The sequence below is a fragment of the Periplaneta americana genome, chromosome 2 (genome assembly GCF_040183065.1).
Source record: "Periplaneta americana isolate PAMFEO1 chromosome 2, P.americana_PAMFEO1_priV1, whole genome shotgun sequence".
NCBI classification, from domain to species: Eukaryota; Metazoa; Arthropoda; class Insecta; order Blattodea; family Blattidae; genus Periplaneta; species Periplaneta americana.
The window spans coordinates 2,014,224-2,086,312 of record NC_091118.1 but is presented as its reverse complement, the minus strand read 5'-3'; positions in this window follow the sequence as shown (position 1 = coordinate 2,086,312).

Genomic DNA, 72,089 nt, shown 5'->3' with positions numbered 1-72,089 from the left:
AATAAAGCGCATCAACATCAACAGTTATGGGACTATAATACCGCGCTGATAATTTCGTAAATGTGATTCACTCAATAGCCTTGCAGACAGAATGTCTTCAAATTATGAGGTTCGAGGTTGCATCCTCCGATATTTGAAACATTGCGACACAGAATTGTGTTCTGACAGTGCAATTATATTGTTTTGATATGAATATAGACTCGAAGAAGAAGAAGAAGAAGAAGAAGAAGAAGAAGAAGAAGAAGAAGACCTTAGTGCGAATTCGAAATGAGGCAGTGGAACAAGTGGACAGCTTCAAATACTTGCGGTGTACCATAAGCACAACGTGAGCTGTTGCCTGGAAGTCAAAAGAGGATAGCAATGGCAAAGGAAGCTTTTATTAGAAAAGTGAAAATTTTGTGCGGACCTCTGGGAAAAAAAACCTAATTCAGAGACTAGCGAAGTACTTTGTGTGTAATGTGGGGAGGAATATGGACATTACGACGATGGGAAGACGAACGACTGGAAACATTTTATATATGGATATGGAGACGAATGGAGCGTTAGGTTTAATTTAAAACAATTAATTTCTGTAGCACTGTGTGAAGTTATCTTTTTTTTTAATATCCCTTCACACCTGTGGCTACGGATGTAGCTGGTTATTTTTCCTTTATTTCCGGTAATGAACATCTCTTGCCGTGAGTTGAGCACATCAATAATCTACCAAAAGTATGAAAGGTAAGTAATCCTCGAAAAATACACTTATCGTAACCTAACATAATTTTGATTGAGATTTTGTTCTGTGTAAGGGCAATGATGAACTATAATATTGAAGTATCTGAGCCCTTACTAGTTAGCTAGTTTTCAATTTAATTTCTTTTGTTAAATGATTAAATGAGGACTAATAATTTTTTCTTCAGTCCACAGATTTCCAGTTGAACATGTCTTAACGGCAGTGGGTGCTCCTCCTCTTGTCATAAATGCAATAATGATGGTGGAATTGGAAAATGGTGCAGATGAGGAAAGAAGGACATTCCAGCTCCATGTGTGTTGGGGCCAAAAGGATTTTCAGTGTTGACGGTGCGTATTCAAGCACTTCTACAAAATGCATAAAGTGAAAAACTCAAGACAAATAGAGAAGCTGAAACTATGAATGTTCACAAAATTTATGCTGGACGTATAGACGAGAAAATAATAGGCCAGAAAATATGAAGAGGCTGTTGTGAAGAAAGAAGCTGAAGAATTCTGAAAGGAGGAAGAAAAAACATAAATGGACTGGAATCAGCTGACTTCACCGGGTTTTGAGGATTCTCTGTATCAATCAAACGTTTAAACATTTACTTATATGCGTTTTAATGATAAGAATACTAGAAATTGCTTATTACCTCTTGTTAACTAAATGTTATGTACGATTATAATAAATATTTAATTATTGCTTTAGAGATTCATAATTACGTTGAGATACAATCCCTGCCTTCTGTTTTGTGTTTTCTGTATCGTTGCTTGGTTTGTGTTTTTAGAAGTGTTTAGTGGTGCTGAATGTTTTGGAAGTGAGAGCATTGTAATTGTCCCAATTCTTGATATGTTTCATACGTGTTAAAACTAGTGAGCATGTGTGTAAGCGTTGGCAATTTGTCGTGTTTGTGTACTTGTGTTTGTGTTTTGAGTTCTGTTCATATTCTGGTTTAGTTTATGTTTTATTGTTTTTAATTGTGGTTTTGTAATTTCAGATCTAATGTTTGTTCAGAATACTTGATATTTAAAAAAAAGTCTTATGTATTTGATAATGCCGGATTCATTTTTCAAAGTCTCGTTGAAATATTTTTAGAGAGGAATGAGATATCTAGTTCTACGTTAGTATTTTGAAATGACCAGTTATGTATATCACAGTACGACTTCTATATTTTTAAAACATCTCTTGCTCTTACATTTCGAAGTGCCTGGTTCGTGTTTTGAATTTGGCATTTTAATATTGTTTTATTTTAATTGGTCCCCGATTCATTTTCTTTACTATTAGGTATTCATTCGTGAAGTTCGATGTTTGTGTTTTTCTAAGTGCCGTGTGAAGACTTGTCGAAATACAAAATTACATTTTTCAAAATTCACATTTTAATGATTTCACGTTTATATTTCTCAAAGTGCCAGAGTTACATTTTCCAGTCTGCAAGGTTAAGTTTATTTCGATTACTGAATTAATATTTTTGGATGTGCCCGATTAACATTTTCGTTGTGAGTTGTTGCTATTTTTTAAACTACTGGATAGATATTTTTGATACTTTTGGGTAGATTTCCAGGTTATATTTGAAAATTTCATGTTATATTGTTCACAATTCGCAAGTCACCTTTTTCAGAGCACCAATATGGCCTTTCTCAAATTGCCGGTTTCAAATTTTCAATCTATCAATTTCATATTTCGAAGTGCCGCGTTCATTTAATTGACGGATACAAGTTAAAAATATTTAGTCACAATATTCTTAACTGTGATGTCATCTAATACAGTATGTTACTGATAAATTTATGTGTTTTTCTTATCAAAACTAGAAAAGAAGGATTATCACCAATTATATAGTCATCTTTTTCCACCCTTCCATTACGAGCGGCAATAAATTTCGCAGTAATGTATTAAATTAGAAGATATCATCCTCAAGAGTATTGCAAATTTCAATGTTTTTCCTCGGTAATCTTCAATTCCTTTCGGTATATTTCAAATAACCTGCTCTGTGTTTCTTTATGTGTGACTGATATCAGTGCTGTAGTGATATTTTTCAAAACGAAAGAGAGGTTTTTTTTTTTGAAGTGTCAGAGCTATGTTTTGAGGTTCAGTTATGAGTTTGGGAGTGACGTAGTTATATTTTTCATTACCGGTGTGATACTGCTAGTAGAGGCGTACTGAATTTCTTTGAAGTGCCGGAGTGAAATGTTTCACGTGACTGACGCAAATATTTCAAAGTACACGAGAAATATGTTTGAACGCAGGACCCATATTTTCCACAGTGGCTGAGCTACGTTTTTCACAGAACGTGAGAAATATCTTCCAGTGAAGGAGTGACAAGTTTTAGATCCAGATCGATATTTTATTGTGCCGGAGTGCCAATTCACAGTGCAAGATTATGATTTTACTGTACCGGAGTGCCTTCTGCTGTTCCATGTAGCCTTTTTCATTTCCAAAGTGATGGCTTTCAATAAGCAGGCATATTCTTCAATGCAGAAGTGATATCTTTAGATGCTTAATTGATACACTTGTATCCATGCAGAAAGACGTCTGGCCATTTGTGATTAATTTTACCCAACTCCCCCATTCTTCTCGCAACTCTAGCAAAAAAATATGCACTTAAGAAAAATGTTATCATCTGTATTTAGTAGTGCAGGTCTCCATTTTAAGTGCATAATTTTTGTGTACATATATTATGGAAGTGTGGAAGGTACCGTGTGACACGAAATCTACTCGCCAAATGGGAGAAAAAATATTTCCACCTTGGTTCTTGGAATCGCTGTCTTCATCCTTAACTCTATTCTGATCATGATCAACGTCGTGGCCCTTGTCGTTCTCCATATCTAGTCGTTATCGAGTCTTTGCCTTTCTCCTGGTGTTTACTGCCTTCGTCATTATTCTTATGGTAGCGCTTGCTGACGTCGTCATGGTCCTTATTGTGGTAGTTGTCTTTCCCGTGTTCCTTGTCTTCGTCGCGTTCCTTATTGTCTTTCATTTGATGCTGCATTTGTCTTCCGAAATAGTCTTCTTTCCCATTTGGCAAAATAGTTTGTCGCACGGTATTAAATCTAGACTTCATTGCAAACGCAGTCCGACCGATGGCAGAGTTACTCAATACTTCGTGTATCAAGGGACAAGAAAACATATCATTTGAGGTGACATGTACATATTCTAAAGTCTTTTCCAAAAGAAATTAGCGATCGTGCAAGTTTCCCATCTAGGAACGTCTTCCTGCATGGCACGGACCATATGTTTCTATACCGGAGTGATCTTATAGTGTGATACTAATCTTTAAGTTCCGAACAAATCTTTCAGTGCCGGCATATAAATTTCAGTCGAAGTGCCTGTGTTGTTTTTGAAATTTCCACGTTCGTAGTTTTATTATTCCGAATTGATATTTTTCATAGTGCCGAATGTTTGAAATCCCGTGTGGAGGAGGGGAATAAGAATAATCCCAACACAGCACAATGCCATATGTGTCGTAATAGGCGACTAAAAAGGGTAACCAGGGCCTGGAGTTATAATTGGGACACCCGTGATCCCAAGACGATATACATGCTTGGAGGCCATGTGTTCCATCGTGCAATGCCTCCAGTACAGGACTAAGAACCCACTTGGAGTACTACAAAGTGAATAAAGAAGAGAATTTCCCGTATTTTAAGCAGGGCTGAATATTATACCCATTAGCAAAGAAGGCACTGAAATGCTTGTTCCATGTAACAAGAATGGATAACCAACGAATCCTAAACACATAAAGGCTGCATGACGAGAAAGAAAGTAGGAAGAGAAAGAGTAGAAGCTGGCCAGGAGAAATGTGAAGAACTTTGCAGGAAGTGAAACAATACCAAATGCAGGATGGAATTTCGAATGTGACTGAAAGAATCCAAGACTTGACGGCTAATGGAATGAAAATTATCACATTGAAAATGCTGAATTAGTATTCATGAAACATCGAGTTGATAATTTTGAAATTGCCGAGTTAGTAATAGGCAAAATCCCTTATTGATACTTTGCCAGGCGGGGATTGATACCTTTGCAAAAGCGAAGTTGGGATTTGCGAAGTGGAGATTTCACATTTTCGAAGAGTCTGCGTAATTTTCGAAGTTGTGACATAATTTTCGAAGTGCAGAATTAAAATACTTCAAAATGTTGAAGCGGTATTTTTCACAATACTGAATACATATATTTCCAACAGTACGGAATTGATATTTGCGTAGTGTCTGTGAACATTTTGAGTCTTGATTTGTTATTCTTCACTGTACCGAATTTACATCCCCCAAAGTGATATTCCTTAAACCTCTGAATTGATATTCCCTGATGTTCCCAAATTACTTTCTTGACATTCCCTATTTGACTTTCTTGTGGTCCCATATTGGTGTTCTTTTACTGTATTTTAGTAATTTTCATTTCGATGTTGTAGCAAGGCTATAGATTTGCATGATATGTTTTAAGTTGTTACAAGCGCTACATAAATATTTATAAAATTTTTCGGTATTTATTTTAAAATACCAGGTTCATGTTTCTGTGTCCGTCTGATTATCAATTTACTAACTAGGGTTCTATTATTTTGTTCGAGCTGAATGGATTACTTACGATTTAGTGGAAATATATTACGAATATCCGGAATAATGTTATCCGATTCACCATATAATCGATTCTCTAAATTCAAGATTATTATTCTGAGGTGATGAATTGATATGGCGAAGTGCTGAATTAATATTTTAATGCCCATAGTTGATACCCTGAGGAAGCGTTTTAGTGTGCTCAAAATGGTATTAATATTTGGACGAGAAGAATTAATGTTTCGGTGAATATAATTGCTCTTTTTGGATAAAAATCATCAATAATTTCGAAGTCGAAAATATATTTGTTAATACCAAATTAATGTTTAGAAATCCCGAAGAAATATTTCAAATAATTGCCCATTAATATTTCGAAGTGCCTGTCGTATTGTATTTTTGTAGAGTTAAATTAATTTATTGTGTTGTAGGGTATATGTATCAAGACAGTGAATAATTGTTCGTAAATGTTCGTTTAATATTTCTTCAAAATACAGTGTTAATATATTTTTATGTTTAATGAAAATTTTGTTCCAATTGTCGACTGAATATTTTTCATTGTCGAAGTATATGTACTGAATTTACAGGAGAGATAATTTTTATTGTTACGTGATATTTTTTTAAGTGAGTGCCTGTGAATGAAGCTTCGTGATATGCTGCTGCTGAATTGATCTATGTAATGTGCGAGATTAACTATTTGAACCGGCCGATGTGATCTATATCAGTGGCGCACTGATATAATTCAGTGCATAGGTGAAATTATTCGAAGTGTGCGAAAAATGTATATCAGATTGTTAGCGACAATTTGAGTGCCGAATTAATACTTTAGGGATTTCCCGAGTATTATTTCCATGGAAAATTTTCCATTTTTGAGTATGGAATGCGATTTCTCTGTGACAGAACGACATTCTTGTGTGACATAGTGTCATTCATACGTGCCGGTGTGTCAAGATTCTTTGACTGAGTGCTAAAATCCTATGTGACGGGGGGTGGGCTTTTAAAAGATAGAGCGTCGACTTTCAAGATTTGGAGCGTCGGCTTTCCAGAGATGGAGCGTCGACATTCAAGAGATGGAGCGTCGATTTTCAAGAGATGGAGCGTCGGCTTTGAAGAAGATGGAGCGTCGGCTTTCAAGAGATGGAGCGTCGACCTTCACGAAATGGAGCGTCGGCTTTGAAGAAGATGGAGCGTCGGTTTTGAAGAAAATGGAGCGTCGGCTTTGAAGAAGATGGAGCGTCGGCTTTGAAGAAGATGGAGCGTCGACTTTCAAGAAATGGAGCGTCGAATTTCAAGAAATGAAGCGACGGCTTTGAAGAAGATTGAGCGTCGGTTTTGAAGAATTGGAGCGTCGGCTTTGAAGAAGATGGCGCGTCGGCTTTGAAGAAGTTGGAGCATCTACATTCAAGAGATGGAGCGTTGGCTTTGAAGAAGATGGAGCGTCGACTTTCAAGAAATGGAGCTTCCGCTTTGAAGAAGATGGAGCGTCGGCTTTGAAGAAGATGGAACGTCGGCTTTCAAGAGATGGAGCGTCGGCTTTGAAGAAGATGGAGCGTCGGCTTTGAAGAAGATGGAGCGTCGGCTTTGAATAAGATGGAGCGTCGGCTTTGAAGAAGATGGAGCGTCGGCTTTGAAGAAGATGGAGCGTCGGCTTTGAAGAAGATGGAGCGTCGGCTTTCAAGAGATGGAGCGTCGGCTTTGAAGAAGATGGAGCGTCGGCTTTGAAGAAGATGGAGCGTCGGCTTTGAAGAAGTTGGAGCGTCGGCTTTGAAGAAGTTGGAGCGTCGACTTTCAAGAGATGGAGCGTCGGCTTTGAAGAAGATAGGACGTCGGCTTTAAAGAAGATGGAGCGTTGGCTTTCAAGAGATGGATCGTCGACTTTAAGAGATGGAGCGTCGACTCTCAAGACATGGAGCGTCGGCTTTGAAGAAGATGAAGCGTCGGCTTTGAAGAAGATGGAGCGTCGGCTTTCAAGAGATGGAGCGTCGACTTTCAAGAGATGGGGCGTCGACTTACAAAGAAATGGAGCGTCGACTTCAAGAGATGGAGCGTCGACTTTCAAGAGATGGAGCGTCGACTTTCAAGAGATGGAGCGTCGACTTTCAAGACATGGAGCGTCGACTTTCAAGAGATGGAGCGTCGACTTTCAAGAAATGGAGCGTCGGCTTTGAAGAAGATGGAGCGTCGACTTTGAAGAAGATGGAGCGTCGGCTTTGAATAAATGGAGCGTCGGCTTTGAAGAAGATGGAGCGTTGGCATTCAAGAGATGGAGCGTCGACTTTCGAGAGATGGAGCGTCGAATTTCAAGAAATGGAGCGTCCGCTTTGAAGAAGATGGAGCGTCGGCTTTGAAGAAGATGGAGCGTCGGCTTTGAAGAAATGAAGCGTCGGCTTTGAAGAAGATGGAGCGTCGACTTTCAAGAAATGGAGCGTCGGCTTTGAAGATTATGGAGCGTCGGCTTTGAAGAAGATGGAACGTCGGCTTTCAAGAGATGGAGCGTCGGCTTTGAAGAAGATGGAGCGTCGATTTTCAAGAGATGGAGCGTCGCCTTTCAAGAGATGGAGCGTCGCCTTTGAAGAAGATGGATCGTCGAATTTCAAGAAGATGGAGCGTCGGCTTTGAAGAAGATGGAGCGTCGGCTTTCAAGAGATGGAGCGTCGGCTTTGAAGAAGGTGGAGCGTCGGCTTTGAAGAAGATGGAGCGTCGACTTTCAAGAAATGTAGCGTCGGCTTTCAAGAAGATGGAGCGTCGGCTTTCAAGAGATGGAGCGTCGGCTTTCAAGAAGGTGGAGCGTCGGCTTTCAGGAGGTGGAGCGTCAGCTTTGAAGAGACGAAAGAAACATAGGCAACAGAGCATCTTTTACTTCCTGGTTACTGTTGGCGATGTGGGGATTCTGCAGTTAAGGTCCGTCTTTTTAGTTTTATCAAAGAGGATAGTAATTTCTTTTCCGGTCGGTGGTTTGTGCGTTTTAAGTTTCCTTTTTATATTTTTCTTCTTAATCTTGCTGTAGATTCCTAATCTCCATTTTTTTTGCCTAGTTGATATTATTGTGTTACTCATTTGTCATGGTGTCAGTGCAGTAAGTGAGGTGGAGTAACATGATTGTTGGGAGTGATTATTGTTCGGTGCCTTCTAATTTTGAAGATATGTAGCTTTGTAGTACGCCTATTTGTCTTACGGTCCTGATTCCAAATTGCGTAAATTAAATTTTTCAAAATGCCAATCTTATGTTTTCCAAACTGCAGAAATTATGTGTTTGAATTGCCAAAATCAATATATTTCAGAATGACGAAGTAACATTTTTCAAAGTGCGGAAATAATACTTTCCATGTGGCAAAAGACAAAAGTTCCGAAATATTTCCTAATGTACCGAAATCATACTCCTTTTTTGCCCAAACGATATTTCTATAGTTGGTCAAATCCTCGATTATGTTTACATTTATTGGAAGACTGTGCAAGTGTGCTCTTTTTTGTGGCATCACAATGGCTGTCTTAGTCTATTTTCCATTATACTAATAATTTTTATTGCGCTTTTTTTTTTCAAATTTTAATTTATGTCAGTGTCATCCGCTGAAGACATGATGGCATAATATAAACAAACACGGCGAATACTACAACAAATTAAACACAACTTGCTTTAATGAATGTAATGTTATCATCAGCTGAAACAGTGATTGTACCTTATACTGGTTAAGCACACACGTGTAGGTTGAGAAAGCCTGCTTGTCAATAGCTAAGTACAGGGAACGCACTGCATAGCGGTGAAACATGGTTTCGTTGCGAAACCACAAGTCCACCTTAAGTCAGTGACTTTAACTTGAACGCGTTGTCCTCACAAGCATTGTGTACATCATTCCGCAGTGTTTTAAGGTGAAATGATCCGTGAAGGCTGCGACTTTAATTTTTTTTTCACGTAAAATGAGAATGTCGAAATGTGTCAAGTATGGAATGGAAACAAATGCAAAGAGGAGGATGACCATGTTTATCGGAGCTAAAATAAAGAAGGTAAATGCTCAAATTCTAAATGAGGAAGTGGAACAATTGGACAGCTTGAAATACTTGCGGTGATGTGAAGAGAAACGCATAGAAGCATTTTAAATGTGGTAATGGACATGAATGTAGCGTGCGAAATGAATAGACAGAATAACAAATGAAGCTGTGATGAGGAAAAGGAAAAGGATTTTATTGGCTCTCTAGCTAAGAAGGAACTGCCTACTGAAGGATGCACTTGAAGAAATGGTGAACGGTAGGGAAGTTCGGGAGAGAAGAAGATATCAGATGATAGACAATACTAAGATATGTGGACCATATGCAGAGACTAAGAGGAATGTGGAAGAAGGACGATTGCAGTGAAAGACTTGCCCTTTGGCAAAGGACCGTGAACCAGTAGTTAATGAATATAGTTACTGATTTGGCTCAGGGTGATGCGTGGAATGCCCCTCTCTCCGGCTTAGGCCGAGAGCTTGTGGGTGTGAGTCCCGTCTGAAATATAGTTGTTGTGTGCCTAAAATTTGTTGTTGTCTAGTCAACTGTCCGAAGACAGGTCTGAACCTCACAAGTGATAACCAACAAGGCACTACTTATGAGGCAACTTGACCTGGAGTTATGGGATAGGGTGGGGATTGCTTCCTCCCCTCTATTGTGTACATCACCGACTAGCTACATACCTATACATTTAGGGAACAAAAGAAAGAACAAGGAGACGGAAAGGAAACGGGGGTATTTAAAACAAATGACACTACAGGAAAAACGCCCCGTGACGGGTAAAATTTAAAATTGAAAGATGAAATTAAAAAACCAGAAAATTGTATGAAACATTGTTGATATTTACCTTATAATAATAAAATTAATGATAATGATAAAGTGAATAATAATGTTGATGTGCAGTGAAGTGGGTGGATCGGATGGCTAAAAGGGGCGATGAGGAGGCCACTAATAAAAATAATAAAATGTATGTTGCCAACACTGCACTCTACCACTTTAATGAGAAATAATGCTTTAAAATGTCACCCGATTTTTTATGTTTATTCCGGAATATTCTTAATATTGAGGATTATAACTTAGCAAACTCGTGAATTGTTTTAATAGCTTCGTTATTATTTTCTTTACTTTTTAAAGACATATTTGTAACTTTCCAACTTTTGTCCTTATGTATTGACTCCTAGGCCTGTATTGTATGAGGTTTACATGGTAATGTATGAAAGATGTGTTGTACTGTTTTACTCTATTAGCATGGGTTATGGATTTACTGATTTGAATAATTACTGTTATAAGGACTGTAGTGTCCGATATCATTTTCTGTACACACTTCACTATAAAACTTGTCGATTCGCACATAGTTTTCTCTTCCATTGCACCGTGTACGGTCTGCGATTACTTAAATTATGATGATGATATTTATAATAATAATAATAATAATAATAATAATAATCATCATCATCATCACAGCAATAATAATGTTAATAGTAATATTGATGATTATAGTAATAATAGAAATAATAATAATAATAATAATAATAATAATAATAATAATATTAGTAATAATAATAATAGTACTTAGGAAAATAGTTAATTCAATCGGTTTCATTTGTTAAAATAAACTACGTTGTAATAATTTCCTAGTTGACTATATTTAGGTTAAAGTTAGTCCTCATTAAAACAAGAACTAATTTATTTTAATACCTCAGAGTGAATATATTAACTGTATTGCTACGTGTTATAAAATGTGATGATAATGAACAGTAATGATAATCATAATCATAATAAAAATATTTGCAACACAATTACAAGACAGCATTAGTGGAAACTTGGGTAATATTCTAGTTAAGATATTGTTAAAACTTGAAGCATATTGCTTGATAAATTCGGATCTTGTTATTTCCTGACTGTGATGTAGAAATGTTGTAATCGCCATCTAAGACGCTTCAGCCACCCTGCTTATGAGTACTTCTTTTACACGGAATTCAGTTTATCTTAACAGACTTTTCAGAGCTCAAAGACAATTCTCAGACATATTTTTAGTTTTAAAGTCATGAACCTTGGAAATTTTTTTATAACTTATTAAACCAAGTTACATAATGTATTTGTATCGTTAAATGTTTTTTATTTAAAAACGTTAAAGAAATAAACTTCATAACATCAACTGTTGTATTACTGTAATATATGCTCTCCTCGTCTACATAGCTATATGTCTTCTATATATAAAGATCCTCCACGCAATATATTGGAAGAAAGTTTCTTTAAAATATTGCCTAAAGACTTGTTATTTATATTTCAAGAATAGTGTTAAGCAATATCTCCTGGACAAGTGATAGTATGTATTGAAATCATAAATTTTATCTTTTTAGTACTGAGATTTGAGATTTAATCATTCTCACATTGTCACATGGGCTTGTATCTTACCCCATGGGCGCACAATAGACCTCTGCTCTCGGAGCACAGCTATGTTCCCCTTCTTGCCACACAGGGAGAGAGAGAGAGAGAGAGAGAGAGAGAGAGAGAGAGAGAGAGAGAGAGAGAGAGAGAGAGAGAGAATGCCGAATCTGATATCAGAAAGAGAACAGTATATAGGCTTGCTCGCTGGCTAAGAAGAAACTGCTTAGTGAAGGATCCGCTGGAAGTAATTGTGAATGGGGGCAAATTTCGGGGCACACGAAGGTGTCTTTTTTGAGACAGCACTAAGAGACATGGAGCGTGACTAGGATGGAGGGTGAAAAATTGAAGAACGGAGAATATTGCATTTGGAGTGAAAGACCTGCCACAGGGGGACAGACCATTATGATTGAATTGTAAGTGAAAGGTTTTTGAAGTGATATTGAACAATATTTCCAAGTGAATTAGAAAAGTGTTACAGTCACTGTGAAGAGTCTTATAGTGATAGCGACATGTGTCACGGTGTGAGTGCAGTAATTGAAGTGGAGTAACATGAGTGTTGGGAATGATTATTGTCCTATCCTTCTAATTTATAAGATAGGAACCTTTGCGATATGCCGCTGCTGAAGTAATCTATTAAATTTTAGTGTGCAAGATTAACGATTTGAACCGGCCGAAGTGAACTATTTCAGTTCCTATTTCAGAAATAAAAATTATTTGCATCTGGATTCTGATTAGTGTAACAGGTAGCTAGTCGGCGAAGGAACTGGCCACCCTACCGCATTATCTCCTGGCCTAGTCGCCTTATAAGTGCTTCGTTTTTGCTATCAATTGTGATTTTCACATCCGTCTTGGGAAAGTTGATTAAACAACATGTCATATTTAAACAATGTTATTTTAATTGTACTGTAGTTGATTGCAATGATATTATTATAAAACTGTAAAAAAATATTGTCTTGATGTTTGGGATCTAGATCTCAAAGTTAAGTTAAATATACCAAACTTACGTTCATGAAATTTAAAGCAAAATAATTATATTTTCTATGTATTGTAACAGCGAGGTTTGGTTTAATTGGTGTCCAGTTATCCTTTTTTGAAATATCCCTCATAACCTGTGGCTACGGAAGTAGCTGGTTATTTTTCCTCTATTTCCGGAACCGTACTGAATTACACTTTGTGTGAGTTGAGCACATCAGTAATCTACAAAAAGTATGAAAGGTAAGTAACCCGACTGAAATACATTTTAACTTAACCTAACTTTATTTTCATTGAGATTTTTTTCTGTGTAAGGGCAATGATGAACTGTAATATTCAAGTGTCTGAGCCCTTACTAGTTAGCTAGTTTTCAATTTAGTTTCTTTCGTTAAATGACAAAATGAAGACTAATAATTTTTTCTTCAGTCCACAGATTTCCAGTTCAACATGTCTTAACGGCAGTGGGTGCTCCTCCTCTTGTCATAAATACAATAATGATGGTGAGATTGGAAAATGGTGCAGATGAGGAAAGAAGAACATTCCAGCTCTATGTGTGTTGTGTCAAAAGGATTTTCAGTGTTGACAGTGCGTATTCAAGCACTTCTACAAAATGCATAAAGACAAAAAAAGTCAAGACAAATACAGAAGCTGTAACTATGAATGTTCACAAAATTTATGCTGGACGTATAGAAGAGAAAAAAATATGCAAGAAAATATGAAGAGGGAGTTGTCAAAAAAGGAGCTGAAGAATTCAGAAAGGGGCAAGGATAAAACAAAAATACACTGGAATCAGCTAACTTCACCGGGTTTTGAGGGTTCACTGTATCAATCAAACGTTTAAATATTTACTTATATACGTTCTGATGATAAGAATACTAGAAATTGTAAATTATTTACTGTTAACTAAATGTTATGCAAGTATCAGTTATAATAAATATTTAATTATTGCGTTAGAAATTCATAATTACTTTGAGATACAATCTTTCCCTTCTGTTTTGTGTTTTCTATATTTTTGCTTCGTTTGTGTTTTTATTAGTGTTTAGTGGTGATGAATGTTTAGGAAGTGAGAGCATTGTAATTGTCCCAATTCTTGATATGTTTGATACGTGTTAAAGCTAGTGAGCATGTGTGTAAGCGTTGGCAATTTGTCGTGTTTGTGTACTTGTGTTTGTGTTTGAGTTCTGTTCGTATTCTGGTTTTGTTTATGTTTTATTGTTTTTAATTGTTTTGTACTTACAGATCTAATGTTTGTTGAGAGTAAATGATAGTGGAAAAAAAATCGTATAATAGCATAACAATTCGACTCATTACTACACTTCGTTTAAGAAACTTCATACGCGTCCAAACATTAGTTGCTTTACGTACTTGTATAGATAACAGTTAAAAAAGAAAAGCTTAAAAACTGATTTGAAATTGTGGATGGGACGGAATACCTATGAAGGATGAAGAAGGTGCCAATCATGAAAATATTTTTAACATGTCTATAAGATATTTGAGCTGAAAACAAACAGGTTTATTTCGGAAATCAAAGTTTGCTCCTCATACTGGGTCTCCGCTGGCGTACCTTTCTGTGGCATGGAAGTGGGTGAACTGCCGGTGCTTCACAGGTGTTCACTCTCTGTTTAATATTTGTAGCTGGACACATTGCTATAGACCTACACACATTTCTACTTTCTATTGAAGGTATAATTGTATGGATATTAATACGTCATATGGAATGTTGGGGAATTGATTATTATGTCGAAGAACTGAATCAAATTCTTAGTGAAAAAAAATGATATTTCAAATAATGAAAAGAATCTCGAAATAGCTGTACCAAATAATTTATTATTTAGAAATAATCGCGTAATATTTCACACTTCCTTTTTAATCTTCCGAAATACCGGATAAAGATTTCGCAGAGAAGAATTCTTTGTATAATATTTTTGATGATCCTAGGTTAATAATTTTGAACTTCCTGAGTGATTATTTTGATAGCTGCCACTTTATAAGGTATTTAAAATCGCCGACATGATGTTTCAAGTGCCGAAATATAAATTTTGAAATTGCCGTATTGTTATCTTTTAATAGCCTATTCAGGAATCATATTTTTCATTGCCAAAAAATAGTTTTCATTACTTCAGTGATAATTTAAGCGCTGCTGGAATGAAACATCCTATTGTCGGAGTGTTATTTTTCTGGTGTCGGTGTTGATGTTACACCATGTTACTTATCTTTGAAATTGCGGATTTTACAGTTATCAAAATATAGATCACTTCGGACCCTGCTACTGCTGCCGTCTACACCGATTCACTTCAAGAGCTGACCTAGAAGAAAATTTTGATTTGGTCCGAATTCTGTTCTACGAATACCGTGATGTCTTGAGCGTGGACCGAAGAAAACGATGAACTAAGACGGATTGGCAGCTGAAACTGCATGAACAAGAGATAATTTGTCGTTTTCGACTGTTTTGTGATCATTGAAGTGGTTTTGTTAACGACACTGCGTTATGTCCTGCGAAAAAAAAAAAGTAGTATTGCATCCCGTGCGTGTCCCATTACTATTATTATAATTACCAAAACGTCGTTTTGTTGTATTTGATGATGCCGGATTCATTTTTCAAAGTCTCGTTGAAATATTTTTAGTGAGGGATGAGATATCTTGTTCTACGTTACTATTTTGAAGTGACCAGTTATATATATCAAAATTCGACTTCAATACTTTTAAAAAATCTCGTGCTTTTTGTTTACGAAATGTCGGGTTCATGTTTTGAATTTGACATTTTAATATTGTTTTATTTTAATCGATGCCCGATAGATTTTCTTCAATTTCAGGTATACGTTCGTGAAATTCGATGTTTGTGTTTTCTAAGTGCCGGGTGAACAGTTCTCGAAATACAAAATTATATTTTTCAAAATTCACATTTTAATGATTTCACGTTTATATTCCTCAAAATGCCAGAATCATATAAGCTTATTCCAATCTGCAAAGTGACGTTTATTTCGATTACTAAATTAATATTTTGCGATGTGTCCGGTTAATATTTTCGTTGTCAGTAGTTGCTATTTGTTAAACTGCCGGCTACATATTTTTCATACTTCTTGGTTGATGCATTTCAGAGTTCCAGGTTATATTTCAAAATTCCATGTTATATTGTTCGCAATTCGCAAGTCACATTTTTCAGAGCACCAGTATGACATTTCTCGAAGTACCGGTTTGAAATTTTCAACCTACCAATTTCATATTTCGAAGTACCGCGTTCTTATGTTACTAATTGACGGATACAGGTTAAAAATATTTAAAGTCACAATATTCTTATGTGTGATGTCATCTAATTCAGTATGTTACTGATAAATTTATGTGTTTTTCTTATCAATACTGGAAAAGGAGGATTAGCACCACTTATATAGTCAACTTTTCCCACTATTTCATTATGACCAGCAATAAATTTCGCAGTAATTATTAAATTAGATGATATCACCCTTAACAGAATTACAGCTTTCAATGTTTTTCCTCGGCAATCTTCAATTCCTTCGGTATATTTCAAATAACCTGCTCGGTGTTTCTTTATGTGTGACTGATACCAGTGCTGTAGTGGTATTTTTCAAAACCAAAGAGAGGTTTATTTTTGTCGAAGTGTCAAAGTGATGTTTTCAGGTACAGTTATAAGTTTGGGAGTGACGTAGTTATATTTTTCATTGCCGGTGTGGTACATCTAGTAGAGGCGTAGTGAATTTCTTTGAAGTGCCGGTGTAAATGTTTCACAGTGACTGACGCAAATTTTTCAAAGTACGCGAGAAATATCTTTGAATTTGGGACACATATTTTCCACAGTGACTGAGCTACGTTTATCACAGAACGTGAGAAATATCTTCCAGAGAAGGAATGACAAGTTTCAGATCCAGATCGATATTTTAATGTGCCGGAGTGACATTTCACAGTGCAAGATTATGATTTTTCTATACCGCAGTGCTGTTCCATGTAGCCTCTTCAGTGCCAAAGTGATGGCTTTCAGTAAGCAGGCATATTCTTCAGTGCAGAAGTGATATGTTAATATCTCCGATTCATGTTTTGAAAATTCAGGAGTGATATCTTTAGACGCTTAATTGATATACTTGTTTCTATGCAGGAAGACGTCTGACCGTGTGTGATTAATTTTACCCAACTCTCCCATTCTTCTCGCAACTCTACCAAAAAAATATACACTTATTAAAATGTTATCATTTGCCTTTAGTAATGCAAGGTCTCCATTGTAAATGAATAATTTTTGTGCACATATATTATGGAAGTGTGGAAGGTACCGTGTGACACGAAATCTACTGGCCAAATGGGAGAAACAATATTTCCACCTTGGTTCTTGGGATCGCTGTCTTCATCCTTAACGCTATTCTGATCATGATCATTGTCGTGACCCTTGTCATTGGGCATATCTAGTCGTTATCGAGTCTTTATCTTTGTCCTGGTGTTTACTGTCTTCGTCATTATTCTTATGGTAGCGCTTGCTGTCATCCTCATGGTTCTTATTGTCACAGTTGTCTTTACCGTGGTCCTTGTCTTCGTCGCGTTCCTTATTGTCTTTCATATAATGTTGTATTTGTCTTCCAAAATTGTCTTCTTTCCCTTTCGGCAAAATAGTTTTATGTCGCACGGTATTAAGTCTAGATTTCATTGTAAAGACAGTCCGACCGATGACAGAGTTACTCAATATTTCGTGCATCAAGGGACAAGAAAACATATTATTTGAGGTGACATGTACATATTCTGATGTCTTTTCAAATAGAAGTTAGCGATCGCGGAAGTTTCCCATCTAGAACGTCTTCCTGCGTGGCACGACTTTATGTTTCTATACCGATGTGATGTTTTAGTACCGGAGTGATCTTTTAGTGTGATACTAATATTTAATTTCCGAGCAAATCTTTCAGTGCCGGGATATAAGTTTCAGACAAAGTGCCTGTGTTATTTTTGCAAATTTCCGCGTTCGTAATTTTATTGTACCGAAGTGATATTTTTCATAGTGCCGAATGTTTCGAAATCTCGTGTGTTAGACGGAAATAAGAATAAAACCAACGCAGCACATGTGTATCGTAAAAGGCGACTAAATAGGGTAACCAGGGCCTGGAGTTATAATTGGGACACCCGTGATCCCAAGACGATATAAATACTTGGAGACCATGTGTTCCATCAAACAATGTCTCCAGTACAGGACTAAGAACCCATTTGGAGTACAGGAAAATGAGGAAAGAAGAGAATTTCCCGGATTTTAAGCAGGACTAAATATTGTACCCATTAGCGAAGAAGGCACTGAAATGGTTTTTCCATGTAACAAGAATGGATAACCAACGAATCCTAAACTCATAAAGGCTACATCACCAGAAAGAAATAGGAAGACGAAGACTAGAGTGGAAGAACAGTATTGAGAACCTGGCCAGGAGAAAGGTAAAGAACTTTGCAGGAATGAAAGAGAATACCACATGCAGGATGGAATTTCGAATGTGACTCAAAGAAACCAAGACTTGATGGCTAATGGAATGAAAAGTATGACATTGAAACTACAGAATTGCTATTCATAAAACACCGAGTTGGTTTCTTTTCAAATTGCCGAGTTAAAAATTGGCAAAATCCCTTTTTTATACTTTGCCAGGTGAGGAATTGATACATTTGCAAAAGCGGAATTGGAATATCGGGAAGTGCAGAATTCACATTTTCGAAGATTCTACGTAATTTTCGAAGTTCTGATATATTTTTGGAAGGGCCGAAGTGAAATATTTCAAAATGCTGAAGCGATATTTCCTATAATACCGAATATATATTTCTAATAGTACGGAATTGATATTTTTATAGTGTCAAATGAACATTTTAAGTGTTGAATTGTTATTCTTGACAGTACAGATTTGACACACGTGAAAGTGGTAAATTAATATTCCTGAAACCTCCGAATTGATATTCCCTGATGTTCCCAAAATTACTTTCTTGACATTCCATATTTGACAATTTTGTAGTCTCATATTGGTGTTCTTGTAATGTATTTTGGTAATATTCATTTCGATATTGAAGCAAGGTTGTATGTTTCCATGATATGTTTTAAGTTGTTACAAGCGCTACATAAATATTTAGAAAATTTGCCGGTATTTATTTTACACTACCAGGTTCATGTTTCAGTGTCCGTAAGTTTATCAATTCCCAAAATGGGGTTCTATTATTTTGTTCGAGCTGAACGATTTAGCGATTTAGTGGAAATATATTACGAATATCCGGAATAATGTTATCCGATTCACCATATAATCGATTCTCTAAATTCAAGATTATTATTCTGAGGTGACGAATTGATATGTCGATGTGCTGAATTAATATTTTAATGCCCATAGTTGACACCCTGAGGAAGCGTTTTAATGTGCTCAAAGTGGTATTAATATTTGGACGAGAAGAATTAATGTTTCGGTGAATATAATTGCTCTTTTTCGATAAAAAGCATCAATAATTTCAAAGTCGAAAATATATTTGTTAATACCAAATTAATGTTTAGAAATCCCGAAGAAATATTTCAAATAATTGTCCATTAATATTTCGAAGTGCCTGTCGTATTGTATTTTTGTAGAATTAAATTAATGAATATTGTTGTAGGGTATATGTATCAAGACAGTGAATAATTGTTCGTAAATGTTCGTTTAATATTTCTTCAAAATACAGTGTTAATATATTTTTATGTTTATTGAAAATTTTGTTCCAATTGTCGACTGAATATTTTTCATTGTCGAAGTATATGTACTAAATTTACATGAGAGATAATTTTTATTGTTTTGTGATATTTTTTAAAGTGAGTGCCTTTCAATGAAACTTCGAGATATGCTGCTGCTGAATTGATCTATGTAATGTGCGAGATTAACTCTTTGAACCGGCCGATGTGATCTATATCAGTGGCGCTCTGATATAATTCAGTGCATAGGTGAAATTATTCGAAGTGTGCGAAAAATGTACATCAGGCTATTAGCGACAAATTGAGTGCCGAATTAATACTTTAGGAATTTCCCGAGTATTATTTCAATGGAAAATTTTCCATTTTTCAGTATGGAATGCGATTTCTCTGTGACGGAACGACATTCTTGTGTGACATAGTGTCATTCATATGTGCCGGTGTGTCACGATTCTTTGACTAAGTGCTAATATCCAAGAGCGGAAGTGCCAGTTTCCAAGAGAGGGAGCACTATCCTTCAACAGAGCGAGTACCTTCATTCAAGAGTCGAACTGCTGTCTTCTAGAGCCGGAGCCCTATGTTTTGCAGAGTAATATTTTATCAACAGAGGTAGTGCCAACTTTCAAGAGTGAGAACGCCTTCTTTCAAGAGAAGAACCGACATTACCAATAGACGAGTTTCATGTTTGAAGATACTGTGAGCCATGTTCCAACAGCCGGAGTTTCATCTTTGAAGATACGGGGTGCCATCTTCCAACAGCCGGAGTTTCATCTTTGAAGATATGGTGTGCCATCTTCCAACAGACGGAGTGTTATCTTAGAAGATACGGGGTGACATCTTACAACAGCTAGAGTTTCATCTATGAAGATACAGGGTGCCATCTTCCAACAGCCGGAGTTTCATTTTTGAAGATACGGTGTGCCATCTTCCAACAGACTGAGTGTTATCTTAGAAGATACTGGGTGACATCTTACATCAGCTAGAGTTTCATCTTTGAAGATACGGGGTGCCATCTTCCAACAGACGGAGTTTCATCTTTGAAGATACGGTGTGCCATCTTCCAACAGACGGAGTGTTATCTTAGAAGATACGGGGTGACATCTTACAACAGCTAGAGTTTCATCTTTGAAGATACAGGGTGCCATCTTCCAATAGCCAGAGTTTCATCTTTGAAGATACGGGGTGCCATCTTTCAACAGCCAGAGTTTCATCTTTGAAGATACGGGGTGATATCTTTCAACAGCCAGAGTTTCGTCTTTGAAGATACGGAGAGCCATGTTCCAACAGCCAGAGTTTCATCTTTGAAGATACGGGGTGACATCTTTGAACAGCTGGAGATTCATCTTTGAATATATACGGTGCCATCCTCCAAAAGATGGAGGACGGGGTGCTATCGTTCATTAGTTGAGTCGCCATATTTGAAGAGACAGAGCATCATCTTTCAAGAGAGGGAACGTCATCTTTCAACAGACGAAGTGCGATGTTTGAAGAGGCGGGAGGCTATCGTGCAGCAGACGGATAATGCTGTCTTTCAAGAGAGTGCCAGTTTTGAAGTGACTTTATGTTTAATGATCACGTGAAAATATTGGATGTGCCCTTTTGACTTTCTGTGCTAGAGTCTAGTTTTAGGACTTATTAAGAATCTTCTTTTGATCGAGACCCCGATTTTGATACCCACGCGTCTGACGTGGGTAACGGGTGAATCCGGCACGGTAACTCATTTCTCGATCGCAATATTATTTCCCGCCAATTTGTTTGCATACATAGTTGTGCAATTTCGTTTTTTTTAATTTCGGAAAATTGCAATTGACACGCATGGAATAGTACGTATTCTACTCATACTCACCATCTCTTATCTTCTCACGGGTTGGGTGACAGGGTTTTCGCATTGGAATGTGCTCAGCATCACCGCACTGTGTGTCTGTTGATTTTGATATGCACAAATATTTAGACTCCGATAAATAAGGCCAGCGGGAACTCTTGATTTATTAGCTTGTTGATTGAAATCATTATAATGGAACAACGAGTCAAATTTAGGATAGGAAATTATATATCAGAGGAAAGTAGAATTGGGAGAAAAATACAAGACTGCTATTTTCACCTACATTGTCTAACAGGATTTAGCGAAGGACTCTTTTCAGAACATGGGAGGGGTGATAGTACAAGGAAGAAGAAATAATTGCGTATATTTGTATTTACCTAACATAATAGGTTGGGATGAATTTACGTTCTTTCATCTTTTTATTACTGTAATTATTGTAATTTTATTATTGTACTTATTGTAATGGCATTGTATATTATATATCACTGCCACAGGGTGTATATCCAATTGTAGTGTTAATACATACATACATACATACATTCATTCATACATACATACATACATACATACATACATACATACATACATACATACATACATACATACATACATACATACATACATACATACATACATTACTTTACATTACATACATGAGATTTGCTGATATGGTGTTGTTTGTAGAAGCGCGGGCAATACTCAAATATACGCTACAGGAGCTAAAATGATAGTTGTGACCAGTATGGAATAGAAATAAATGCAAAGAGGAGGATGACCATGTTTACCGGAGCTAAAATAAAGAAGGTAAAGGCTCAAATTCTAAATGAGGAAATGGAACAAGTCGACAGCTTGAAATACTTAGGGTGATGTGAAGAGAAACGTATAGAAACATTTCAAATGTGGATATGGACAGGAATGTAGCGTGCGAATTGAAAAGACAGAATAACGATTGAAGTTGTGCTGGAAAGATTGGGTGAAGAAGGAAGAATGTTGAAACTCATGAGGAAAAGAAAAAGGATTTTATTGGCTCACTGGGCAAGAAGGAACTGTCTACTGAAAGATGCATATGAAGGAATGGTGAACGGTACGAAGTTCGGGACAGAAAAAGATATCAGATGATAGACAATACTAAGATATGTGGATCATATGCGGAGACTAAGAGGAAAATGGAAAAAGTACGATTGGAGAACAGTGGGTTTGCAGTCAAAGACCTGCCCTCTGGCAAAAGATTGTGAATCAGTAGTTAATGAATATAATGATTTAGGTCAGGGTGATGCGTGCAATGCCTCTCTCTCCGGCTTAGGCCTAAAGCTTGAGAGTGTGAGTCCCTTCATAAGTAAGATTGTGTGCCTAGAATTTGTTGTTGTTTAGTCAACTGTCTGAAACTCACAAGTGATAACCAACAAGGCACTACTTATGGGGCAACTTGACCTGGAGGTATGGCACAGGGTGGGAATTCCTTTCCCTCTTCTATTGTGTAGGCGTACATCACTGATTAGCTACATGCCAATAAATTTAGGGAACAAAAGGAAAAAAAAATGAGACAGAAAGTAAACGGGGAGTTAAAACAAATGGCACTAACGAAAAACGCCCCGTGACCGGTAATATTTGAAATTGAAAGATTAAATTAAAAAAGTACAAAATTTGTATGATATACTGTTGACATTTACCTTATAATAATAAAAAATAAAGATGATAATAATTTAACCATAATGTTGATGTGCAGTAAAGTGGGTGGATCGGATGGCTATAAGGGGCGATGAGGAGGCCACTAATAAAAGTAATAAAATGTACGTTGCTAAACACTGCACTGTACCACTTTAATGAGAAATAATGCTTTAAAATATCACCTGATTTTTTATGTTTACTCCAGCGTATTCTAAATTTTGAGGATTATAACGTAGCAAAATCGTTAATTTTTTTTAATAGCTTCGTTATTATTTTCTTTACTTTTTAAAGACATATTTGTAACTCTCCAACTTTAGTGTTTATGTATTGACTCCTAGGCCTGTATTGCATGAGATTTGCGTTGTAATGTATGAAAGATGTGTTGTAGTGTTTTACTCTGTTAGCATTTCTTATGCAAGTACTGATTTATATAATTAGTATTATAAGGACTGTAGTGTCTGATATCATTTTCTGTACACACTTTAATATAAAACTAGTCGCTTCACACACAGTTTTCTCTTGCATTGCACCGTGTACGGTCTGCGATTAATTAAGTTATGATGATGATGATGATGATGATAATAATAATAATAATAATAATAACAGTAATATTAATACTAATATGGATGAGAATAGTAATAGCACTTAGAAAATATTTAATACAATCGCTTTCATTTGTTAAAATAAACTACGTTGTAATAATTTCCTAGTTGACTATTTTTAGCTTAATGTTAATCGTCATCAAAACTAAAACTTGTATATTTTAAGCCTCAAACTGAATATATTAACTGTATTGCTACGTGTTTTAAAATGTGATTAAAATCAACAGTAACGATAATCATAATCATAATAAAAATTCTTGCAACACAATTACAAGACAGCTTTATTGGAACCATGGGTAAAACTTGAGAGCAAATTGCTTGATAGATTCGGACCTTGTTATTTCCTGACTGTGATGTTGAAATGTTGCAATCGCTATCTAAGACGCTTCAGCACACCCTGCTTATGAGTCTACTTCTTTTACACGGAATTAAGTTTATTTTAAGAGGCTTTTCAAAGGTCAGAGAGAATCGTCGGACATATTTTCAGTTTTAAACTCGTGAACCATGCAAACGATTTCTATAACTTATAAAACCAAGCTACATAATGTATTTATGTCGTTAAATGTATTTTATTGAAAAACGTTAAAGAAATAAAGCGCATCAACATCAACAGTTATGTGACTACAATACCGCGCAACTTGTTAACAGCTCTTTCAACAAGGCTTTTATCCTAAGGAGGAAAAGATACGGTAAAAAATGGTTCGACGCCGAGTGTTACAATTCACGGAAAGAAACACTGCGGGCACTGCACAGAGCAAAGAGCACGAATGAGAAAGAAGATATAGAAATTTACGCCAGGAAGAGGAAAGAATACAAACTAATAATACAAGCAAAAAAAGCAGAGTTCATCGAGAAAGAAGCCAGGGAATCAGCTGAACAAGCGAAATCAGATCCCTTCTTAGCGCTGAGAAGAAAACAAGCTCCCAAGGCAAGAGAGATCCCAATCGAGAGCTGGGAGGAACATTTCTCCAATATACTCAACAGGAACGGCGGAGATACAGCCTACCAAGTCAAAGCTACAAACAGCATACCAGAAGCAAGCATCCTGATCACCGCAAACGAAATCCAGGAAGCTATCATGACTGCAAAGAAGGGAAAGGCAGCAGGACCGGACAGCATATACGCAGAGCACCTAAAGGAAACACAAGAACTGCTACTGCCCATATGGAAAAAGCTATTTAATCAATGCTTGAAAACCGGGTCAATCCCCGACAGCTGGAGAACGGCCCAATTGACAATATTGTATAAAGGGAAAGGGCACACTGAAGACCCTAACTCTTACAGGGGCATAGCTCTACAGAACACTATATATAAGATCTTCTCTAAAATCTTAACTAAAAGACTGATCATGGAAGTGGACAAATTCATCCCAGACTGTCAATTCGGCTTTCGAGAAAAAAGGAGCACTTTACAAGCGGTGAAAGTTCTACAAGAAGAAGCAGAGCAGACCCTTAGATACAAGAAAGGCAAATATCACGCTGTCTTCATTGACTATAGGAAAGCGTTCGACTTAGTCAATCGGAACATCCTCATAAACAAGCTAAAACAGATGCTGGGAGACACACACCCCCTAGCCATTATGATTGAGGCTCTTCTGACATATAACCACATTATTATTAACGACGGCGCAGTCCTATCCGAAAAGGTCAGACAGACAAACGGCGTACCGCAGGGCGACCCTATGAGCCCCCTGCTGTTCAACATCTTAACAGCAGACATCATAGACATAGTTAAGGACCTACCCACAGTGAAGTTAATAATGTATGCAGACGACATGGCTCTAGGGTCGCACTGCAAGAGCGATCTGCAAACAGCACTCGAGAGGCTCGAACAGTGGGCCTGCAAAAACAGCTTCGAGATCAACAAAGAAAAAACAGTGCATATGGTTTTCAGAAAGGGAGGAAAACCAGCAAAAGACGAGAAATTTACCTTGCAAGGAGATATGCTGGAGACCGTGAACACCTTTCGTTACCTAGGTGTATACTTGCAACCGACAATGACTTCCTACAGGATACATATCCAGGAAAGAGCAACGGCAGCCACGAAAGCCATAAACAGAATTCAGAACATCGGCAAACTCTCCCTGACCACAGCAATGTCATTATTTCATGCAGTTATAACACCGATTGCCTCCTATGGAATAGAATTAATATGGGAGAAACTGACGAACAACGACCTTGCAAAGTTAGAAAATGTGAAGGCAAGGTTCCTGAAGAGAGTCCTAGGAGTAGGAAAGCAGTCCCCTACCAGGATCGTCTACGTGCTGGCCAAAGAGAGTTTCTTCATAGAGGACCTCAGGCTGGAACTAATGCTACCATCAACAGGCCCATATCAAGCACACCTGGAGACACGGCGTAGGAAGCAAGAAGACATCGACCCGGACTTCTATTGTACAACCGCAATGACGGACCGGAAGTGGACAGAGACGTGCCAGGACCAAAGACACGTGGTAACCAGACTCGCTATCCACGGCTTCCACCACAAGATATGTAGGACGCAAAGATTCCACCATCCAGACGACGACTGCATTTGCTCACTGTGCGACCGAAAGTGCGAACGCTATCACATTATAATGTGTGGAAAAAGAACAAAATCCATAACAGACTACAGTGACTAATGTGACAGTGACAAGATCAACATATATAAAAGTCATACTTAATACTCTTTCGAGTGCTCCTTATATGTATTATAATACCGCGCGGATAATTTCGTAAATGTGATTCACTCAATAGCCTTGCAGACAGAATGTCTTCAAATTATGAGGTTCGAGGTTGCATCCTCCGATATTTGAAACATAGCGACACAGAAGTGTGTTCTGACAGTGTTTTTATATTGTTTTGATATGAATATAGACTCGAAGAAGAAGAAGAAGACCTTAGTTATCGGACGAAGAAAGAAAAGGTACAGGTGCGAATTCGAAATGAGGCAGTGGAACAAGTGGACAGCTTCAAATACTTGCGGTGTACCATAAGCAAAACGTGAGCTGTTGCCTGGAAGTCAAAAGAGGATAGCAATGGCAAAGGAAGCTTTTATTAGGAAAGTGAAAATTTTGTGCTGACCTCTGGAAAAAAAAAACCTAATTCAGAGACTAGCGAAGTACTTTGTGTGTAATGTGGGGAGGAATATGGACATTACGACGATGGGAAGAGGAACGACTGGAAACATTTTATATATGGATATGGAGACGAATGGAGCGTTAGGTTTAATTTAAAACAATTAATTTCTGTAGCACTATGTGAAGTTATCTTTTTTTTTTAAATATCCCTTCACACCTGTGGCTACGGATATAGCTGGTTATTTTTCCTTTATTTCCGGTAATGAACATCTCTTGCCGTGAGTTGAGCACATCAATAATCTACCAAAAGTATGGAAGGTAAGTAACCCTCGAAAAATACACTTTACCGTAACCTAACTTAATTTTGATTGAGATTTTGTTGTGTGTAAGGGCAATGATGAACTATAATATTGAAGTATCTGAGCATTTACTAGTTAGCTAGTTTTCAATTTAGTTTCTTTTGTTAAATGATTAAATGAGGACTAATAATTTTTTCTTCAGTACACAGATTTCCAGTTGAACATGTCTTAACGGCAGTGGGTGCTCCTCCTCTTGTCATAAATACATTAATGATGGTGGGATTGGAAAATGGTGCAGATGAGGAAAGAAGAACATTCCAGCTCCATGTGTGTTGTGGCGAAAAGGATTTTCAGTGTGGACAGTGCGTATTCAAGCACTTCTACAAAATGCATAAAGTGAAAAACTCAAGACAAATAGAGAAGCTGAAACTATGAATGTTCACAAAATTTATGCTGGACGTATAGAAGAGAAAATAATAGGCCAGAAAATATGAAGAGGCTGTTGTGAAGAAAGAAGCTGAAGAATTCTGAAAGGAGGAAGAAAAAACATAAATGGACTGGAATCAGCTGACTTCACCGGGTTTTGAGGATTCACTGTATCAATCAAACGTTTAAACATTTACTTATATACGTTTTAATGATAAGAATACTAGAAATTGCTTATTATCTCTTGTTAACTGAATGTTATGTACGATTATAATAAATACTTAATTATTGCTTTAGAGATTCATAATTACGTTGAGATACAATCCCTGCCTTCCGTTTTGTGTTTTCTGTATCGTTGCTTGGTTTGTGTTTTTAGAAGTGTTTAGTGGTGCTGAATGTTTTGGAAGTGAGAGCATTGTAATTGTCCCAATTCTTGATATGTTTCATACGTGTTAAAGCTAGTGAGCATGTGTGTAAGCGTTGGCTATTTGTCGTGTTTGTGTACTTGTGTTTGTGTTTTGAGTAATGTTCATATTCTGGTTTAGTTTATGTTTTATTGTTTTTAATTGTGGTTTTGTAATTTCAGATCTAATGCTTGTTCAGAATACTTGATATTTAAAAAAAAAGTCTTATGTATTTGATAATGCCGGATTCATTTTTCAAAGTCTCGTTGAAATATTTTTAGAGAGGAATGAGATATCTAGTTCTACGTTACTATTTTGAAATGACCAGTTATGTGTATCGCAGTTCGACTTCTATATTTTTAAAACATCTCTTGCTCTTATATTTCGAAGTGCCTGGTTCGTGTTTTGAATTTGGCATTTTAATATTGTTTTATTTTAATTGGTCCCCGATTCATTTTCTTTACTATTAGGTATTCATTCGTGAAGTTCGATGTTTGTGTTTTTCTAAGTGCCGGGTGAAGACTTGTCGAAATATAAAATTACATTTTTCAAAATTCACATTTTAATGATTTCACGTTTATATTCCTCAAAGTGCCAGAGTTACATTTTCCAGTCTGCAAGGTTACGTTTATTTCGATTACTGAATTAATAATTTTGGATGTGCCCGATTAAAATTTTCGTCGTGAGTTGTTGCTATTTTTTAAACTACTGGATAGATATTTTTGATACTTTTGGGTAGATACATTTCAGATTTCCAGGTTATATTTGAAAATTTCATGTTATATTGTTCACAGTTCGCAAGTCACCTTTTTCAGAGCACCATTATGGCCTTTCTCAAATTGCCGGTTTCAAATTTTCAATCTCCCAATTTCATATTTCGAAGTGCCGCGTTCATTTAATTGACGGATACAAGTATAAAATATTTAGTCACAATATTCTTAACTGTGATGTCATCTAATACAGTATGTTACTGATAAATTTATGTGTTTTTCTTATCAAAACTAGAAAAGAAGGATTATCACCAATTATATAGTCATCTTTTTCCACCCTTCCATTACGAGCGGCAATAAATTTCGCAGTAATGTATTAAATTAGAAGATATCAACCTCAAGAGAATTGCAAATTTCAATGTTTTTCCTCGGTAATCTTCAATTCCTTTCGGTATATTTCAAATATCCTGCTCGGTGTTTCTTTACGTGTGTCTGATATCAGTGCTGTAGTGGTATTTTTCAAAACGAAAGAGAGGTTTTTTTTTTTTTTGAAGTGTCAGAGTGATGTTTTGAGGTACAGTTATGGGTTTGGGAGTGACGTAGTCATATTTTTGATTGCCGGTGTGGTACTTCTAGTAGAGGCGTACTGAATTTCTTTGAAGTGCCGGAGTGAAATGTTTCACGTGACTGACGCAAATATTTCAAAGTACACGAGAAATATGTTTGAACGCAGGACCCATATTTTCCACAGTGGCTGAGCTAAGTTTTTCACAGAACGTGAGAAATATCTTCCAGTGAAGGAGTGACAAGTTTTAGATCCAGATCGATATTTTATTGTGCCGGAGTGCCAATTCACAGTGCAAGATTATGATTTTTCTGTACCGGAGTGCTATCTGCTGTTCCATGTAGCCTTTTTCATTTCCAAAGTGATGGCTTTCAATAAGCAGGCATATTCTTCAATGCAGAAGTGATATCTTTAGATGCTTAATTGATACACTTGTATCCATGCAGAAAGACGTCTGGCCATTTGTGATTAATTTTACCCAACTCCCCCATTCTTCTCGCAACTCTAGCAAAAAAATATGCACTTAAGAAAAATGTTATCATCTGTATTTAGTAGTGCAGGTCTCCATTTTAAGTGCATAATTTTTGTGTACATATTTATGGAAGTGTGGAAGGTACTGTGGGACACGAAATCTACTCGCCAAATGGGAGAAAAATATTTCCAGCTTGGTTCTTGGAATCGCTGTCTTCATCCTTAACGCTATTCTGATCATGATCAACGTCGTGGTCCATGTCGTTCTCCATATCTAGTCGTTATCGAGACTTTGCCTTTCTCCTGGTGTTTACTGCCTTCGTCATTATTCTTATGGTAGCGCTTGCTGACTTCGTCATGTTCCTTATTGTGGTAGTTGTCTTTCCCGTGTTCCTTGTCTTCGTCGCGTTCCTTATTGTCTTTCATTTGATGCAGCATTTGTCTTCCGAAATTGTCTTCTTTCCCATTTGGCAAAATAGTTTTATGTCGCACGGTATTAAATCTAGACTTCATTGCAAACGCAGTCCGACCGATGGCAGAGTTACTCAATACTTCGTGCATCAAGGGAAAAGAAAACATATCATTTGAGGTGACATGTACATATGCTAAAGTCTTTTCCAAAAGAAGTTAGCGATCGTGCAAGTTTCCCATCTAGGAACGTCTTCCTGCATGGCACGGACCGTATGTTTCTATACCGGAGTATTCTTTTAGTGTGATACTAATCTTTAAGTTCCGAACATATCTTTCAGTGCCGGCATATAAATTTCAGTCGAAGTGCCTGTGTTGTTTTTGAAATTTCCACGTTCGTAGTTTTATTATACCGAAGTGATATTTTTCATAGTGCCGAATGTTTGAAATCGCGTGTGGAGGAGGGGAATAAGAATAATCCCAACACAGCACAATGCCATATGTGTCGTAATAGGCGACTAAAAAGGGTAACCAGGGCCTGGAGTTATAATTGGGACACCCGTGATCCCAAGACGATATACATGCTTGGAGGCCATGTGTTCCATCATACAATGCCTCCAGTACAGGACTAAGAACCCACTTGGAGTACTACTAAGTGAATAAAGAAGAGAATTTCCCGTATTTTAAGCAGGGCTGAGTATTATACCCATTAGCAAAGAAGGCACTGAAATGGTTTGTTCCATGTAACAAGAATGGATAACCAACGAATCCTAAACACATAAAGGCTGCATGACGAGAAAGAAAGTAGGAAGAGAAAGAGTAGAAACTGGCCAGGAGAAATGTGAAGAACTTTGCAGGAAGTGAAACAATACCAAATTGCTGGATGGAATTTCGAATGTGACTGAAAGAAACCAAGACTTGACGGCTAATGTAATGAAAATTATCACATTGAAAATGCTGAATTAGTATTCATGAAACATCGAGTTGATAATTTTGAAATTGCCGAGTTAGTAATAGGCAAAATCCCTTTTTGATACTTTGCCAGGCGGGGATTGATACCTTTGCAAAAGCGGAGTTGGGATATTGCGAAGTGGAGATTTCACATTTTCGAAGAGTCTGCGTAATTTTCGAAGTTATCACATAATTTTCGAAGTGCAGAATTAAAATACTTCAAAATGTTGAAGCGATATTTTTCACAATACTGAATACATATATTTCCAACAGTACGGAATTGATATTTGCGTAGTGTCTATGAACATTTTGAGTCTTGAATTGTTATTCTTCACAGTACCGAATTTACATACGCCAAAGTGATATTCCTTAAACCTCTGAATTGATATTCCCTGATGTTCCCAAATTACTTTCTTGACATTCCCTATTTGACTTTCTTGTGGTCCCATATTGGTGTTCTTGCACTGTATTTTAGTAATTTTGATTTCGATGTTGTAGCAAGGCTATAGATTTGCATGATATGTTTTAAGTTGTTACAAGCGCTACATAAATATTTAGAAAATATTTCGGTATTTATTTTAAAATACCAGGTTGTGTCCGTCTGTTTATCAATTTACTAACTAGGGTACTATTATTTTGTTCGAGCTGAATGGTTTACTTACGATTTAGTGGAAATATATTGCGAATATCCGGAATAATGTTATCCGATTCACCATATAATCGATTCTCTAAATTCAAGATTATTATTCTGAGGTGATGAATTGATATGGCGAAGTGCTGAATTAATATTTTAATGCCCATAGTTGATACCCTGAGGAAGCGTTTTAATGTGCTCAAAATGGTATTAATATTTGGACGAGAAGAATTAATGTTTCGGTGAATATAATTGCTCTTTTTGGATAAAAATCATCAATAATTTCAATGTCAAAAATATATTTGTTAATACCAAATTAATGTTTAGAAATTCCGAAGAAATATTTCAAATAATTGCCCATTAATATTTCGAAGTGCCTGTCGTATTGTATTTTTGTAGAGTTAAATTAATTTATTGTGTTGTAGGGTATATGTATCAAGACGTCAATAATTTTTCGTAAATGTTCGTTTAATATGTCTTCAAAATACAGTGTTAATATATTTTTAAGTTTAATGAAAACTTTGTTCCAATTGTCGACCGAATATTTTTCATTGTCGAAGTATATGTAGTGAATTTACAGGAGAGATAATTTTTATTGTTATGTGATATTTTTTAAAGTGAGTGCCTGTGAATGAAGCTTCGTGATATGCTGCTGCTGAATTGATCTATGTAATGTGCGAGATTAACTATTTGAACCGGCCAATGTGACCTATATCAGTGGCGCACTGATATAATTCAGTGCATAGGTGAAATTATTCGAAGTGTGCGAAAAATGTATATCAGATTGTTAGCGACAATTTGAGTGCCGAATTAATACTTTAGGAATTTTCCGAGTATTATTTCCATGGAAAATTTTCCATTTTTCAGTATGGAATGCGATTTCTCTGTGACAGAACGACATTCTTGTGTGACATAGTGTCATTCATACCTGCCGGTGTGTCAAGATTCTTTGACTGAGTGCTAATATCCTATGTGACGGGGGGTGGGCTTTTAAAAGATAGAGCGTCGACTTTCAAGATTTGGAGCGTCGGCTTTCCAGAGATGCATCGTCGACATTCAAGAGATAGAGTGTCAACTTTCAAGAGATGGAGCGTCGTCTTTGAAGAAGATGGAGCGTCGGTTTTGAAGAAGATGGAGCGTCGGCTTTCAAGAGATGAAACGTCGACCTTCACGAAATGGAGCGTCGGCTTTGAAGAAGATGGAGCGTCGGCTTTCAAGAGATGGAGTGTCGTCTTTAAGAGATGGAGCGTCGACTCTCAAGAAATGGAGCGTCGGCTTTGAAGAAGATGGAACGTCGGCTTTGAAGAAGATGGAGCGTCGGCTTTCAGGAGATGGAGCGTCGACTTTCAAGAGATGGGGCGTCGACTTACAAAGAAATGGAGCGTCGACTTTCAAGAGATGGAGCGTCGACTTTCAAGAGATGGAGCGTAGACTTTCAAGAGATGGAGCGTCGACTTTCAAGAGATGGGGCGTCGACTTACAAAGAAATGGAGCGTCGACTTTCAAGAGATGGAGCGTCGACTTTCAAGAGATGGAACGTCGACTTTCAAGAGATGGAGCGTCGACTTTCAAGAAATGGAGCGTCGGCTTTGAAGAAGATGGAGCGTCGACTTTGAAGAAGATGGAGCGTCGGCTTTGAAGATATGGAGCGTCGGCTTTGAAGAAGATGGAGCGTTGGCATTCAAGAGATGGAGCGTCGACTTTCAAGAGATGGAGCGTCGAATTTCAAGAACTGGAGCGTCAGATTTGAAGAAGATGGAGCGTCGGCTTTGAAGAAGATGGAGCGTCGGCTTTGAAGAAGATGGAGCGTCGGCTTTCAAGAGATGGAGCGTCGAATTTCAAGAGATGGGGCGTCGACTTACAAAGGAATGGAGCGTCGACTTTCAAGAGATGGAGCGTCGACTTTCAAGAGATGGAGCGTAGACTTTCAAGAGATGGAGCGTCGACTTTCAAGAGATGGGGCGTCGACTTACAAAGAAATGGAGCGTCGACTTTCAAGAGATGGAGCGTCGACTTTCAAGGGATGGAACGTCGACTTTCAAGAGATGGAGCGTCGACTTTCAAGACATGGAGCGTCGAATTTCAAGAGATGGAGCGTCGACTTTCAAGAGATGGAGCGTCGACTTTCAAGGGATGGTGCGTCGACTTTCAAGAGATGGAGCGTCGACTTTCAAGAAATGGAGCGTCGGCTTTGAAGAAGATGGAGCGTCGACTTTGAAGAAGATGGAGCGTCGGCTTTGAAGAAACGGAGCGTCGGCTTTGAAGAAGGTGGAAAGTTGGCATTCAAGAGATGGAGCGTCGAATTTCAAGAAATGGAGCGTCAGCTTTGAAGAAGATGGAGCGTCGGCTTGAAGAAGATGGAGCGTCGGCTTTGAAGAAATGGAGCGTCGGCTTTGAAGAAGATGGAGCGTCGACTTTCAAGAAATGGAGCGTAGGCTTTGAAGAAGATGGAGCGTCGGCTTTGAAGAATATGGAACGTCGGATTTCAAGAGATGGAGCGTCGGCTTTGAAGAAGATGGAGCGTCGACTTTCAAGAGATGGAGCGTCGCCTTTGAAGAAGATGGAGCGTCGACTTTCAAGAAGATGGAGCGTCGGCTTTGAAGTAGATGGAGCGTCGGCTTTCAAGAGATGGAGCGTCGGCTTTCAAGAGATGGAGCGTCGGCTTTGAAGAAGATGGAGCGTGGACTTTCAAGAAGATGGATCGTCGGTTTTGAAGAAGATGGAGCGTCGGCTTTGAAGAAAATGGAGCGTCAGCTTTGAAGAGACGAAAGAAACATAGGCAACAGAGAATGTTTTACTTCCTCGTTACTGGTGGCGGTGTGGGACTTCTGCAGTTAATGTCCGTCGTTTTGGTTTTATCAAAGAGGATAGTAATTTATTTTCCGGTCGGTGGTTTGTGCGTTTTAAGTTTCCTTTTTATATTTTTCTTCTTAATCTTGCTGTAGATTCCTAATCTCCATTTTTTTGCCAAGTTGATATTATTGTGTTACTCATTGACATCTGTCATGGTATCAGTGCAGTAAGTGAAGTGGAGTAACATGATTGTTGGGAGTGATTATTGTTCGGTGCCTTCTAATTTTGAAGATATGTAGCTTTGTAGTACGCCTATTTGTCTTACGGACCTGATTCCAAATTGCGTAAATTACATTTTTCAAAATGCCAATCTTATGTTTTCCAAACTGCAGAAATTATGTGTTTGAATTGCCAAAATCGATATATTTCAGAATGACGAAGTAACATTTATCAGAGCGGGGAAATAATACTTTCCATGTGGCAAAAGACAAAAGCCCGAAATATTTCCTAATGTACCGAAATCATACTCCTTTTTTTCCCAAACGATATTTCTATAGTTTGTCAAATCCTCGATTATGTACATTTGTTGGAAGACTGTGCAAGTGTGCTCTTTTTTGTGGCATCACAATGGCTGTCTTGGTCTAGTTTCCATTATACTAATAATTTATATTGCGTTTTTTCTTTTTAAAATTTTAATTTATATCAGTGTCATCCACTGAAGACATGATGGCATAGTATAAATAATCACGGCGAATACTACAACAAATTTAACACAACTTGCTTTAATGAATGAGTGACTGTAATGTTATCAACAGCTGAAACAGTGAGTGTATCTTATACTGGTTAAACACACACGTGTAGGTTGAGAAAGCCTGCTTGTCAATAGCTAAGTACAGGGAACGCACTGCATAGCGGTGAAACATGGTTTCGTTGCGAAACCACAAGTCCACCTTAAGGCCGTCACTTAGACATGAACGCGTTGTCCTCACAAGCATTGTGTACATCATTCTACAATGTTTTAACGTAAAATGATCCGTGAACGCTGCGGCTTTAATTTTTTTTTCGCATAAAATGAAACTGACGAAATGAGGTGGGAATTTAGCGTTTTTGCATTGAAAATTTAGAGCAAAAAACACGATCGTGGAAGAAAAATTTTACGAGAAATTGCACAACATTAAGAGAGTCGGCGATCTTTCCATGGCATTATTATTTTTTTTCCTTTGAGTATCCAATACTGACTAATATATTCAGTAAGTTATATTTCCTAATATATTCAGTGTATACCCAATATTTTAAATTTTAAAATATTTAAATTGTATTTCCTGACGGGCTAATCAAGAACCGTTTCTAAGATATTAATGATTTTGTGGAACCTTCCGTTGATAGTGCATTTTATTTAATTAACTTATTTATTAGTTATATACTTATTTATTTATTTATTTATTTATTTATTTATTTATTTACTTTTTCATTTATCTACGATCCAGTGACTGTTTTAATCAGTAAATCGATTTTTGAAGAATCATTTAAATAGTCATTTAAAATAATGTTTTAATTTATTGTAATAACGTTTTCAAAATTACATCATTTTGAAGACCTATCATATAATATGTTTTGCATTCTCTACACGTACCTTGAGTAACAAACATTTGAGCTAACTACTTAACAATTTCAATGGTCTCTGTATGTTAAGGTTTTTTCATTTTATTTTGCGGTGTTACAGCATCCCATGAAATATAACAATGCATGTCAACATTGATATAGAATTGTGATTGTTAAAATTATATAAAATACTCATCTCAAAATTAAGATTAAAATAGATTGCTGTTATATTTTTCCACTTATTGGATTTCTCACTGTCTACATGTTATCTCATTTTTACATGTTGTGTAACATTTTATTCCCTGATAGAGGTACTGGTTTATATGTAGGCCTATATCTATTATCAGGCAGTACATCTCACTCGACGATATGTGTCAGAAAAATAAAAATTGTATGCATCTGAAGTCTGATTATGGAATAGGTAGCTAGTCGGCGATTTACGCAAAGTAGGAGGTAAGGAACTAGCCACCCTACCACATCATATCCTGGCCTAGTTGCCTCATAAGTGCTTCGTTATTTCTATCAGTTGTGACGTTCAGTTCAGCCTTCGGACAGTCGATTAAACAACATGTAATATTTAGACAATGTTATTTTTATTGTAATGTAATTGATTGCAATTATATTATTATAAAACTGTAAAGAAAAATATTGTCTTGATGTTTGGGATCTTAGAACGCAAGGTTAAGTTAAATATAACAAACTTATGTCCTTGTACGGTAAAGCATAAGAGTTATATTTGCTATGAATTGTAACAGCGAGGTTTGGTTTAATTAAAAACAAAAAAGTAATTTCTATAGCACTGTGTCCAGTAATCCTTTTTTTAAATATCGTTTCAAACCAGTGGCTGCGGATGTAGCTGGTTATTCTTCCTTTATTTCCGGCACTGAACTTCACTTGCAGTGAGTTGAGCACATCAGTAATCTACATAAAGTTTGAAAGGTAAGTAACCCGACTGAAATACATTTCAACTTAACCTAACTTAATTTTCATTGACATTTTTTTGTATGTAAGGGCAATGATGAAATATAATATTGAAGTATCTGAGCCCTTACTAGTTAGCTAGTTTTCAATTTAGTTTCTTTTGTTAAATGAAAAAAATGAGGACTAATAATTTTTTCTTCAGTCCCTAGATTTCCAATTCAACGTGTGTTAACGGCTCCTCTTGTCATAAATACAATAATGATGGTGGAATTGGAAAATGGTGCAGATGAGGAAAGAAGAACATTCCAGCTCCACGTGTGTTGTGGTCAAAAGGACTTTCAGTGTTGACAGTGCGTATTCAAGCATTTCTACAAAATGCATAAAGTGAAAAACACAAGACAAATAGAGAAGCTGTAACTATGAATGTTCACAAAATTTATGCTGGACGTAAAGAAGAAAAAAAAATAGGAGAGAAAATATAAAGAGGGAGTTGTCAAGAAAGAAGCTGAACAATTCAGAAAGGAGGAAGAAAAAAACGTATATAGACTGGAGTCAGCTAACTTCACCGGGTTTTAAGGGTTCACTATATCTATCAAACGTTTAAATATTTACTTATATACGTTCTGATAATAAGAATACTAGAAATTGTAAATTATTTATTGTTAACTAAATGTTATGTAAGTATGAGTTAAAATAAATATTTAATTATTGCTTTAGAAATTCATATTTACGTTGAGATACAATCCCTGCCTTCTGTTTTGTGTTTTCTATATGGTTGCTTGGTTTGTGTTCTTAGAAGTGTTTAGTGGTAGTGAATGTTTTGGAAGTGAGAGCATTGTAATTGTCCCAATTCTTGAAGTGTTTCATTTCTATTATAAGTAGTGAGCATGTGTGTAATTGTTAGCAATTTGTCGTGTTTGTGTACTTGTGTTTGTGTTTTGAGTTCTGTTCATATTCTGGCTTGTTTATGATTTATTGTTTTTTAATTGTTCGTTTGTAATTACAGATCTAATCTTTGTTCAGAATACTTGATATTTAAAAAAATTCGTATTACATCAAAAATATACGACTCATTACTACACTTATGAGATCGTCTTAATCGCGTTGCATTTCGTTTAAGAAACTTCTCACGAGTCCAAACATAAGTTTTTTTACATACTTTTTGTATAGATAATTGTTTGAAAAAGATGAGCTTAAGAATTGAATTAAAAATATTGTGGATGGGACGGAATGGCTCTGAAGGGCGAAGAACGGTCTAATCAAGAAAATATTTTTAACATGTCTTTGAGATATTTGAGGTGAAAACAAAGAGCTTTAATCCGGAAATCAAAGTTCGCTCCTGATCCCTTCTGGGTCTCCGCTCGTGTACCTCTCTGTGGCGTGGAAGTGGGTGAACTGCCGGTGCTTCACAGGTGTACACTCTCTGTTTAATATTTGTAGCTGGACACATTGCTATAGACCTACACACATTTCTACTTTCTATTGAAGGTGTAATTCTATAGATATTAATACGTCATATCGAATGTTGGGGAATTGAATTAATATGTCGAAGAACTAAATCATATTCTTAGTGAAAAAAAAAAAATGATATTTCCAATAATGAAAAGAATTTCGAAATAGTTGTATCAAATAATTTATTAGTTCGAAATAATCGCGTAATATTTCAAATTTCCTTTTTAATCTTCCGAAATTCCGGATTAAGATTTCGCAGAGAAGAATTCTCTTGTATAATGTTTTCCATTATCCTAGGTTAATAATTTGGAACTTCCTGAGTGATTATTTTGATAGCTGCCATTTTATAAGGTATTTAAAATCGCCGAGAAGATGTTTCAAGTGCCGAAATATAAATATTGAAATTGCCGTATTGGTATCTTTGAATAGCCTATTCAGGAATCATATTTTTCATTGCCATAGTAATAGTTTTCATTGCTTCAGTGATAATTTAAGCGCTGCTGGAATGAAACATCCTATTGTCGGAGTGACATGTTTCGGTGTCGGAGTGTTATTTTTCTGGGGTCGGTGTTGATGTTACACCATGTTACTTATCTTTGAGATTGCGGATTTAAAAGTTATCAAAATATAGATCACTTCGGACCCTGCTACTGCTGCCGTCTACACCGATTCACTTCAAGAGCTGACCTAGAAAAAAATTTTGATTTGGTGCGAATTCTGTTCTACGAATACCGTGATGTCTTCAGCGTGGACCGAAGAAAATGATGAGCTAAGACATACTGTAAATGGATTGGCAGCTGCAACTGCATGACCAAGAGATAATATGTCGTTTTCGACAGTTTTGTGATCATTGAAGTGATTTTGTTAACGACACTGCGTTATGTTCTGCAAAAAAAAAAGTAGTATTGCATCCCGTGCGTATCCCATTAGTATTATTATAATTACCAAAACGTCATTTTGATGTATTTAATGATGCCGGATTCATTTTTCAAAGTCTCGTTGAAATATTTTTAGTGAGGGATGAGGTATCTTGTTCTACGTTACTATTTTGAAGTGACCAGTTATGTACATGTATATCACAATTCGACTTCAATACTTTTAAAAAATATCGTTCTCTTACTTTTGGAAGTGTCGGGTTCATGTTTTGAATTTGACATTTTAATATTGTTTTATTCTAATCGATGCCCGAGTGATTTACTTCAGTATCAGGTGTTTATTCGTGAAGTTCGAAGTTTATGTTTTCTAAGTGCCGAATGAACAATTCTCGATATACAGAATTATATTTTTCAAAATTCACATTTTAATGATTTCACGTTTATATTCCTCAAAATGCCAGAATCATATAAGCTTATTCCAATCTGCAAAGTGACTTTTATTTTGATTACTAAATTAATATTATGCGATGTGGCCGGTTAAAATTTTCGTTGTCAGTTGTTGCTATTTGTTAAACTGCCGGCTACATATTTTTCATACTTTTTGGTAGATACATTTCAGAGTTCCAGGTTATATTTCAAAATTCCATGTTATATTGTTCGCAATTCGCAACTCACAATTTTCAGAGCACCAATATGACATTTCTCGAAGTACCGGTTTGAAATTTTCAACCTACCTATTTCATATTTCGAAGTACCGCGTTCTTATGTTATTAATTGACGGATACAGGTTAAAAATATTTAATGTCACAATATTCTTAAGTGTGATGTCGTCATCTAATTCAGTATGTAACTGATAAATTTATGTGTTTTTCTTATCAAAACTGGAAAAGGAAGATTAGCACCACTTATATAGTTAACTTTTCCCACTATTTCATTAGGACCAGCAATAAATTTCGCAGTAATGTATTAACTTAGATGATATCACCCTTAACAGAATTGCAGCTTTCAATGTTTTTCCTCGTTAATCTTCAATTCCTTTCGGTATATTTCAAATAACCTGCTCGGTGTTTCTTTATGTGTGACTGATACCAGTGCTGTAGTGGTATTTTTCAAAACCAAAGAGAAGATTTTTTTTGAAGTGTCAAAGTGATATTTTTATGTACAGTTATGAGTTTGGGAGCGACGTAGTTGTATTTTTCATTGGCGTGTGTTACTTCTAGTAGAGGCGTACTGAATTTCTTTGAAGTGCCGGAGTGAAATGTTTCACAGTGACTGACGCAAATTTTTCAACGTACGCGAGAAATATCATTGAATGTAGGACACATATTTTCCACAGTGGCGGGGCTATGTTTATCACAGAACGTGAGCAATATCTTCCAGAGAAGGAATGACAAGTTCCAGATCCAGATCGATACTTTATTTTGCTGGAGTGACATTTCACAGTGCAAGATTATGATTTTTCTGTACCGGAGTGCCTTTTGCTGTTCCATGTAGGCTTTTCAGGGCCAAAGTGATGGCTTTCAGTAAGCAGGCATATTCTTCAGTGCAGAAGTGATATCTTTAGTTGCTTAATTGATACACTTGTATCCATGCAGGAAGACATCCGACCGTGTGTGATTAATTTTACCCAATTCTCCCATTCTTCTCGCAACTCTACCAAAAAAAATATAGACTTAAGAAAAATGTTATCGTCTGTATTTAGGAAGGTAACGTGTGACACGAAATCTACTCGCCAAATGGGAGAAATATATTTCCAGCTTGGTTCTTGGGATCGCTGCCTTCATCCTTCACGCTACTCTGATCATGATTAATTTCGCTGTCCTTGTCGTCGGCCATATATTGTCGTAATCGAGTCTTTGTCTTTGTCCTGGCGTTTACTATCTTCGTAATTATTCTTATGGTAGCACTTGCTGTCTTCTTTATGGTCCTTATTGTCGTAGTGTCTTTTCCGTGGTCCTTGTCTTCGTCGCGTTCCTAATTATTTTTGATATGGTGCTAAATTTGTCTTCTTTCCCATTTGGCAAAATAGTTTTATGTTGCACGGTATTAAATCTAGACTTCATTGCAAACGCAGTCCGATCGATGACAGAGTTGCTCAATGTTTTGTGCATCAAGGGACAAGAAAACATATCACTTGATTTGACATATACATATTCTAAAGTATTTTCAAGAAGAAGTTTGCGATCGTGCAAGTTTCCCAACTAGGAACGTCTTCCTGCATGGCACGACTCTATGTTTCTATATCAGAGTGATGTTTTGTGTGATGCTAATCTTTAAGTTCCGAAGAAATCTTTCAATGCCGGCATATAGATTTCAGACAAAGTGCCTGTGTTATTTTTGCAAATTTCCGCGTTCGTAAGTTTACTGCACCGAAGTGATATTTTTCATAGTGCCGAATGTTTCGAAATCCCATGTGTTAGACGGAAATAAGAATAACCCCAACGCAGCACATGTGTGTCGTAAAAGGCGACTAAAAAGGGTAACGAGGGCCTGGAGGTATATTTGGGACACCCGTGATCCCAAGACGATACAAATACTTGGAGACCATGTGTTCCATCAAACAATGCCTCCAGTATAGGACTAAGAACCCGTTTAGAGTACTGCAAAATGAAGAAAGAAAAGAATTTCTCGGATTTTAAGCAGGACTGAATATTAAACCCATTAGGAAACAAGGCAGTGAAATGATTTGTTCCATGAAACAAGAATGGATAACCAACGAATCCTAAACTCATAAAGGCTACAACACCAGAAAGAAAATAGGAAGACGAAGACTAGAGTGGAAGAACTGTTTTGAGAAGCTGGCCAGGATAAAGTTGAAGAACTTTGCAGGAATGAAACACTATACCAAATGCAGGATGGAATTTCGAATGTGACTGAAAGAAACCAAGACTTGACGGCTAATGGAATGAAAAGTATGACATTGAAACTGCAGAATTGCTAATCATGAAACACCGAGTTGGTAATTTTGAAATTGCCGAGTTAGTAATTGGCAAAATCCCTTTTTGATACTCTGCCAGGTGAGGAATTGATACATTTGCAAAAGCGGAGTTGGGATATTCCGAAGTGCAAAATTCACATTTTCGAAGAGTGTACGTAATTTCCGAATTACTGATATATTTTTCGAACTGCCGAAGTGAAATACTTAAAGAATCTGAAAGGATATTTTTTGATAATACCGAATACATATTTCCAATAGTACGGAACTAATATTTTTATAGTGTCAAATGAACATTTTAAGTGTTGAATTGTTATTCTTGACAGTACAGATTTGACACACGTGAAAGTGCTAAATTAATATTCCTTATAAACCTCTGAATTGATATTCCCTGAGGTTCCCAAATTACTTTCTTGATATTCCCTATTTGACTCTCTTGTAGTCCCATATTGGTGTTCTTGTACTGTATTTTATTAATTTTCGTTTCGATGTTGAAGCAATTCTGTATATTTGCATAATATTTTTTATATTGTTACAAACGCTACATAAATATTTAGAAAATTTTTCGGTATTTATTTTAAACTACCAGGTTCATGTTTCAGTGTCCGTCTGCTTATCAATTTACTAACTATGGTTCTATTATTTCGTTCCAGCAGAATGGATTACTTACGATTTAGTGGAAATATATTACGAATATCCGGAATAATGTTATCCGATTCACCATATAATCGATTCTCTAAATTCAAGATTATTATTCCGAGTGACGAATTTATATGTCGAAGTGCAGAATTAATATTTTAATGCCCATAGTTGATACCCTTAGGAAGCGTTTTAATGTGCTCAAAGTGGTAATAAAATTTGGACGAGAAGAATTAATGTTTCGGTGAATATAATTGCTCTTTTTCGATAAAAAGCATCAATAATTTCGAAGTCGAAAATATATTTGTTAATACCAAATTAATGTTTAGAAATCCCGAAGAAATATTTCGAATAATTGCCCGATAATATTTCGAAGTGCCTGTGGTATTGTAGTTTTGTAGATTTAAATTAATGTATTTTGTTGTAGGGTATATTTTCAAGACAGTGAATAATTTTTCGTAAATGTTCGTTTAATATTTCTTCAAAATACAGTGTTAAAATTTGTTTTAAGTGTAATGAAAATATTGTTCCAATAGTCGACTGAATATTTTTTTATTATCGAAGTATATGGACTGAATTTATAGGAGAGATAATTTTTATTGTTATGTGATATTTTTTTAAAGTGAGTGCCTTTGAATGAAGCTTCGTGATATGCTGCTGCTGAATTGATCTATGTAATGTGCGAGATTAACTATTTGAACCGGCCGATGTGATCTATATCAGTGGCGCACTGATATAATTCAGTGCATAGGTGAAATTATTCGAAGTGTGCGAAAAATGTACATCAGACTGTTAGCGACAAATTGAGTGCCGAATTAATACTTTAGGAATTTCCATGGAAAATTTTCCATTTTTCAGTATGGAATGCGATTTCTCTGTGACGCAACGACATTCTTGTGTGACATAGTGTCATTCATACGTGCCGGTGTGTCAAGATTCTTTGACTGAGTGCTAATATCCAAGAGCGGAAGTGCCAGTTTCCAAGAGAGGGAGCGCTATCCTTCAACAGAGCGAGTACCTTCATTCAAGAGTCGAACTGCTGTCTTCTAGAGCCGGAGCCCTATGTTTTGCAGGGTAACATTTTATCAACAGAGGGAGTGCCAACTTTCAAGAGTCAGAACGCCTTCTTTCAAGAGAAGAACCGACATTACTAACAGACGAGTTGCATGTTTGAAGATACTGTGAGCCATGTTCCAAAAGCGGGAGTTTCATCTTTGAAAATACGGGCTGCCATCTTTCAACAGACGGAGTGTTATCTTTGAAGATACGGGCTGCCATCTTCCAACAGACGGAGTTTTATCTTTGAAGATACGGGATGCCATCTTCCAACAGACGGAATTTTATCTTTGAAGATACGGGGTGCCATCTGTTAACATCCAGAGTGTCATCTTTGAACGTTAGGGGTGCCATCTTTCAACAGTCAAAGTTTCATCTTTGAAGATTCGGGGTGCCATCATTAAACAGCATGAATTTCATCTCTGAAGATACGGGGTGCCATCTTTCAACAGCCGGAGTTTCATCTTTGAAGATATAGTGTGCTATCTTCCAACAGCCGGAGTTTCATCTTTGAAGATAAGGGGTAACATCTTTGAACAGCTCGAGATTCATCTTTGAAGATACGGGGTGCCATCTTTCAACAGCCGGAGTGTCTTATTTGAAGATACGGAGAGCCATGTTCCAACAGACGAAGTTTCATCTTTGAAGATACGGGGTGCCATCTTCCAACAGCCGGAGTTTCGTCTTTGAAGATATGCGGTGCCATCCTCCAAAAGACGGAGCACGGGGAGCTATCGTTCATTAAGGAGTCGCCATATTTGAAGAGACAAAGCATCATCTTTCAAGAGAGGGAACGTCATCTTTCAACAGACGAAGTGCGATGTTTGAAGAGCGGGAGGCTATCGTGCAGCAGACGGATAATGCTGTCTTTCAAGAGAGTGCCAGTTTTGAAGTGACTTTATGTGTAATGAACACGTGAAAATATTGGATGTGCCCTTTTGATTTTCTGTGCTAGAGTCTAGTTTTAGGACTTCTTAAGAATCTTCTTTTGATCGAGACCCCGATTTTGATACCCACGCGTCTGACGTCGGTAACGGGTGAATCCGGCACAGTAACTCATTTCTCGATCGCACTATTGTTTCCCGCCAATTTGTTTGCATAATTAGTTGTGCAATTTCGTTTTTCTAATTTCGGAAATTTGCAATTGACACGCATGGAATAGTACGTATTCTACTCATACTCACCATCTCTTACCTTCTCACGGGTAGGGAAACAGAGTTTTTGCATTGGAATGTGCCCATCATCGCCGCATTCTGTGTCTGTTGATTTTGATATGCACAAATATTTAGTCTCCGATAAATAAGCCCTGCGGGAACTCTTGATTTATTAGCGTGTTGATTGAAATCATTATAATGGAACAACGAGTCAGATTTAGGATAGGAAATTATATATCAGAGGGAAGTAGAATTGGGAGAAAAATACAAGACTGCTATTTTCACCTACATTGTCCAACAGGATTTAGCGAAGGACACTTTTCAGAACATGGGAGCGGTGATAGTACAAGGAAGAAGAAATAATTGCGTATATTTGTATTTACCTAACAAACTAGGTTGGGAGGAACAATTCACTAATACAAGGAGAGCCAGGAAAGCAGTGTATTCCTGTATGCGTATTCATAAGAAATCTAACCGAAGGTCAAAAGAATTAGCGTACCAAATCCTTGATCGCTCAGTTATGGAATATGGAGCAGTATTTTGGGATCCGTAGAGACAAAACCAAATCGATTCAATAGAAAATGTCAAACGCAGGGCAGCAGAAATGTCAAAATGAGAAAGGGACATGGTGAAGATATAGTGAAAGACTTAGGGTGGGCATTTGTCAAATAAAGGCGACGAAAAACCAGATTGACTGCATTGTTTAAGGCACAAATAGGACACGAAGCATGGACCGACATCAATGGTAGAGTAGTGACACCATCGTACTTAGGCAGGACTGATTATATTAGGAAATTTAAATGCAGAAAGTACAGAACGGACGTGACAATTTTTTTTTGTTAACCCCACAATAGTAGACTGGAACAGCTTACCTGCGGCAATATTTCAGGGTGGTCCACTCAAAATGAATACATTTTAGGAAGGATTGAGAAGATTAGACTGAAAATGAATTATAGTTGCAGTGTAATTATCTAAGCTAGGTCATGTAATTTATCCTGCATATGACTCACGTTACGGATTGCGCGTTGGTTCGTGTCCTAATGGGGGAAGAAATTTTCTCATGGCATTTCGGCCAGTGTATGGGACCGGTGTCCACGCAGCATTGTGATGGACTTGGGGAGCTACTATAGGAAGCGATATCCGGTTACGCAAACCTGCTAAATCTGCATAGGGGCCCATCTTGCTAACCACTCGATACTTCCATTCTGGTTGGATGATCGTCCACTTCTGCTTCGTCATGTGGCCCTCAGGCCAGCGGCTGGCTGGTCGGTCTTGACCCTTTATGGGCTGTAGCGCCACGGATAATATGCAAATAATTACGGTGACTTGTAATTACTTGCAGTTGCGAGCGTCGTTAAATAAACCATAATCTTCATTTTACTTGTAATTATTTAAGTTGATAACAGTTGGGTTTAATAAAAGTACTTATAAGTTAGCTGTACTTATAGCAGGCGTTATTATTGCGTAGGTCTTATTTATAATCCTAGATTTATTGCATTTATTTATTTATGTTAGATTTTAATTTACGTTCTTTCATCTTTTTATTACTGTAACTATTGCAATTTTATTATTATTGTTCTTGTAATGGCATTTTATATCATATATCATTGCTCAGGCTGTATATCCAATTGTAGTGTTAATACATTCATATAAACATACATACATACATACATACAAACATCCATCCATCCATACATACATACATACATACATATATACATTACATACATGAGATTTGCTGATATGGTGTTGTTAGTAGAAGTGCGAGCAATACTAAGGGATACGTTATTGAAGCTAAAATGACTGTTGTGACCAGTATGGAATGGAAACAAATGCAAAAAGGAGGACGACCATGTTTACCGGAGATGAAATAAAGAAGGTAAAGGCTCAAATTCTAAATGAGGAAGTGGAACAAGTGGACATCTTGAAATACTTGGGGTGATGTGAAGAGAAACGTATAGAAGCATTTCAAATGTGGATATGGACAGGAATGTAGCGTGTGATATGAATAGATAGAATAAAAAATGAAGCTGTGATGAGGAAAAGAAAAAGGATCTTATTGGCTCTCGGGATAAGAAAGAGCTGCCTACTGAAGGATGCACTTGAAGGAATGGTGAACGGTACGAAGTTCGGGAAAGAAAAATATATCAGATGATAGACAATACTAAGATATGTGGATCATATGCGGAGACTAAGAGGAATGTGGAAAAAGGACGATTGGAGATCAGTGGGTTTGCAGTGAAAGACCTGCCCTCTGGCAAAAGACTGTGAATCAGTAGTTAATGAATATAATGATTTAGGTCAGGGTGTTGCGTGCAATGCCCCTCTCTCCGGCTTAGGCCTAAAGCTTGAGAGTGTGAGTCCCTTCACAAGTAAGATTGTGTGCCTAGAATTTGTTGTTGTTTAGTCAACTGTCTGAACCTCACAAGTGATAACCAACAAGGCACTACTTATGGGGCAACTTGACCTGGAGGTATGGCACAGGGTGGGAATTCCTTTCCCTCTTCTATTGTGTAGGCCTACATCACTAAAAAGCTACATGCCTATAAATTTAGGGAACAAAAGAAAAAAAATGAGACGGAAAGTAAACAGGGGAATTTAAAACAAATGACACTAACGAAAAACACCCCTTGTCCGGTAATATTTGAAATTGAAAGATGAAATTAAAAAACTACAAAAATTGTATGATATACTGTTGACATTTACCTTATAATAATAAAAAATAATGATGATAATAATTTAATAATAATGTTGATGTGCAGTAAAGTGGGTGGATCGGATGGCTATAAGGGGCGATGAGGAGGCCACTAATAAAAAAATAAAATGTACGTTGCTAAACACTGCACTGTACCACTTTAATGAGAAATAATGCCTTAAAATATCACCTGATTATTTATGTTTATTCCAGCTTATTTTTAATTTTGAGGATTATAACGTAGCAAACGCGTTAATTTTTCTTAACAGCTTCGTTATTATTTTCTTTACTTTTTAAAGACATATTTGAAACTTTCCAACTTTTGTGTTTATTTACTGACTCCTAGGCCTGTATTGCATGAGATTTACATGGTAATGTGTGAAAGATGTGTTGTACTGTTTTACTCTATTAGCATTGGTTATGAATTTAGTTATTTAAATAATTACTATTATAAGGACTATAGTGTCTGATATCATTTTCTGTACACACTTCAATATAAAACTTATCACTTCACACACAGTTTTGTGTTGCATTGTACCGTGTACGGTCTGCGATTACTTAAATTATGATGATGATCTTAATAATAATAATAATAACAATAATAATAATGATAATAATAATAATAATAATAACAATAATAATAATGATAATAATAATAATAATAAAATTGTTGATGATAATAATAATAATAATATTTAGTAAAATAGTTAATACAATTGCTTTCATGTGCTAAAATAAACTACATTGTAATAATTTCCTAGTTGATTAATTTTAGCTTAATGTTAGTCGTCATCAAAACTACAACTTGTTTATTTTAACACCTCAAACTGAATATATTAACTGTATTGCTACGTGTTATAAAATGTGATGAAAATGAACAGTAACGATAATCATAATCATAATAAAAATTCTTGCAACACAATTACAAGACAGCATTAGTGTATACTTGGGTAAAATTCTAGTTAAAATGTTGTTAAAACTTGAAGCAAATTGCTTGATAAATTCGGATCTTGTTATTTCCTGACTGTGATGTAGAAATGTTGTAATCGCCATCTAAGACGCTTCAGCACACCCTGCTTATGAGTACTTCTTTTACACGCAATTCAGTTTATCTTAACAGACTTTTCATAGCTCAAAGAGAATCGTCAGACATAGCCCGTATATTTAGTTTTATAGACGTGAACCTTGCAAACCATTTTTATAACTTATGAAACCAAGTTACTTATTGTATTTATGTCGTTAAATGTGTTTTATTGAAAAACATTAAAGAAATAAAGTGCATAAACATCAACAGTTATGTGACTATAATGCCGCGCGAATAATTTCGTAAATGTGATTCACTCAATAGCCTTGCAGACAGAATGTCTTCAAATTATGAGGTTCGAGGTTGCATCCTCCGATATTTGAAACATTGCGACACAGAAGTGTGTTCTGACAGTGAATTTATAGTTTTATGATATGAATATAGACTCAAAGAAGAAGAAGAAGATCATAGTTATCGGGCGTAGAAAGCAAAGGTACAGGTGCGAATTCTAATTGAGGCGGTAGAGCAAGTGGTCAGCTTCAAATACTTGCGGTGTACTATAAGCAGTAACATGAGCTGCAGCGTGGAAGTGAAAAGGAGGATAGCAATGTCCAAGGAAGTTTTTATTAGAAATGTGAAAATATTGTGAGGACCTCTGGAAAAAAAGTAACGAAGAGACTGGCGAAGTGCTTTGTGTAGAGTGTGGGTAGGAATATGGACACCATGACGAAGTGATGAGGAATGACTGGAAGTATTTTATATGTGGATATGGAGAAGAATGGAACATATGAAATGAACACAGAGACGGAAGAATAAATAAAGGCATCCTATAAATAGTGGATGAATAAAATATAATGCTGTCCACACCTGTGGTCTCGTGGTAGCGTGTTCACTCCCGAACTCAGCGAGCCGGCATTAAATTCCCAGCTTGTTCCCAGTTGTATGGATGAGGTTTTCCCGGTGTTTTTCCCTCACTCCCATTGATGAATATCAGGTAACTTTATCAGACGTACGAATCACCACTCATTCTCGCACAGTTTCTTTTCCCCCTCAACATTCTTTTGTTAACATTCCGGTTGTTTTTCCATGCTTTCCTATCGCGCCTGCGTCGGCCTTCCGGAGCTCCTGACACTCTCGGCCGGCCTCCTTGGATATGTCAACGCATGGTAGTTGGTGACCCGGCAGAGGAACCCACTCCTCTCTCGATTGAGGGGGAATGTGGGGTGTGCTGTTGGGTGGAATGGTAAACGGACTTAGAGGGGTGTTGGGACTAGTTGTTAGGGTGTTAGGGGTTAGGTCGGTTCGGCGTGGATGCGGTCGGTGGGCTTGCAACTCACCCCAGGGACGCACAATAGACCTCTGCTCGCTCTGCACAGGGATGTTCCCCTCCGGCCTCATGGAAAGAGAGAGAGAGGGAGAGCAATGAAGAATAATGTCGAAACTGATATCAGAAAGAGAAAATGATGGAGGCTTGCTCGCTGGCTAGGAAAAAACTGCTTACTGAAGGATCCGCTGGAAAGATTTGTGAATGGGAGCAAATTTCGGGGCATACGAATGTGTCAAATGAGAGACAGCGCTAAGATGCAGGGAGCGTGAATAAAATGGAGGGTGAAAAACTGAAGACTGGAGAATACTGGGTTTGCAGTGAAAGATTTAAATTAGGGCGACAAACTACTATGATTGAAGTGTGAATGAAAACTTTTTAAAGCGACATTGAGTAATATTCCCAAGTGAATGTGGAAAGTTTTACATTGACTGTAAAACGACCTATGTGGCTGTGAAGAGTCTTATCGCGATAGGGAAATGTGTCATGCTGACAGAGCAGTAGGTGAGGAGGAGTAACGTGAGTTTTGGGAATGATTTTTCTGTAGCCTCCTAATTTGGAAGATATTAATCATTATGGTTCGCCAATGTTGAAGTGATCTATTAAATATTATTGTGCAAGATTAACGATTAACGATTTAAGTGCCGGACTGATATGTTTCAGTGCATAACTGAATTTTCTCTAAGTATTCAGAAGATATACATCGGACTTAACGACAACTACAGTGCCGAATTAACGCATCAGGAATTGCAAGAGTAGCATTTTCATTCATAATTTTTCATTTTTCAGCGACGGAATGTTTTTCTCACATTTGAGTGACTTAGTGTAAGTATTATGAAACTGGATATGTACCAATGTTCTGTGACTTTCAGAGACAATTTTATGTGATGTTCTGGTATATTTATGTGTCGAAGTGCTATTTATAGCCTATGTGACGGGATGCCACGTCTCTGAGATGGCGCGTCGGTATTCAAGAGATGGAGCGTCGGCTTCCAAAATACGGAGTGTCGGTTTTAAAGATATGGAGCGTATGCTTTCAAGAGATGAAGCGTCTTCATTCAAGAGATGGAGCGCCGGCTTTCAAGAAGATGGAGCGTCGGCTTTCAAGAAGATGGAGCGTCGGCTTCAAGTGATGGAGCGTCGGCTTTCAAGAAGATGGAGCGTCGGCTTCAAGTGATGGAGCGTCGGCTTTCAAGAGATGGAGCGTCGGCTTTCAAGAGATGGAGCGTCGGCTTTCAAGAAGATGGAGCGTCGGCCTCAAAAGATGGAGCGTCGGCTTCAAGAAATGGAGCGTCGGCTTAGAAGAAGATGGAGCGTCGGCTTCAAGGGGTGGAGCGTCGGCTTTCAAGAAGATGGAGCGTCGGCTTTCAAGAGATGGAGCGTCGGCTTTCAAGAGATGGAGAGTCGGCGTTGAAGACAGGAAAGAAATCAAAGGCAACAGAGCACGTTTTACTTCCTCGCCACTGGTGGCGATGTGGGGCTTCTGCAGTTAAGGTCCGTCGTTTTGGTTTTATCAAAGAGGATAGTAATATCTTTTCCGGTCGGTGGTTTGTGCGTTTTAAGTTTCCTTTTTATATTTTTATTCTTAATCTTGCTGTAGAATCCTAATCTCCATTTTTGCCAAGTTGATTATATTGTGTTACTCATTGACATGTGTCATGGTGTCAGTGCAGTAAGTGAGGTGGATTAACATGATTGTTGGGAGTGATTATTGTTCGGTGGCTTCTAATTTTGAAGATATGAACCTTTGTAGTACGCCACTATTTGTCTCAGGGACCTTTTTCCAAATTGCGTAAATTATATTTTTCAAAATGCCAATATTATGTTTTCCAAAGTGCAGAAATTATGTGTTTGAATTGCCGAAATCGATATATTTCAGAATGACGAAGTAACAATTTTCAAAGTGCGGAAATAATACTTTCCATGTGGCAAAAGATAAAGGGTCCGAAATATTTCCTAATGTACCGAAATCATACTCCTTTTTTGCCCAAACGATATTTCTATAGTTTGTCAAATCCTCGATTTTGTTTACATTTATTGGAAGACTGTGCAAGTATGCTCTTTTTTGTGGCATCACAATGGCTGTCTTAGTCTAGTTTCCATTATACTAATAACTTTTATTGCGTTTTTTTCTTTTTAAAATTTTAATTTATGTCAGTGTCATCCACTGAAGACATAATGGCATAGTATAAACAATCACGGCGAATACTACAACAGATTAAACACAACTTGCTTTAATGAATGAGTGACTGTAATGTTATCAACAGCTGAAACAGTGAGTGTACCTTATACTGGTTAAACACATACGTGTAGGTTGAGAAAGCCTGCTTGTTAATAGCTAAGTACAGGGAACGCACTCCATAGCGGTGAAACATGGTTTCGTTGCGAAACCACAAGTCCACCATAAGTCCGTGACTTAAACATGAACGCGTTGTCCTCACAAGCATTGTGTACATCATTCTACAGTGTTTTAAGGTAAAATGATCCGTGAAGGCTGCGACTTTAATTTTTTTTTTTTCACATAAAATGAAAATGACGAAATGAGTGGGGAATTTAGCGTTTTTGCATTGAAAATTTAGAGCAAATAACACGATCGTGGAAGAAAAATTTTACGAGTAATTGCACAACATTAAAAGAGTCAGCGAGCTTTCCATGACATTAATTTTTTTTTCCGGCGAGTATCCAGTACTGACTAATATTTTCAGTATATTTGATAATATATTCAGTGTATACCCAATATTTTAAATTTTGAAAATATTTAAATTGTAATAAATTTCTGACGGGCTAATCAAAAACACTTTTCAAGACGTAAAGGAATTTGTGGAACCTAGTGTTGATAATGCATTTTCTTTTATTTATATATTCATTTATTTATTATTTATATATTTATCTATTTATTATTTATATATTTATCTATTTACTTTTTCATTTATCTACGATCCAATGGCTGTTTTTAATCAATAAATCAATATTTGAAGAATAATTTAAATAGTCATTTAAAATGATGTTTTAATTTATTGTACTAACGTTTTCAAAATTACTTCATTTTGAAGACCTATCATATAATATGTTTTGCATTCTCTACACGTACCTTGTGTAACAAACATTTGAGCTAACTACTTAACAATTTCATGTGTCTATTGTATGTTAAGGTTTTTTCATTTTATTTTGCGGTGTTACAGGATCCCATGAAACATAACAATACATGTCAAAATTGATTTAGAATTGTGATTGTTAAAATTATATAAAATTCTCATCTCAAAATTAAGATTAAAATAGATTGCTTTTATATTTTTCCACTTATTTGATTTCTCACTCTCCACTTGTTATCTCATTTTTACATGTTGTGTAACATTTTATTCTGTGATAGAGGTACTGGTTTATATGTAGGCCTACATCTATTATCAGGCAATACATCTCACTCGAGGATATGTGTCAGAGAAATAAAAATTGTATGCATCTGAAATCTGATTATATAGTAGGTAGCTAGTCGGCGATTTACGCAAAGTAGGGGGTAAGGAACTGGCCTCCCTACCGGGTTATCTCCTGGCTTAGTTGCCTCATAAGTGCTTCGTTGTTGCTGTCAGTTGTGAGGTTCAGGTCAGCTTTCGGACAGTTGATTAAGCAACGTGTAATATTTAGACAATGTTATTTTTATTGTAATGTAATTGATTGCAATTATATTATTATAAAATTGTAAAGAAAAATATTGCTTGAGGTTTGTGATCTAGAACTCAAGATTAAGTTAAATATACCAAACTTACGTTCTTGTACGGAAAAGCATAATAGTTATATTTGCTATGAATTGTAACAGCGAGGTTTGGTTTAATTAAAAAAAAAAAGTAATTTCTATAGCACTGTGTCCAGTTATCCTTTTTTGAAATATACCTTCAAACCTGTGGCTACTGATGTAGCTGGTTATTTTTCCTTTATTTCTGGTACTGAACTTCACTTGCAGTGAGTTGAGCACATCGGTAATCTACAAAAAGTATGACAGGTAAGTAACCCGACAAAAAGTACATTTCAACTTAACCTAACTTAATTTTGATTGACTTTTTTTTGTATGTAAGGGCAATGATGAACTATAATATTGGAGTATCTGAGCCCTTAGTAGTTAGCTAGTTTTCAATTTAGTTTCTTTTGTTAAATGGTTAAATGATTACTAATAAATTTTCTTCAGTCCACAGATTTCCAGTTCAACTTGTCTTAACGGCTCCTCTTGTCATAAATACAATATTGATGGTGGAATTGGAAAATGGTGCAGATGAGGAAAGAAGAACATTCCAGCTCCATGTGTGTTGTGGTCAAAAGGATTTTCATTGTTGACAGTGCGTATTCAAGCACTTCTACAAATTGCATAAAGTGAAAAAGGAAAGACAAATACAGAAGCTGTAACTATGAATGTTCACAATATTTATGCTGGACTAATGGAAGAGAAAAAAAATAGGCCAGAAAATATGGAGAGGTAGTTGTCAAGAAAGAAGCTGAAGAATTCAGAAAGGAGGAAGAAAAAAATCAAAATAGACTGAAGTTAGCTAACTTCACCAGGTTTTGAGGGTTCTCTGCCTCAATCAAACATTTAAACATTTACTTGTATACGTCCTGATGATAAGAATACTAGAAGTTGTAAATTATTTATTGTTAACTAAATGTTATGTAAGTATGAGTTATAATAAATATTTAATTATTGCTTTACAAATTTATAATTACGTTGAGATACAATCTTTGCCTTCTGTTTTGTGTTTTCTATATCTTTGCATGGTTTGTGTTTTTAGAAGTGTTTAGTGGTGGTGAATGTTTTGGAAGTGAGAGCATTGTAATTGTCCCAATTCTTGATATGTTTCATACGTGTTAAAGCTAGTGAGCATGTGTGTAAGCGTTGACAATTTGTCGTGTTCGTGTACTTGTGTTTGTGTTCGAGTTCTGTTCATATTCTGGTTTTGTTTATGTTTTATTGTACTTTAATTGTTCTTTTGTAATTACAGTTCTAATATTTGTTCAGAATACTTGATATTTAAAAAAAATCGTATAACATCAAAACCATTCGACTCATTAATACATTTATGATCGTTTAAATCGCGTGGCATTTCGTTTAAGAAACTTCATACGCGTCCAAACATAAGTTGCTTTACATACTTGATGTATGGATAACTTTGAAAAAGTGAACTTAAAAATTGAATTAAAATTATTGTGGATGGGATGGAATGGCTCTGAAAGGTGAAGAACGGGCCAATCAAGAAAATATTTTTAACGTGTCTATAAGATATTTGAGCTGAAAACAAACAGCTTTAATCCAGAACTCAAAGTTTGCTCCTGGCCCCTTCTGGGTCTCCGCTCCTGTACCTTTCTGTGGCATGGAATTGATTGAACTGCCGGTGCTTCACAGGTGCACACTCTCTGTTTAATATTTGTAGTGGACACATTGCTATAGACCTACACACATTTCTACTTTCAATTGAAAGTACAATTCTGTAGATTTTAATACGTCATATCGAATGATGGGGAACTGAATTACTATGTGGAGGAACTGAATCAAATTCTTAGTGAAAAAAAATTATATTTCCTATAATGAAAAGAATTACGAAGTAGGTGTACCAAATAATTTATTATTTCGAAATTCTCACATAATACTTCAAACTTCCTTTTTAATCTTCCGAAATTCCGGATTAAGATTTCGCAGAGAATAATTCTTTTGTATATGTTTTTCATGATTCTAGGTTAATAATTTTGAAATTCCTGAGCGATTATTTTGATAGCTGCCAGTATATAAGGTATTTAAAATCGCCGAGAACATGTTTCAAGTGCTTCGGTGATAATGTAAGCGCTGGAATGAAACATCCTATTTTTGGAGTGATATGTTTCGGGGTCGGAGTGTTATTTTTCTGGGGTCGGTGTTGATGTTACACAATGTTACTTAGGTTTGAAATTGCGGATTTCATAGTTATCAAAATATAGATCACTTCGGACTCTTTGCTGCTGCAGTCTACACCGATTCACTTCAAGAGCTGACCTAGAAGAAAAATTTGATTTGATCCGAATTTTGCTCTACGAATACCGTGATGTCTTCAGCGTGGACCGAAGAAAACGATGAACTAAGACGGATTGGCAGACGCATCTGCATGAACAAGAGATAATTTGCCGTTTTCGACTGTTTTGTGATCATTGTAGTGATTTTTTTAACGACACTGCTTTATGTTCTGCGAAAAAAAGGTAGTATTGCATACCGTGGGTGTTCCATTAATATTATTATAATTATCAATATATCATTTTGATGTATTTGATGATGCCGGATTCATTTTTCAAAGTCTCGTTGAAATATTTTTTGTGAGGGATGAGATATCTTGTCCTACGTTACTATTTTGAAATGATCAGTTATATATATCACAATTCGACTTCAATAATTTTAAAAAATCTAGTTCTCTTACTTTTGGAAGTGTCGGGTTCATGTTTTGAATTTGACATTTTAATATTGTTTTATTTTAATCGGTGTCGAATTCATTTTCTTTAGTTTGTGGTATTCATTCGTGAAGTTCGATGTTGTGTGCCGGGTGAAGTGTTTTCGAAATACAAAATTATATTTAAAAAAATTCGCATTTTAATGATTTCACGTTTATATTCCTCAAATAGCCAGAGTTATATTTTCCAATATGCAAAGTAACATTTATTTGGATTACTGAATTAATATTTTGCTATGTGCCTGGTTAACATTTTCGTTGTGAGTTGTTGCTATTTTTTAAAGTTTCGGCTAGATATTTTTCATACTTTATGGTTGATACATTTCAGAGTTCCATGTTATATTTCAAAATTCCATGTTATATTGCTCGCAATTCGCAAGTCACATTTTTCAGAGCACCAATATGACATTTCTCGAAGTACCGGTTTGAAATTTTCAATCTACCAATTTCATATTTCGAAGTACCGCGTTCTTATGTTACTAATTGACGGATACAGTTAAAAATATTTAAAGTCACATTATTCTTAAGTGTGATGTCGTCATCTAATTAATTATGGTACTGATAAATTTATGAGTTTTTATTGTCAAAACCAGAAAAGGATGATTATCACCACTTATATAGTTATCTTTTCCCACCATTTCGTTAGGAACAGCAATAAATTTCGCAGTAATGTATTAAATTAGATGATATCACCCTTAGCAGAATTGCAACTTTCAATGTTTTTCCTCGGTAATCTTGAATTCTTTCGGTATATTTCAAATAACCTGCTCGGTGTTTCTTTATGTGTCACTGATACCAGTGCTATAGTGGTATTTTTCAAAACGAAGGGAGTTTTTTTTTTTTTTTGAACTGTCAAAGTGATGTTTTCAGGTAGAGTTATAAGTTTGGGAGTGACGTAGTTATATTTTTCATTGCCTGTGTGGTAGTTCTAGTAGAAGCGTACTGAATTTCTTTGAAGTGCCGGAGTGAAATGTTTCACAGTGACTGACGTAAATTTTTCAAAGTACGTGAGAAATATCTTTGAATGCAGGACTCATATTTTCCACAGTGACTGAGCTACGTTTATCACAGAACGTGAGAAATATCTTCCAGAGAAGGAGTGACAAGTTCCAGATCCAGATCGATATATTTTTGTGCCGGAGTGACATTTCACAGTGCAAGATTATGATTTTTCTGAACCGGAGTGCCTTCTGCTGTTCCCTGTAGCCTTTTCAGTGCCAAAGTGATGGCTTTCAGTAAGCAGGCATATTCTTCAGTGCAGAAGTGATATGTTAATATCTCCGATTGATTTTTTGAAAATTCAGGAGTGATATCTTTAGATGCTTAATAGATACACTTGTGTCCATGCAGGAAGCCGTCTGACCGTGTGTGATTAATTTTACCCAACTCTCACATTCTTCTCGCAACTCTACCAAAAAAATATACACTTATGATAAATGTTATCATTTGCCTTTATTAATGTAAGTTCTCCATTTTAAGTGCATAATTTTTGTATACCTATATTATGGAAGTGTGGAAGGTACCGTGTGACACGAAATTTACTGGCCAAATGAGAGAAACAATATTTCCACCTTGGTTCTTGGGATCGCTGTCTTCATCCTTAACGCTATTCTGATCATGATCATTGTCGTGGCCCTTGTCGTTGGCCATATCTAGTCGTTATCGAGTCTTTGTCTTTGTCCTGGTGTTTACTGTCTTCGTCATTATTCTTATGGTAGCACTGGCTGTCTTCGTCATGTTTCTTATTTTCGCAGTTGTCTTTCCCGTGGTCCTTGTCTTCGTCGCGTTCCTTATCGTCTTTCATATGATGCTGTATTTGTCTTCCGAAATTGTCTTCTTTCCCATTCTGCAAAATAGTTTTATGTCGCACGGTATTAAATCTAGACTTCATTGTAAAGACAGTCCGGCCGATGACAGAGTTACTCAATATTTCTTGCATCAAGCGACAAGAAAACATATCATTTGAGGTGACATGTACATATTCTAAAGTCTTTTCAAATAGAAGTTAGCGATCGTGCAAGTTTCCCATGTAGGAACGTCTTCCTGCATGGCACGACTATATGTTTCTATACCGGAGTGATCTTTTGGTACCGGAGTGATCTTTTAGTGTGATACTAATTTTTATGTTCCGAACAAATCTTTCAGTGCCGGCATATAAATTTCAGACAAAATGCCTGTGTTATATTTGCAAATTTCCGCGTTCGTAATTTTATTGTACCGAAGTGATATTTTTCGTAGTGCCGAATGTTTCGAAATCCCATGTGTTAGACGGAAATAAGAATAAGTCCAACGCAGCACATGTGTGTCGTAAAAGGCGACTAAAAAGGGTAACCAGGGCCTGGAGGTATAATTGGGACACCCGTGATCCCAAGACGATATAAGTACTTGCAGACCATGTGTTCCATCAAACAATGTCTCCACTACAGGACTAAGAACCCATTTGGAGTACAGCAAAATGAGGAAAGAAGAGAATTTCCCGGATTTTAAGCAGGACTGAATATTATACCCACTAGCGAAGAAGGCACTGAAATGGTTTGTTCCATGTAACAAGAATGGATAACCAACGAATCCTAAACTCATAAAGGCTACATCACCAGAAAAAAATAGGAAGACGAAGACTAGAGTGCAAGAACTGTATTGAGAAGCTGGCCAGGAGAAAGGTGAAGATCTTTGCAGGAATGAAACAGAATACCAAATGTAGGATGGAGTTTCGAATGTGACTGAAAAAACCAAGATTTGACGGCTAATGGAATGGAAAGTATGACATTGAAACTGCAGAATTGCTATTCATGAAGCTCCGAGTTGGTTCTTTTGAAAAAACCGAGTTAATAATAGGCAAAATTATGCTTTGCAAGGAGAGGAAGTGATACCTTGGCAATAGCGCTTTTGGAGTACTACGAAATGCAGAATTCACATTTTCTAAGAGTGTACGTAATTTTCGAAGTTCTGATAAATTTTTGGAAGTGCCGAAGTGAAATATTTCAACATTCTGAAGCGATATCTTTCATAATACCCAGTAGATATTTCCAATAGTACGGAATTGATATTTTTATAGTGTCAAATGAACATTTAAAATGTTGAACTGTTATTCTTGACAGGACCGATTTGACACACGTGAAAGTGCTAAATTAATATTCCTGAAATCTGCGAATTGATATTCTCTGATGTTCCTAAATTACTTTCTTGACATTCATATTTGACAGTCTTTTAGTCGCATATTGGTGTTCTTGTACTGTATTTTAGTAATATTCATTTCGATGTTGAAGCAAGGTTGTATATTTCCATGATATGTTTTAAGTTGTTACAAGCGCTACATTAATATCTAGAAAATTTGCCGGTATTTATTTTACACTACCAGGTTCATGTTTCAGTGTCCGTCTGTTTATCAATTTGCAAAATGGTGATTTATTATTTTGTTCGAGCAGAGTCGATTACTTACGATTTAGTGGAAATATATTACGAATATCCGGAATAATGTTATCCGATTCACCATATAATCGTTTCTCCAAATTCAGGATTATTATTCCGAGGTGACGAATTGATCTGTAGAAGTGCGGAATTAATTTTTTAATGTCCATAATTGATACGCTGAGGAATCGTTTTAATATGCTCAAAACGGTATTGATATTTGGACGAGCAGAATTAATGTTTCGGTGAATATAATTGCTTCCTTTCGATAAAGAGCATCAGTAATTGCAAAGTCGAAAATATATTAGTTCATACCAAATTATTATTTAGAAATCCCGAAGAAATATTTCAAATAATTGTCCATTAATATTTTGAAGTGCCTGTCGTATCGTATTTTTGTAGAGTTAAATTAGAGTTGATTTATTAGCTGGTTAATTGAAATCATTATAATGGAAAAAGGAGTCAAATTTAGGATAGAAAAATAAATTTCAGAGGAAAGTAGAATTGGGAGAGAAATACAAGACTGCTATTTTCTCCTACATTTCCAAACAGGATTTAGCGAAGGACTTTTTTCAGAACATGGGAGGGGTGATAGTACAACGAAGAAAAAATAATTGCGTATATTTATATTTACGTAACGAACTGGGTTGCGAGGAAAAAGTCACTAATACAAGGACAGCCTGGAAAGCAGTGTATTCCTGTGTGCGTATTCATAAGAAATCTGACCGAAGGTATTTTGGGGTCCGTAGAGACAAAACCAAATCGATTCAATAGAAAATTTCAAACGCAGGGCAGCAGAAATGTCAAAATGAGAAAGGGACATGGTGAAGAGATACTGAAAGACTTAGGGTGGGTATTTATCACGACGAAAAACCAGATTGACTGCATTGTTTAAGGCACAAATAGGACACGAAGCATGGACCGACATCAATGGTAGATTAGTGACACCATCATACTTAGACAGGGCTGATCATATCAGGAAGTTTACGTGCAGAAAATACAGAACGGACGTGACAAATTATTCTTTTGTTAACCGCATAATATTATACTGGAACAGCTTACCTGCGACACTCGTTCTGGGTAGTCCACTCAAAATGAATACATTTTAGGAAAGGTTGCGAAGATTGGACTGAAAATTAATTGTAGTTGCAATGTAATTATCTGAGCTACGTCATGCAATTTGTCCCGCGCCGTGGCGTCGTGGTGTAAGGCATCCTGTCTAGGACTCGCGTTACGGAATGTGTGCTGGTTTGAGTCCTCCTGGGGGAAAAGATCTTCTCATGAAATTTCGGCCAGTGTATGGGACCGGTGCCAACCCAACATCGTGATGCACTTGGGGAGCTACAATATGTAGCGAAATCCGGTTACGCAAGCTAGCTATAACGGGTGGGGGCTCATCGTGCTAACCACACGATACTTCCATTCTGGTTGGATGATCGTCCACTTCTCCTTCGGCATGTGCCCGTGAGGCCAGCAGCCGGCTTGTCGGTCTTGACCCTTCATTGGCTGTAGCGCCACGGATGTCGTGTAAGTAATCAAGTTGATAATATGCAAATAATTACGGTGACTTGTGTTTACTTGCAGTTGCGAGCGTCGTTAAATAAACCATAATTTTGTCTTTGTAATTACTTGAGTCGATAATAGTTGGGTTTACTAGTAGTACTTATGAGTTAGCTGTACTTTTACCTATAGCAGGCGTTATTATAGCATAGTTCTTACTTATAGTGCTAGATTTATTGCATTAATCCTTTGTGTTAGATTTAAAGTTACGTTTTCTTCAACTTTTTATTACTATAATTATTTTAATGTTATTCTTGTAATTATTGTAATGGTATAGTTTATTATATATCACTGCCACAGGTTGTATGTCCAATTGTTGTCTTTTCATACATACATACATACATACATACATACATACATACATGAGATTTGCTGTTAGAGTATGGTGTTCTTAGTAGAAGTACGGGCAATACTAAGGGGTAGGCCTAAGCTATTGGAGCTAAAATGACAGTTGTGACCAGTATGGAATGGAAATAAATTCGAAGAGGAGGATGACCATGTTTATCGGAGATGAAATAAAGAAGGTAAATGCTCAAATTCTAAATAAGGAAGTGGAAAAAGTGAACAGCATGAAATACTTGGAGTGATGTGAAGAGAAACGCATAGAAGCATTTCAAATGTGGATATGGACAGGAATGTAGCGTGTGAAATGAATAAATAGACAGAATAACAAATGAAGCTGTGCTATAAAGATTGGGTGAAGAAGGAATAATATTGAAACTCGTGAGGAAAAGAAAAAGGATTTTATTGGCTCTCTGGCCAAGAAGAAACTGCCTACTGAAGGATGCGCTTGAAGGTATGGTGAACGGTAGGGAAGTTTGGGACAGAAGAAGATATCAGATGATAGACAATACTAAGATATGTGGACCATGAGATTTTTTACGGAATTCTGCAGCCATGCAGATGAAGCTGTCTAATTACTAACAAATAAATTATAAGACTTTTTAGTGGAATTCTGCAGTCATGCAGATGAAGCTATCTAATTACTAATAAATTAATTATAAGACTTTTTAGTGGAATTCTGCAGCCATGCAGATGAAGCTATTTAATTACTAACAAATTAATTATAAGACTTTTTAGTGGAATTCTGCAGCCATGCAGATGAAGCTAGCTAATTACTAACAAATTAATTATAAGGCTTTTTGGTGGAATTCTGCTGCCATGCAGATGAAGGTAGCTAATTACTAATAAATTAATTATAAGGCTTTCAGTGGAATTCTGCAGCCATGCAGATGAAGGTAGCTAATTACTAACAAATTAATTATAAGGCTTTTTGGTGGAATTCTGCTGCCATGCAGATGAAGGTAGCTAATTACTAACAAATTAATTATAAGGCTTTTAGTGGAATTCTGGAGCCATGCAGATGAAGCTAGCTAATTACTAACAAATTAATTATAAGGCTTTTTGGTGGAATTCTGCTGCCATGCAGATGAAGGTATCTAATTACTAACAAATTAATTATAAGGCTTTTAGTGGAATTCTGCAGCCATGCAGATGAAGCTAGCTAATTACTAATAAATTAATTACTAGACTAGTTAGTGGAGTACTGCAGCCATGCAGATGAAGCTAGCTAAGTACTAATAAATTAATTACTAGACTAGTTAGTGGAGTACTGCAACCACGCAGATGAAGCTAGCTAATTACTAATAAATTAATTACTAGACTAGTTAGTGGAGTACTGCAGCCATGCAGATGAAGCTAGCTAATTACTAATAAATTAATTACTAGACTAGTTAGTGGAGTACTGCAGCCATGCAGATGAAGCTAGCTAATTACTAATAAATTAATTACTAGACTAGTTAGTGGAGTACTGCAGCCATGCAGATGAAGCTAGCTAAGTACTAATAAATTAATTACTAGACTAGTTAGTGGAGTACTGCAACCACGCAGATGAAGCTAGCTAATTACTAATAAATTAATTACTAGACTAGTTAGTGGAGTACTGCAGCCATGCAGATGAAGCTAGCTAATTACTAATAAATTAATTACTAGACTAGTTAGTGGAGTACTGCAGCCATGCAGATGAAGCTAGCTAATTACTAATAAATTAATTACTAGACTAGTTAGTGGAGTACTGCAGCCATGCAGATGAAGCTAGCTAATTACTAACAAATTATTTATAAGGCTCTTAGTGGAATTCTGCAGCCATGCAGATGAATCTAACTAATTACTAACAAATTAATTATAATGCTTTTTGGTGGAATTCTACAGCCATGCACATTACTAATAAATTAATTAATAGACTAGTTAGTGGAGTACTGCAACCACGCAGATGAAGCGAGCTAGTTACTAATAAATTAATTATTTGACTAGTTAGTGGAGTACTGCAGCCATGCAGATGAAGCTAGCTAATTACTAATAAATTAATTACTAGGCTAGTTAGTGGGGTTCTGCAGCCATGCAGATGAAGATAGCTAATTACTAATAAATTATTTACTAGAGTAGTTAGTGGAGTACTGCAGCCATGCAGATGAAGCTAGCTGATTACTAATAAATTAATTACTAGACTAGTTAGTGGAGTACTGCAGCAATGCAGATGAAGCTAGCTAATTACTAATAAATTAATTACTAGACTAGTTAGTGGAGTACTGCAGCCATGCAGAGGAAGCTAGCTAATTACTAATAAATTAATTACTAGACTTGTTAGTGGAGTACTGCAGCCACGCAGATGAAGCTATCTAATTACTAATAAATTAATTACTAGACTAGTTAGTGGAGTACTGCAACCATGCAGATGAAGCTAGTTAATTACTAATAAATTAATTACTAGACTAGTTAGTGGAGTACTGCATCCACGCAGATGAAGCTAGCTAATTTCTAATAAATTAATTACTGGACTAGTTAGCGGAGTACTGCAGCCATGCAGATGAAGCTAGCTAATTACTAATGAATTAATTACTAGACTAGTTAGTGGGGTTCTGCAGCCATGCAGATGAAGATAGCTAATTACTAATAAATTAATTACTAGACTAGTTAGTGCAGTACTGCAGCCATGCAGATGAAGCTAGCTAATTACTAATAAATTAATTAATAGACTAGTTAGTGGAGTACTGCAGGCATGCAGATGAAGCTAGCTAATTACTAATAAATTAATTACTAGACTAGTTAGTGGAGTACTGCAGCCATGCAGATGAAGCTAGCTGATTACTAATAAATTAATTACTAGACGTGTTAGTGGAGTACTGCAGCCATGCAGATGAAACTAGCTAATTACTAATAAATTAATTACTAGACTAGTTAGTGGAGTACTGCAACCATGCAGATGAAGCTAGCTAATTAATAATAATTTAATTACTAGACTATAGTGGAGTACTGCAGCCACGCAGATGAAGCTAGCTACTTACTAATAAATTAATTACTAGACTAGTTAGTGGAGTACTGCAACCATGCAGATGAAGCTAGCTAATTACTAATAAATTAATTACTAGACTAGTTAGTGGTGTTCTGCAGCCATGCAGATGAAGATAGCTAACTACTAATTAATTAATTACTAGACTAGTTAGTGGAGTACTGCAGCCATGCAGATGAAGCTAGCTAATTACTAATAAATTAATTAATAGAATAGTTAGTTGAGTACTGCAACCACGCAGATGAAGCTAGCAAATTACTAATAAATTAATTATTAGACTAGATAGTGGAGTACAGCAGTCACGCAGATGAAGCTAGCTAATTACTAATAAATTAATTATTAGACTAGATAGTGGAGTACTGCAACCACGCAGATGAAGCTAGCTAATTACCAATATATTAATTATTAGACTAGTTAGTGGAGTACTGCAGCCATGCAGATGAAGCTAGCTAATTACTAACAAATTATTTATAAGGCTCTTAGTGGAATTCTGCAGCCATGCAGATGAATCTAACTAATTACTAACAAATTAATTATAATGCTTTTTGGTGGAATTCTACAGCCATGCACATTACTAATAAATTAATTAATAGACTAGTTAGTGGAGTACTGCAACCACGCAGATGAAGCGAGCTAGTTACTAATAAATTAATTATTTGACTAGTTAGTGGAGTACTGCAGCCATGCAGATGAAGCTAGCTAATTACTAATAAATTAATTACTAGACTAGTTAGTGGAGTACTGCAGCCATGCAGATGAAGCTAGCTAATTACTAATAAATTAATTAATAGACTAGTTAGTGGAGTACTGCAACCACGCAGATGAAGCTAGCTAATTACCAATAAATTAATTATTAGACTACTTAGTGGAGTACTGCAGCCATGCAGATGAAGCTAGCTAATTACTAATAAATTAATTACTAGACTAGTTAGTGGAGTACTGCAGCCATGCAGATGAAGCTAGCTAATTACTAATAAATTAATTAATATACTAATTAGTTGAGTACTGCAACCACGCAGATGAAGCTAGCTAATTACTAATAAATTAATTATTAGACTAGATAGTGGAGTACTGCAGGCACGCAGATGAAGCTAGCTAATTACTAATAAATTAATTATTAGACTAGATAGTGGAGTACTGCAACCACGCAGATGAAGCTAGCTAATTACTAATAAATTAATTATTAGATTAGTTAGTGGAGTACTGCAGCCATGCAGATGAAGCTAGCTAAGTACTAACAAATTATTTATAAGGCTCTTAGTGGAATTCTGCAGCCATGCAGATGAATCTAACTAATTACTAACAAATTAATTATAATGCTTCTTGGTGGAATTCTACAGCCATGCAGATGAAGTTAGCTAATTACTAATAAATTAATTAATAGACTAGTTAGTGGAGTACTGCAACCACGCAGATGAAGCTAGCTACTTAGTAATAAATTAATTATTAGACTAGTTAGTGGAGTACTGCAGCCACGCAGATGAAGCTAGCTAATTACTAATAAATTAAATACTAGTCTGGTTAGTGGAGTACTGCAGCCATGCAGATGAAGCTAGCTAATTACTAATAAATTAATTAATAGACTAGTTAGTGGAGTACTGCAACCACGCAGATGAAGCTAGCTAATTACTAATAAATTATTTATTAGACTAGTTAGTGGAGTACTGCAGCCATGCAGATGAAGCTAGCCAATTACTAATAAATTAATTACTAGACTAGTTAGTGGAGTACTGCAGCCATGCAGATGAAGCTAGCTAATTACTAATAAATAAATTAATAGACTAGTTAGTGGAGTACTGCAACCACGCAGATGAAGCTAGTTAATTACTAATAAATTAATTACTAGACTAGTTAGTAGAGTACTGCAGCCATGCAGATGAAGCTAGCTAATTACTAAAAAATTAATTATTAGACTAGTTAGTGGAGTACTGCAGCCATGCAGATGAAGCTAGCTAATTACTAATAAATTAATTACTAGACTAGTTAGTGGAGTACTGCAGCCATGCAGATGAAGCTAGCTGATTACTAATAAATTAATTACTAGACTAGTTAATGGAGTACTGCAACCATGCAGATGAAGCTAGCTAATTACTAATAAATTAATTACTAGACTAGTTAGTGGAGTACTGCAGCCATGCAGATGAAGCTAGCTAATTACTAATAAATTAATTACTAGACTAGTTAGTGGAGTACTGCAGCCATGCAGATGAAGCTAGCTAATTACTAATAAATTAATTACTAGACTAGTTAGTGGAGTACTGCAGCCATGCAGATGAAGCTAGCTAATTACTAATAAATTAATTACTAGACTAGTTAGTGGAGTACTGCAGACATTCATATGATGCTAGGTAATTACTATTAAATTAATTACTAGACCAGTTAGTAACAGTTAATTAATTATAAGAATAGTTAGTGGAATTCTACAACAAATGAAGGTAAATATAGCTAATTAGTAGCAGTTAATTATAAGACTAGTTAAGTTAGTACTTCAACAATCCGTATGAAGCTAGCTAATTACTAATAAATAATAATAATAATAATAATAATAATAATAATAATAATAATAATTTATATATTTAATCTGGCAGATCTAAGGCCTTCTCTTCTGCCCAGCCAGACTCTAATTCTAATTTAATACAATATTGCTTACATAGTTATTACATTAATATCTAGACCATAAAACAATAACAATAATAGTAATAATAATAATGGGATAATTTAGATATTTATCTGTGATATATATAACCATTAAACATTGAGAAACCTGGAACAGCTATTATTGTTAACAAGAATTGTTAGAAAAATAATTCGTTAGTCTATTCTTAAATTGGTTTGATGTCTGACAGTCCCCTCCTTGCCACATAGGGAGAGAGAGAGAGAAAAGGAATAATATTGAAACTGATATCAGAAATAGGAAAGTATATAGGCTTGCTCGCTGGCTAAGAAGAAACTGCTTAGTGAAGGATCCGCTGGAAGTAATTGTGAATGGGCCCAAATTTCGGGGCACACGAACGTGTCTATTTTGGGACAGCACTAAGAGACATGGAGCGTGACTAGGATGGAGGGTGAAAAATTGAAGAACGGAGAATATTGCATTTGGAGTGAAAGACCTGCCACAGGGGGACAGGCCATTATGATTGAAGTGTAAGTGAAAGGTTTTTGAAATGATATTGAATAATATTTCCAAGTGAATTAGGAAAGTGTTATAGTCACTGCAAAAGACCTATTTGGCAGTGAAGAGTCTGATAGTGATAGCGACATGTGTCACGGTGTGAGTACAGTAATTGAAGTGGAGTAACATGAGTGTTGGGAATGATTATTTTCCGATGCCTTCTAATTTATAAGTTAGGAACCTTTGTGATTTGCCGCCGCTGAAGTAATCTATTAAATTTTGATGTGCAAGATTAACGATTTGAACCGGCCGAAGGGACCTATTTCAGTGCCGGACTGATATGTTTCTATGCATAAGTGAATTTATCTAAGTGTGCGAAAAATATAGGCGACATCGGACTATTAGCGACAGCTACAGTGCCGAATTAAAACTTTAGGAATTGCCTGAGCAATATTTTCAGGGACAATTTTCAATTTCTTCAGTGACGGTGTGCCATTTCTCTGAGAAGGAACGACATTTTTGGGTGACATAGTGTCATTTATATGCGACGTGGTGACTTTCAGGGACAGAGCGTTATCTTTCAAGTTCCGATGCGCCATCCTTGAAGACAGGGATCGCCATTTTTCAACGGATGGTGTGCCCTCCATGTTTATTTAGTAAGTCTATGGTGCCCTCTTTCAAGAGTCAGAGCGCCATCATTGATGAGATAGAACGCCATCTTTGAACAGACGAAGTGCCATCTTCAAAGAGATGGAGCGCCAACTTTCAACAGACTGATGGCATCTTTCAAGAGTCGGAACACCATCTTTGAAGAGAGCAACAGCTTTGAAGAGACTAATTTTTTTTAATGCACAAGTGGAAATATTGAATGTGCCCTTGTGACTTTCTGAGCTAGACTTTAGAGTTAGAATTTTTTAAAGAATGTCCTTTTGTCCCAGACCCCGAATTTGGTGCTACCGCCAACGACGTGATTCACGGATGAATGCAGTAGCGAACCCCTTCCTCGATCGTGCTATTATTTCAGTTGTGCAACTTTTGCTTTCCTAATTTCTACAAACGGTAATTGACCCACACAAATAGGGCATATTCTGCGCCCACGCATTGTCTCCAGCCCGCCGAAGGGCACGGACGCAGACTCTTGACATTTAAATGTGCCCGACATAATTCCGCTGCTCCCTGGTTATTATGATATTATGATCAAACATTTTAATCCCCGGTAAAGAAATCATGGGCAACAGAGCATGTTATACTTCATCGTTACTGGTGACGTTGTGGGGCTTCTGCAGTTAAGGTCCGTCGTTCTCGTTTTGTAAAAGAGGATAGTAATATCTTTTCCGGTCGGATGTTTGTGCGTTCTAAGTTTCCTTTTTATATTTTTCATCTTAATCTTGCTATATTTTTAAAGTGCTGTAGGTTCATAACTCCATCTTTTGCCGAGTTGATAATATTGTGTTACTCATTGACATCTTTCAAAGTGCCGAAATTATGTTGTTTGAAGCGTCGAAATTATATTCTGTATTCCAAAGTTCTTAAATTATATCTTGTAAAATGCATAGATTATATTTTCCAAAGTGCCAATATTATGTTTTGCAAATTGCAGAAATTATGTCTTTGAATGTGCCGAAATCTATATAATTCAGAATGACGGAAGTAACATTTTTCAAAGTGCGGGAATAATACTTTCCATGTGGCAAAACACACTTTTGTATGTTCCGAAATATTTCCTAATGTACCGAAATTATATATATATTTTTTTTTTCTTACCCAAACGATGTTTCTAGAGTTTGTCAAATCCTCGATTTTGTTTATATTTATTGGAAGACTGTGCAAGTATGCTCTTTTTCCTGGCATCACAATGACTGTCTTATTCTAGTTTCCATTATACTAATAATTCATTTTCTTCTCTTTTTCTTTTTAAAAGTTTCATTTATCTCACTGACATCCGCTGAAGACATGAAGGCATAGTATAAACAATCAGAAACAACACTATAACAAATGAAACACAACTTGCTTTAATGAAAGAGTGACTTCAGCCGAGGGGCTGTGGGTGTGAGTCCTTTCTCAAGTATAGGTGTTGTTGTAGTGTAGGCTTTCACGGCCGGAGTCTATAGATCTAGATTCATAGATGTCTGCACACGAAACGTCTGGTATAAAACCAACCAATAGACCACGGCCTCTCAGCCCGGAAAATGAATCTAGATCTATAGGTGTTGTTGTTTAGTCAACTGTCCGAAGACAGGTCTGAACCTCACAAGTGATACCAACAAGGCACTACTTATGAGGCAACTTGACCTGGAGGTATGGGACAGGGTGGGGATTCCTTCCTCCCCTCTATTGTGTAAATCACCGATTAGCTACATACCTATATATTTAGGAAAGGGAAGAAAGGAAAAGGAGTCGGGAAGAAAACAGGGGAATTTAAAGATAACGACATTAGAGGAAAAAAGACCCGTGACACGTAAAATTTGATATTAAAAGATGCAACTAAAATAAACTATAAAAATGGATTATATATTGTTGACATTAACCTTATAATAATTAAAATGATGATAATGATAATAATTTAATAATAATGTTGATGTGCAGTTAAGTGGGTGGATCGGATGGCTATAAGAGGCGATGAGGAGGCCACTAATAAAAATAATAAAATGTACGTTGCCAACAACTGCACTGTACCACTTTAATGAAAAATAATGCTTTAAAATATCACCTCTTTTTATTTCTAGTCCAGCGTATTCTCAATTTTGAGGATTATAACGTAGCAAATTCGTAATTTTTTTAAATAGCTTCGTTATTATTTTCTTTACTTTTTAAATACATATTTATAACTTTCCAACTTTTGTGCTTATGTATTGACTCCTAGGCCTGTATTGCATGAGGTTTACATGGTAATGTGTGAAAGATGTGTTGTAGTGTTTTACTCTGTTAGCATGGGTTATGAATTTACTGATTTGAATAATTACTATTATAAGGACTGTAGTGTCTGAAATCAATTTCTGTACACACTTCACTATAAAACTTGTCGCTTCACACATGCTTTTCTCTTCCATTGCACCGTGTACCGTCTGCGATTACTTAAAGTATGATGATGATAATGATGATAATAATAATAATCACAACCACAATAATAATATTAATAGTAATATTGATGATAATAATAACTATAATAATAATAATACTTAGGAAAATAATTAATACAATCGTTTTCATGTGATAAAATAAACTACGTTGTAATAATTTCCTAGTTGACTATTTTTAGCTTAATGTTAGTCCTCATTAAAACTACAACTTATTTATTTTAATACATCAAACTGAATATATTAACTGTATTGCTACGTGTATTAAATGTGATGAAAATGAACAGTAATAATAATTATAATCATAATAAAAATTCTTACAACACAATTACAAGACAGCATTAGTGTAAACTAGGTTACAATTCTAGTTAAGATATTGTTAAAACTTGAAGCAAATTGATTGATAAATTCGGATCTTGTTATTTCCTGACTGTGATGTAGAAATGTTGTAATCGCCATCTAAGACGCTTCAGCACACCCTGCTTATGAGTACTTCTTTTACACGGAATTCAGTTTATCTTAACAGACTTTTCGTAGCTCAAAGACAATCCTCAGACTTGTTTATAGTTTTAAAGACGTGAACCTTGCAAACCATTTTTATAACTTATAAAACCAAGTTACATAATGTATTTGTATCGTTAAATGTATTTTATTTAAAAACGTTAAAGTAATAAAGTGCATAAACGTCAACGGTTATATGACTATAACAAATGCTCTCCTCGTCTACATAGCTATATGTCTTCTAAATATAAAGATCCTCCACGCAATATATTGGAAGAAAGATTTTTGAAATATTGCCTAAGGAAATGTTATTTATATTTCAAGAATAGCGTTAAACAATTTCTCCTGTACAAGTGATACTATGTATTTTTAATCATAAATTTTAGGTTTTTACTACAGAGATCTGAAATTTAATCATTCTCACATTGTCAGAATGAATTACTATGTACGGCAATCGACAGTGGAATATTACATCACACTACGTGTTCATGCGCGGATAATTTCGTATATCTGATTCATCAATAGCCTTGGAGACAGAATGTCTTCAAATTATGAGGTTCGAGGCTGCATCCTCCGATATTTGAAACATTGCGACACAGAAGTGTGTTGTGACAGTGAATTTATAGTGTCTTGATATGAATATAGAATCAAAGAAGAAGAAGATCACAGTTATCGCACGTAGAAAGCAAAGGTACAGGTGCGAATTCTAAATGAGGCAGTGGAACAGACAGCTTTAGACACTTGCGTTGTTCCATAAGCATAACATGAGCTGCTGCGTGGAAGTCAAAAGGAGGATAGCAATGGCAAAGGAAGAATTTATTAGCAAAGTGAAAATATTTTGCGGACCTCTGGAAAAAAAGAATAAACTAACGGAGAGA